The sequence below is a fragment of the Lepidochelys kempii genome, chromosome 1, assembly GCF_965140265.1.
Source record: "Lepidochelys kempii isolate rLepKem1 chromosome 1, rLepKem1.hap2, whole genome shotgun sequence".
Classification (NCBI taxonomy): domain Eukaryota; kingdom Metazoa; phylum Chordata; order Testudines; family Cheloniidae; genus Lepidochelys; species Lepidochelys kempii.
This window is the reverse complement of record NC_133256.1, coordinates 133,319,766-133,391,854: the sequence shown is the minus strand read 5'-3', so window position 1 is coordinate 133,391,854 and position 72,089 is coordinate 133,319,766.

The window sequence follows — 72,089 nt, the reverse complement described above, 5'->3', positions numbered from 1 at the left end:
GCTGGGCCCAGGATTCCTGGGGGGCTCAACCCCCAACCCTGCTGTGGTCACCTAGGACAGGGGCTAGGGTGTCCCCACTCTGGGGTACTCTCTCTGCACTGGGCACTTCTCCGACCCACTGACCATTACATACAAGTTAAAGCAAATGCAAGTTATTTAATCAACAATTAATTTTAAAAAGAATAAGGAAAAATGGGAAAGGTTCAAAGGAAACACATCAACCTGCTCTGTGGCAGGGAACATCACAAACAGTGTCTCTGCAATGTCCGGGCAGTTCACAGTCTGTTCCTTGTAAGTCCCAGGCCTCCTTCTCAGGCCCTGGCTGTGCTGTAGGGATGCTGTGGGTTGGACACTCGCTCTGGTGGTGGCCACATGCTCTCAGGCTCTAAGTGGTAGGACCCTTCTTCCCAGTGTCGCCCCCGCCCTGTCGGGGTTACGATCAAGCCTGGCCTGCAGAGCCTCTTGGCTGAGGCGTCTCCCTGTGCTGGGCCTGCTGCCCAGGGTCCCCCTGGCTCTCCCCAGCTGCTCACCGCACCCAGCTCCGGACTGCTCCAGCCGCAGCTGCACCACTCGGTCTCTGCACTGCAGCTGCTCTGCCTCCAGCTCCCTGGGCTGCTCCTCTGGCCCCTCTCCCTCTGGTTGCTGCAGCTCTGCTCCCAGGACAGGGTTTGCTCTCTCTGGGCTGCTTTTCTGGTCCCTCTGGATCTGGCACAGCTCTGGTCCCCAGCTCAGCTTGCACCCCTGCTTTCTCCTTAGCTCGGCCCCACTCTGTCTGACCCAGGCAATTCCAGCTCACACGGAGGACGGGACCTCTCTGGCCTCCTGATTAGCCTGCCCACCCTGTTATTCAGGCTGATCAGGAGCATTGGCCTCTCCCCATTGTTCCTGGGGGCTGTCAGTCTCAGGGTCCTGATTCCCCATCGACCCTTCCCCCTTTTTAGTACTGGGAGCTAGCAACTAAAACACCCCCACTGAATGTTAGTCAGGGGACAACAGTCCCCTGACACTTGTCACATGTGGACTGGAGCCTATCACCTCTTAAAAGGAGAGCCACCAGGGGTGCCAGAATAAGGGAGGGCAGTCTTCCCCACTTTGAAAAGTGGAGCAGTGGGTGGGGTCTTGAGAGGTGGTGCAGGAGCAGAGCCTCGGTGGGAAGGGGTGGTGGGAGGGTGAAGCCATGGTTCAGGAGCTTGTGGGCCCCCCTCACTTTTAGGGCACTTCTGCCGCTCCTGAGAGCCACCCTCTGATACTAAACTAAACAATAAAAAAGAGACGACATGACTAATCTAAAATCCTTCTGTTTCTAAATAATTGATCATAATTCTGTATCTGGCCTTCTGCCAAAATACTACCTTTTTTTTCTTATTTAAATTCTTATATTGCACCATGATGTCTGAATGCCAAACGCAGTGTTCCAAATCCCGAGAGAGAAATTTGGTTTGTTTCTAACTGGGGGAAAATGGGAAGTACAAGATAAATTCCCAGTCTTATACAGTCCCCTGTGGAAAGTGTTAATGCAATATTAAGACACTTAAGCCTTTGATGTCTCTGTAAAAAAATCAGCAAAACCTGAAGAGCTCTATGTAGCTCGAAAGCGTGTCTCTTTCACTGACAGAAATTGGTGAAATAAAAGATATTACCTCTCCTACCTTATCTCTAAGAAAATCAAGGAATTCAGAGGGATGTGAAAATAGGTTATGGGTCTTTTCTGGTTGCACAATTAGTCAAAGTAAAGACTTGAAACATAATATTCAGAGCACCCCTTCCCTACAGAAATGAGTAAAATGGTATGCCCAAGTGCACAGAAAGCCGCTGTTGCAACGCTGGCCAACAATGCATAGTCATGAGCTGTGCTGGTGCATTTGGTTAGAACACAAGGCTGTGAATCATACAGCCAGAAGGCCACACAGATGCCAGTTTGTATGATGTGTATAAGGGGCATTCAAGAAGTATAAATCAGAATGAGAAAGGAAATCAAAGAAGTGAGCTCTTCTGCTACAGAGCTATAAATCACAACACCTAAATACATAATTTTTTCACACCTCCTCCCCCAAAAAACTTTTCCCAAAGAGTTAAAGATATTATAGGTCTCCTATAAAAGACAAGGTGCTGCAACTATACAGTTGTCCTCCTACATTCACCATCTAAAACAAATTAGATGAACATCTCTCACCATTAGCCTAATGGTGAGAGTATAGCTGAGTTAAGTGTTCTCACTATTAACCACAACCACGCTATTCCATAAGGAGATTAAGTATAAGAGAGAATATGTACTAATGAGCAACAATGGCAGCAATCAAAGGTCTCCTTTGGCTAATTTTCTTGCAAGCAGCCATTAAGAATATTCTTACCAGAAGGAAAAGAAAGAAAGGTTTAAAAAAACCCAAAACACTGGCCAAGATTTTCAAAAGTGACTTGTGGTTTGAGGACTTGTGCTAAGCACCCATCTTCTAAGAGTCAGGCCCCTTCTAAGTGTCTCATATTGGACACCCAAAAACTGGGACAACTAAAATCACGAATCACTTTTGTTAGTTGTGGACCAGAAGAGAGAGATTAACTGTACTTGAGGAAGATGCACAGAAGCAATAGCTTCCACGAAAAATGTTAGTTAAACTAACTAACTAATGCTATGAAGAACTTTGTACATTTAATATTGCTGAAGTTGGTGTGCTTTGGGATATTGTGGTAAATAACAGGTCCATAGATAAGGTTGTGTAACAGAGTTCTGTTTTAACAGAAGCCTTAAACCTTTACTTTGTAAAAATCTCATTGAAGTGGCAAAAACCAAAACATGGAACTAAATTTTGGGTTGTATTTGAATTTTTCACGAGATTTGATTTAAAAAAATGGATACAGAGAGAATAATAAGAATCTAAAAATCACTATTGGCAATTTTTCACTGGATTGCCTTACTTTTCTCTGTGCCCCTTTTGCAAGAAATCTAAAACACTCTGGGCCCTCTCCTTTGGCCACAGTGACTCCTCGTGTGCTGATTCCTGAAATCTCAGTCATACATAGGGAGTGTTTGTCTATAAAGCATTTTGTAACTCTTATTCTGTAGCTGTTCACTCTCACATACTGGAGAATGTGCGCACCAAGGTGAGCCCAGTGAATTGTAATCTGAAAACAAATTTGCCAAAACAGAATGAATATGATTACTCACTTCAGGAGAGAGACTATCTTCTTAAATACCCATACTGCCTAGGGGAAAGCAGAGATGAGTAGTTCAAATCTCATCTGTAACTGCTATTTAAATTTTCATGCAAATCACTGCCCGTGTTCATTAAATTCACTAAGCCCTCCCTAGCAGACAGAGAAGAGCTGCTGAGCACTCCCACCACCCATTTTGAAAACAAGTTAGTAGAGAGCCTCAAGGAATTAAAACTCCTGATGGCAGTCTACTGGTCTGGTGCTTTATTTACTTATTTTTCTAAATAACCATTTTAATTCAGTTTTATAAGTAATTATGCAAATATCAGTCAAACCTTTTAAAAAACAAATTAATGGTCCAGGACACCCAAAATAGATTAAAAGAACCCAAAATAGACAATAAACAGCAAGAAAAAACAGTTTAGCTGCATTCTGTGATGCGTCTTTTGGGGAGAATGCTCGGTCTTGTGCTTAAATATAGGAATGGGAGCCAGGAATTCTGGGTTCTAATTCAGCACTGCCACTGACTTTGAGAGAATTTATGTCAATAACTTAATGTATAGATGTTGTGGCTCTTTACGTCTCAAAGCTCTTATTAAAATGTTAAGTTTATCTTAACCACACCCCATGCAGTAAGTAATTGAAAATATTATTACCCACACTCCGTGCTTCCATTTTCCCACCTGTAAAATAGAAACAATAATCCTCACCTCCCTCACACAGATATGTACAAAAGACTGAGATCCTTGGATGGAAGATAGTATAGTACAATTTATATTAATCAGCCATGTTCAACCTATTCAACAAGCATCTTCATGGCCTGTAGTTGAACTCCTACTTGTTCCCTCTCTCCCCTCACCCACCATGGAGCCCAAGATTAGACTTTGCAGCTTTCAAGGCTCTCAGTGAAGTCTGTTCACCCATCCACACTCACTTTCACTGACAAGCAACATAATCAAATGGCAGAAATGTAAGGATTTTTAAAAAATCATGCAACTCAGAATCTTTTAACTCCCATTCAAGCAGAGATTAAAAAAACCCTACTTTAGCACCCCACGCAGTACATGTCATCTGCTCTTACAGATGGGAAACTTATTTGAGGGTTTGTCTACATTGTGTATTAGTCTGCACTAGAGGGGTGTAATTTCTAGTGCACACTAGAATGTCATGCACTAATTGGCCCATATGGACCCTGCTGGCATGCACTAGGAGTTCCCTAGTGCACATAAATGTAATCCCATTTCAAACAGTACTACATTAAAACATGCTATGGAATTTTAATGAGCACCAGGAGGCTCCACACAAATTAGTTCTCATGCAACACCCTAGTGTGCACTAGAATTCACACCCCTCAAAGGGACTAATGCAGACAAAGCCTGTTTTGACTTGCCTGAGGATGAACTGCAAGACCATATTTCTTGAATTCCATCCCTGTCACAAATCACAAGACCATCCAGCCACCACAACCTAGTTATCATGCTAACAGAGCTACGTTTTTAAATAGGCACACAAATGGCTAAAATCATAAAATGGCAGTGAATTAACTTTAATAAAGATAACCCATTTTAATTCCAAGAGGTCCAAACAGCATCTATAAAGTGAATGGATTACTTTTATATCCAGAGGGTTTCTTCCCACCATTAAATTCTTGGTATGAATTAGGTTTATGGCAAAACTATCTTATGTGGTAGATATACATTCATACATCTTTCCTCTATTATAACACTTACGTAGAAAAATAAATTCCAGTTAATGTTTCCAATAATGAAATAAAATAAAGTGTGTGTGTGGGGGGGGTGTTATCCAAGAATACAGGTGTAAAATCCTAGGAGATGCTGGGCATCTGAGACCACTCTGGACTTCAGTGGGAATCTGAGATGCTTAGTACCTCCTAGGATTTGACCCTAGAAATGTATAAAGCAAATGATCTAATCATCTACTGAACTTTAGAACCATCACAAGTTAACACTATTGTTGCCTTCACCACAACATATTATAGAACAAAACAAAATAAATGGAAATAATCTTTCGCACGTGCAAATAATTTAGATTTACGGGGTAATATATACATATTTCATCTCCTAACAGAGTGCCAAAATACTATTCAGAGACCTTCTTTTTGAACCCTTTACATGTTATCATCACTTATATTAGCAAGGCTAGAAAACTGAATAATTACATTAAAGAGCTAAAATGGGGAATATAAACATTTACAAAATGGATCACGCCCTACCAAGTGTGAAGCAAGCTCTTTTTCTGAAAGAATTTTTGTATTAACGTTTAATTAGATGATTTGTCAAGACCTGTTTGCTCCCTACTATCACAGTATTCCTCTCTCCCTGGAGATATCCTACCCACTTGCAGTAGTGTAAAGGCAATTATGAAAATAATAGTAATAATACCTTGTATAGAGCATTTCATCCATAGATCTTAAAAAGTTTTACAAAGGAGGTCAGTATCATTATCCCCATTTTACAGATGATGAAATGGAGGCACAGAAAAGGAAAATCACTTACCCAAGGTCATCAGGAGCATCAGGAACAGAACCCAGCTGCTCTGATTCCCAGTCCAATGCATCATCCGCTCAGCAATACTGCCTAAATAATAGGAATTAAGAGAACCCAAGCACATTTCTGTATAATTTATATCACTTCTTTTTGATTACTAGCTTCTCTTGCTTTCGCTGCTGAAACTGCCTTCGTGTTTTCTAGTCTGCTAGCTAAACATCCTTCAGGATGAATTTTTAAAAAAAATTCTGCCATTACATCACAGTGGAAAAAACTTGAACTAAGCTTCCCATTGAGTCCAATCAGAAGTTTTACGTGAATAAGGACTGCTGGTTGGAAGGTAATAGGGATATTTTCAAAAGAGCCTACGTGACTTAGGAGCACAAATTCCACTGGCATTTAATGGGACTTAAGCCCATTTTGAAAACTATACCCTAAGGCTCAAATCCAGTAAAACACTTATACAGGCAGGTGTTTTGTTGAGTTGTTGGGAAACAAACTGCTCACAAGCTTAAATTTAAACAGATGCCTAATTGCTTTGCTGGATCTGGGCCTATTTTACAGTTCACTTGATCCTCTTTACTCCTTACTTTAACTAACATTTTCATGAACTCACAAAAGCTTATGCTCAAATAAATTTGTTAGTCTCTAAGGTGCCACAAGTCCTCCTTTTCTTTTTGCGGATACAGACTAACACGGCTGCTACTCTGAAACCATTTTCAAACTCGTCTGCCTGAAGTTAGGCACCTCCAGAAGTGGCTTGATGTTCCAAGGTCTTGCTCAGCCACGGGTTCCATCAACTTCAACCCACCAGTAACATCAATGGGAGCTGCAAGAACACTAAGCCGCTTTAATTTAGATGCCTAAATACAGATCCAGATACCTAACTTTAAGCACCCAGATTTGAAAATGTTTATTTATAATTGGATGACACTGGATAAGCAATGTTAACTGTTTGCTTGACTTTTCAAAGCCTGGACAGTATTTGGTTTAATTATAATGTAGATCCAAGGGTTCACTTTTTCTTTATTTAGGAGGAGATTGGCCAATGACTCTTTTGTGGCCATTATCAGCCACCTTGTCCTCTTTCTTCCACTGCCCGTCCATGGAAACCAGTTTCATGGCTGGTCTCAGTTCCCATGCCCATTCTCTCCCGGGCCTCCCGAGATTGCTAACAGGGTGAGTAACAAATGCCAGATATAGTAGTGAGTTTTACAATGTAAATATCCATACACTGAGTAAAGACTGATTAATTTCTCATAAACCCCTTGTGAAGGGGGCCACTTTCTGCAGGTAGGAATCAACCTAACCCACCTGACACCCTCCTCCATCAGTTGCTCATAGCATGGTCCCTCTCTCTGTGACTTGGGATGCTCCCTCTTTGTGACTCAGCTCTCCAGCCAGGTCCCCAGGACTATATAGTCCCGTCCCCCCTTCCGCCCCCCCAATTCCAGGGTGACAAAGTCCCACTAGACAAGCTGTCCAGACATTGTCTCAAACTGTCTTCCATTCCAAGTCTCCAGGTCCTATGCCACTTTTCCAGTGGCTTAGAATCATAGAATATCAGGGTTGGAAGGGACCTCAGGAGGTCATCTAGTCCAACCCCCTGCTCAAAGCAGGACCAATCCCCAATTTTTGCCTCCGATTCCTAAATGGCCCCCTCAAGGATTGAACTCACAACCCTGGGTTTAGCAGGCCAATGCTCAAACCACTGAGCTATCCCTCCCCCCATGGCTTGTAGGGGAACGCAGGCCTACCCCCTACTCCAAGTTCCAGCCTATAGACTCTATGGCTAGCAATCTAAATCTGCTCAGTTTCAGCTCGTTTTGCTGTTTCTCTGCCTCCTTTCTACCCCACCTCTATCTCCTGGCCTATCTCTGGGTTTGCCACCAGAGATTCCTCTACTCCCCATAGCTACTTCATCCTTCTTGGCCTCTTACTAAACTCCCCAGTCTGTCTCAGGACCCCAGGGCTTACTGTCTCCCCTGGATCTCCTCTCACTCCCACTAAGGAATGAATGCCAGCCTCCTCCTTGCAGCCCATTCCTTCTCTCACTTCCTGATTTATAATCCTGTTCCATCTGGGCTTCATCTGCCTTATCAAGCTCTGGTTCCCCTCCAGGTTCAGCATGTAATGTGTCCCCTCTGGCACACATTAACCCACTCAGGGCTTGTGTGGGGGTGGCTATACCATAACACCCCACCCAAATGCCATCAGATGGTAACAGCTTTTGTCAGTGCTGATTTGAGTTGAATTCAAAAGGTGACCTTGAGGTGAAATGCTTTTTATCCCATTACCAATTCTCCATCCATCTAATCCCTCTTGAACACTACCCTTATTTCCAGTAAATTGTAATTTGCTTTGTCCTATGGCGTAGTTCTTTAGTTACTGTATCACAGCCATAATCCTCCCTCCACAACCTTTTTGTTCATGGCAATCCATCTTCTTCCACTCCATAAACGCCGTACTCCTCCTGTATTATATTGAGTCTTATTTTTAAAACAGCCTGGGTAAAACATACAAATATTCAGAAAGTATGTGTGATTCAAATATTTTGATAAAACTATCAACAACCCTATTGTAACATACATTACCTTATATATTTAACTTTTTTATTCTGAACACACTTAGGTACAATCTGCAGTACAGATACTATAAATGTAATAATTCTGCTTTCCCATTGGTTTCAATACCAGTCAGGTACTATCTAGCAAAAGGTCCTATATAATATAGTAAAATAAATTGCAATAAATTGAGATGCCACACATAGAGTAAATAAAAATGATAATTAAACAGAAGATTGTGTAAGAAGAAATGACTTTCGGGTCAGATATTTCCAGTTACTGACTGGCCAGCTGGGTCAATGACCAGCTGGTTATTAACTGCTAAGACATGCCTTCCCTATCAGCCACTGTTGCAAAAGAAGTGATGTTCTGGGAACTTGCTCATGGAAAGTCCAGCTTGGAAAGCTTCCTGATTCAGAACATGCAAGTAATCCTGTCTCTAAAATGCTGTAACATTTACCACACTAAAATTGGTATTCATGTGGCCCACCCTGCCCCATCTCCCACTGCCCTCAGATACATTTGTCTAGGGGCAAAAGATATATAAAGAATATGATACCTTATGGCAAAATCCATGGGTGCCATTGCTGGCGATGAGGAAAAATCTCAGAGATTAATCAAGTGAACTTTACAATTAAGAGATACCTGAGAGAAGTGAACATTTTCAAAGTAAGGGGAAAATAAAAAGTTTAAATAAGATGCAGTGCCTTCAGTAAAAAAGAGGAGGGCCCCTGGCAAACAGGTACTTATAAAAACAATAAAGGATTAAGGAGATTTTTTTTCCTGCTGGGTACAGGCATTTGGATAGCACAGAGCCTAGAATTGGATTACCTTTGAATTTTCTAAATTGTTTTCATGAGAGGAATCTTTTTGACCCTTATGAATCAGAAAGAAAGCTTCTCAGGGACAAGGGAAATTAATTTATATGAAGCCTTCATTTCTGTATGAATGTTCAGGGATACACCTACTAAAGAATTTTTTTAAAAGGCTTCCACTGACTAGGTCAACTGGGTGCAGAGTCAAAATGCATGACCTTCAGCAATGAGAACCATAGCTCTTTTTGAATCAATTGATTCCTTAATTATTGTCCTTAAAATAAACAAATAAAACAAAACAAACAAACAAAAAAGACAGGCCTGTTCAGAATTTAGGTATTTGGATCAGTGTAAGAGGTAGCAACTAATACAAAACACACATGATATTCCTCTTCCTAGTGGCAGTGCCAGACTGCATAACATTTCCCTTATACAGAATAAGGTTACCAAATTCCTCGTAGCATCCAATTTATCCACTTCAACAGATTACATATATCTATTCAAATTAATGATTTGTTTGTAAAGGACACTTAGATACTATTAAACTAATAACGTGTCATTATTATGACAATACACTGTAGCATTTTTTTCTGATGCTAAAGGTTTGAAACATTGGCCTTTGAGGGAATTTTTTTCTGTCTCAGATAAGCAGGGTTCTTAGCAGGGTAATCAGTGTGTTTTCTTGCTCTAGATTACTCGTTGGGGATCACCTATTAGCATCTGGTAGATGTATCCCACTTCTTTCTGCAACAGCAGGAGGAAGTGAGTAGGTGGGGCAGACATCAGTTGTTCCTGTCCTTTTTCTCAATAGGTCATTAGCATCTATTAAGCTGTGATGCTCCAGATTCAGCATGTGTGTTAAGAAAAAAATAACACAGGGTTTTTCAGTGCAGCACTGAATCTCACCCATACAGTTAAGGCCAAAATGCCATTTGGGGGACAGAAATATTTTGAAATATACTAAAATACATTTTCCTCATCCTTCCAAATACAAATACAATCCAAACAAATCTCTCCAAGCTCATTTTGTATTTCTTCCTTTTAAATAACTGTTTCTATCAAACAGAACATATTTAAGTTTATCTTTCTCCCCATGCCTGCAGCTGTCTCTCAGTTCAAGCCACCACTGGCCAGATCCCCAGCAGGTGTAAATAAGTATAGCTCCATTTGGCCCTATGTGTCTTCCGGGCTATATACTTACAACATTAAGAGAAACTTCACTCCCACTCTCACTAAGGCCTTGTCTACATTGGCATTTTAAAAAAAAATCTCTTCCTGCTTCACAAGCACGAGTGCATATCTGACTGGTGATAACAGGAGGAGTAGGACCAACCCCTGATGTTTTAAAGCCCCTGCCATCTAGACCTACTTCAAGCAGGAACTAGATAACATAGTTGTAAATGCTTGTGTAGTCTCTAATAGCACTTTGACTGAAGCTACCACAGATGGAGTGCACTGGTAATAGTGTAGCATTGGGCACATCAGGCCCCAGAATGAAGTAAACCGGCCGTATAGCAGCAGCTGGACCAAGTGGAAACTTCTGTGTCCAGTTACTGCGGAACTGAGGCAGGCAGGCTGCCCACCTCCATGATGTTTCACTGAAGATTATACAAGAGCAGGACCCGCTCTAGGCACCAGCAAAGCAAGCATGTGCTTGGGGTGGCACATTTCCAGGGGCAGCGTTCCGGCCAAAAAGTGTGTATGGGGGTGGGGCAAAAAATGTTTTGCTTGGGGCAGCAAAAAACCTAGAGCTGGCCCTGTACAAGAGGAGCTGGTAACATAGCCTCCTCCTTAAGAGCCAAGAAAAAGAGCTAGCCAGCTGTCACCAAAAGTATGCTAAGTGAGGAATGGGGAAAACTCCACTAAGTATTGCTAGCTGACCTATGTGGGTGAGGGTAAGAAGGGCCCTTAACCCTGCAGGGAGAACTGAGGGATCCTTTGAAAGGAAGGGGGTATCCCAAGACAGAGTAGCGTTTTATTTTAAACTCTGCCTGGGTTTGTCCAAATGCAGCCAGAGTTGCTGAAGAACACCTGCAAACCTGTCCAAATTCATAATAAAAGCCCAAATCAAGCAATGCATTTGAACCACACTATGCACATATTTCACAGCTGTAACCCAAAGCCTTTGGATAAATAGGTTTATTTAAATGGAGGAGAAATACATAATATGCATCAATTAGTGGAAGTTATCAGCACATCAGTGAACTAGGTGTTTTGCTTAAACAGAGGTCAATTTAAATGGGGGAAGTGTTGTAATGTGTCTCTAAACTGCTACCAAGGCTTTAACCCGAAGATCAGTTCAAGGATAATTAGCCTCTGTTTCTGTCCATCTGGGAAGCTAGGTGGACCTCAAGGTCACTACAGCTGCAGAGGCTAACAGCTATCTTAGAGAAAACCATAAGCAGACTGTGATAACCATTAGCATATGTACAAATAAATGCCAGATTTCTTTTAATCATTACAGCTGGGCAAATACTGAAAAGTATTTTCGAGAAGTGATTACATTTTTAAATTAATTTGTTCCACAGTGCTTGCTTTTTAGGAATTTTCTATCAATTGAATTTATTGGCAGGAAAGTCCATGCAACAGTACATTTGAATTGAATATTGCACAATATTTATGGAGAATTAATTTCAAATTTGTGTTCATACCAGAAGCCTCCACTCAGAAAACAGAAACAATACCATATGACTTGTGAATCCAAACAAAGCTTGAATTTCAGTTATCAAATGCTTACAATTAATAGCTTGCATATAAGCTATAAACCAAGAATTATTGACAGAATTCAAATAATGGATACATTTAATATTATGGTCTTCATAAACAGAGGAAAAGGTAAAATTCATAATAAAACTCATGATTTTTTTGTACACTCCTCTTTATAATATTGCTTAAGTGTTACCTGAGAAGCAAAGACCTCTGGTACTGTGTATTTATGTGAAGATTTCATTATACAGTGGTTCACTTTACAACACGTGCAGTGTATGGTACACTATATCTTATGCAACATGAGTGTCTTTCACTGCAAGAAACCGACAACTGCAACATGAAATTTATTGAAATACTTGAGACTCAAGATACTGGTAGCAAAAATAACAGAAAATTTATGTAAACCAAAAAAAAAAAAAAAGAATTTAATACAAGGCAGTAATTTCTTCACTTAATCTTAGGAAGAAAATCAGAGGAAGGAGAGAAACCACAGTTAAATATCTTTCCCCCTGTATCTGAGTAAAGAAAGTGTTGAACACAAAGTAGACTAGGCAGTAACATTAGTTCCTTTCAGAAGGATGCTTACCTTACAGAGATCAGATACTGTAACAGCATAGGACTGTCTCCTTGTCTTTGCCAGTGCAGCAGACCAAAAGAATGCTTTTCCTCCTAGCCACTGAAAACATTCACGAAGTCAGAGAAACATAGGCCAACATTTTCAAAAATGACCTCTGATTTCGGGTGCCTAAAGATGCAGATAGGCACCTTGTGGGATTTTCAAAAGCACCTAAACAGGTTAGATTGGAGTTAGGCACCTAACCTGCATAGATGCTCTTGAAAATCTTACTAGGTGCCCACCTGCTTCTTTAGGTATCTAAATACCATTGAAAATAGGTCCAAAGTGTCTGAATTTGGGCACCTAATATGAGACACCCAAAATCAGTGGCCCTTTTTGAAAAACAAAACAAAACCCCCACTTGGGGTTTTTATGCCCCTGTTAGTATTGCGTGCAAATAGTTTCAAGACTGATGTTGCCAATTAGATTCGCTATGCTTTGTCTTATGGCCAGTGCTGAGGACTGGGGAAAGAGCAGGGAGGAAGACACTCTAGATGGAAAGAGTGTGATAGAAAGTGTTTGCCAATCTAAAAAGGGGCCTGATTCACTATCATAATACTGAACTTTTTCAATGGTGTAATTCAGCTTATTTCAATGAATTGGTGAATCAGTCTAATATTTAGTCAACCTTATCTTTGCATTTTAGAAATATATTCAAATTAACTTAAGGCTTCTGAAAGGTCCTAGATTTGACAGGTAAGGATACTACAAATCTTTTTGTCCACAGGAGATGTAGAGAATACTTACCCTCCATTACCCTGCCAGTATGTCTCAACCCAGACACCTGGAGGAACTACCTCTAATGATGGAAGGGCTTCACCATAGGCTATTCACTCCTTGGCCTCTGTTGAGATTAGTACCAACTGTAATAGTCTTTTTGTGTCCACTTTGAGACTTTCACATCCAGGTCACCAATTCAAAGGTCACCATGATGTTACCATCTAACAGGAGTTTGGTGGCGTATGTTTAAAATCACCAGTTCATTTTACAGCCTAATGTTTGTAGCAAATTCAATCTGAATCTCAAATTCTCACCTGCTGTTGTCTTACCCACGTTTTTTCCTTGTAGCACAATTTGCTAGAGTTGTTCAGACCTAACTTGCTTGCCTGTTTTCCAAGTTTCCTTTTGACAATTTGTGTAGATTTTAGAAAAATAATGATTTGAAATGTTCAGTTAACATAGACATACAAGAGATGAGAAAACAGCAGAGATCAAAGTTTAAGAACAGTGACCACACATTGAATTAAAGGCCTGAGAAGATTTTCAATACTGGTGACAGAATCAATCAATTAGTCCCAATAAACATGACAAAATTACTTACAAGTGGCTTATTTAAGGCTAGACAGATGTCAGCTATTTAAGTTGCCTATTGAGCAGACAAGATTCACAAGTTTGAGAAGGTCACAGATCCAACTACATCACCTAAATGAACTCTCCGGCAGAGCACTTTTAGTCCTTGTGCCAGCTGTTCAACCACGTCTATGTGTATGGCCTGTGACGGAGAGCTGAACTGCGCCTATTAGAGCCAATGTCATTCCACCCTCTGCACTGCCTTCCACATAATGGTGATGAGCACAATATAAAAGCCTAAATAGGTGAGATATTAACTAGCAGCAAAAACAGGCTCTATGACCAGCAGGGCACATTTTTGGAAACCTAGTATTAAACTGGGCAAAAACTGCATTAAACGTGTTACTGTATTTCCATCACAGCTTGCCAGGTAGGCACCTGATCACAGTAAACACAATGTAAGTTAAACAAAGACTGGCAAGTAAATTGCTGCCTTGCTCAAACCTAGCCTAGCTTTGACTCCCCTTTTGTAAGTTTGGAGTGCCTTTCACTGTTTCATGGCTGGCCTTGGCCCCAGCAAGTCATTGGAGCTTTGCTGGGAACAAGTTTTTGATTGTGGAATTAACCAGCACATCATTAACTCTTTACCATTTTACTCCTACCTAGAGAGTTTCATTACAACATGTCAAACTGAGGACGGAGCCCCTGACCAGTTGAATCACAGTGATAAGGTCTTTTGTATGTTTGTTTCCCACTTGTGTTGTGAACTATAAGAAAAATACACCCCCTTTTTGCTACAGTGCCAGGCCTGTCAGATGGGTCTTTCTTAGTTTAATGTGGGCAACTTGCTTCTTTGAATTTTTCAAAAGTTAAAAAATTAGCAGAACCAATAGTTGATTTTTAACTCCCTCCGAAGCTGGCTTGTTTCGGAGAGCCTTTCTTGCCACACAGGGAGACTAACTGGCTCCCAAAGCACATTCAGTGCTGTCCATCATCATTGAAGTTTGAAGTCCTTGCATGACGGTTGGGGGAATGGTGCTTTTATGATGCTGGAAGGGTTAGGAGTGGAACACTTGAAACAGCACTTTGTGACTGGGCAGGGGTGATGTTAATGGCTACCCAGAAGCCACAAGTGTTTTAGTGAAACAGACTTCGACCTCCCCTGTAAACTCACTTCACAGCCAGCCTGTTGAGCACACAGTGAAGAGTGTGCCAAAATGAAACCTGAACAACATGCTGATGCAGAGTTGGATGCTGATATTGACACTGGCTTCAGTGGGAACAGAGTTAGGCCAGTGCTGAGAGCTTTTGAAAATCTCATCCTACATCTCTAATGACTCAGTTCTGTACAGTAAGTGGCACAAGGACATCCTGTCCTCTAAAGAGGCCTCATTTCCCTACCCATTCTCTATCCTTGGCATGCCCCATTTCCTGACCACTGATCACAAGTGTCATGTCCCTCCAGCAACTTATATGGCTTCAAGATATTATTTCTGAATAATGCATTTCTTTCCAGTCTCATGTGCCGTGTCTCTCCTAAATTCCTTGTTGGCTTCAATTAAGCTTGTGCAAGGTTTGCAAGCTTATTTAGTGTCTGGAGAAGAACTTGCATGACAAGCATGCTTTCTGGCACAGTCCCACCTGCACTGCAGAGCCCCTATAACCAGTGCTTAGGGAGTCTGTGCATCTTTTGTTCTGCATTAAAAGAATGACACCTAAAAAGACATTTAACAAACATTTCTTGCCCTGTCATACCTACACCTTAGGACAAAGAGTGTAATAATAACCTACCCTTATTGTATATAGTGCTTATCATCTGGGGGGAGGGATGTCTCAAAACATTTTACAAAATAGTCATTAAAAAAGACTTACACTTAATATCGCTGTGGTGTGTAAATGTGTAAGATTCGGATCATCCCCTCCCACAATACATTTCTGCAGGAATCTCCTTATAGAGTTTCCATCACATTGTTCCCTCACAGGGACAAGGTTTCCCTTGCTTTGCGTAACAGACCACGGGGTCCCCAGACCTAGGAGATCCCTAGTGATCTATGGGAGGCCATGGCCATCGTCACCTCAACAGGCTGCCTTCCCTCACCAGAGCTACATGATCAATTACTCCCTTTGGCTGCAGCAGTCCCTCCCTCTCACCACGCCGGGAGAATGGAGGAGTCACCAGCTCTGTTATTTATTTCAGGATTTTTCTGGGACCAGGGGCAGATATGAATCTATGAATGGTTTCCCTTCTTATCCCTGACCTGCCACTCCTCCTCCTCGCCCTGGATTATCCTCTGAAGGATCCAAAAGAAGAGAGACGATGAAACAGGAGAGGGGGACTGGCCACTTCTATCTGAGAGTGGGGAGATCTGCCCTTAGAAGACGGGTCTGGGTTGAAAAAATGACAATTCAGTCCTATACTGTTTATTACTTTAATGTACCTAAAATATGCAAGACACTTCAAAGAAGACCTAGAAAGACAAGGCCGTGCCCAAAGAGTTTACAATCTAAATTTAAGAAATGGCTTGACAAGTGGAGGTGACAAACAACAGGGAGGGGATAGGTTGTGGAAGGACAAAGTTACTCAAAATTTGTGATCATACAGTTACTCAGTGAAGGCATATACATATTGCTCTGCTTGCTCTTTAATAACTATTTTATGGATGGGTAAACTGATGCACAAAATGGTTAAGTAATGAATAAAAACATTAATAAAAGACTCAAAAAATGTATTGGCTGCAGTTCAGTCCAACAGGGAAATAATCTTCGGAGCACAGAGCCATTTTGAAGACTCAGTAGTCTTACAACTGCTCCAGAGTGGAACAAGGTAACATAAACATTAAGTAGTAATGGGATTAGAGGGAAGGTCCTCTCATGGATCAGTAGTGGGTTAAAAAATTGGAAACAAAGGATAAGAATAAATGGTCAGTTTTCACATGGAGTCAGTTAAATAGTGGGGTCCTGAAAGGATCTGTACTGGGACCAGTGCTGTTCAACATATTCATAAATGATCTAGAAAAAGAAGTAAACAGTGAGGAGGCTTAGTTTGAAGATGATACAAAATTGCTCAAGATACTTAAGTCCAAAGCTGACTGCGAAGGGTTACAAAGAGATCTCACAAAGCTGGACGACTGGGCAACAAAATGGCAGATGAAATTCAATGTTGATAAATGCAAAGTAATGCACATTGGAAAACATAATTCCAACTATACATATAAAATGACTGGGTTTAAGTTAGTTGTTATCACTCAAGAAAGAGATCTTAGAGTCATTGTGGATAGTTCTCTGAAAACATTCATTCAATGTGCAGCGGCAGTCAAAAAAGCGAACAGAATGTTAGGAACCATTAGGAAAGGAATAAATAATAAAACAGAACATACAATGCCATATATAAATCCATGGTACGGTACAGAGAAGGACAACAAAAATGATTAGGGGTATGGAACAACTTCCACATGAGGAGAGATTAAAAAGACTGGCACTGTTCGTTTTAGAAAAGAGATGACAGAGAAGTAATATGATATAGAGGTCTATAAAATCATCAGTGGTATGGAGAAAGTGAATAGAGAATTTATTTATTTATTTACCCCTTCACACAAACAAATCTCCTAGTGCATAGGAAATCATTTTTTAAAGGAACAGATTTTTCAAATGAATTTTCCAGGTACAAAATTGAAATATATTGATAGAATAGCTCAAGAATACTTCTTTTTGGGTCAGATTTATTAAGAAAGAGAAACATAGTGCACACCAAGAGTAGCATCAGAACAAATTTCTAATATATGCACAGTGAAAAAAGAAACTCAGAAGTTTTCTGCAGTGCTACAACATTTTCAGCAAGTTAGCCAGTCTGTCCATACTACAATTTTGGTGAAGCTCTGCTTAGATTAGCTCAATTCAAAGGTCAAACCTTTCTCAATGTTTAACTAGCTCATTTCAAAACATGTTTTATCATTAAGTGCACAGAAGTGTGGATATTTTAAAACATATTGCCCTTGCAAAGTATGCATATATTTAAATATTTATGTTCTGATTAACTTAAAATATGAAGTACAAATGTATTAGATTACTCACTGAATCACAGTGAAGATTCCCAATGGATTATCGTAAGTGTCCATTGTATTTAAAGTAGATTGAAGCTGTCAGCAAAGAGAATTGCCCCGGGAACTCAGCAGTCCTGGGCTGGAAATCTTTGTCTTTTGTCTCTCGCTGTCTCACAGAATCCTGTAGGGTATCTCTCGCTCAGGATTTACCCTGTTCAGCGCGCCAAACCACATTAACAACTGAACGGTGACTGTTGCGTTTGTTACTTAAGAGTCAAAGCTACAACTGCTTTTTCTAGTAGGGCGACGCACACACATTACATCCCATGTCGATAAACCAGACATAGGGGGATCAATGTGAAAACCGCTGTCGCATGCCATAATGATTTAGTGACAATTTAAAAACTGTTTTGGAGCTTAACCTTGAAACATGCCCTGAGATTAACCTGAATAAATGTAGTTATAATATGCATTACTATGAGCACAGTATATAAGGCAACACTTTATGATAAAACAGCAATAGTCATTTTCATTGTGCTTTCAGACTAATATTAATGAGGCACTATTGGTGTCTGGTGGTCGTAATAATGGAACAATGTAATTTTGGGGGATTTTCCCTCCTTCTGATTGGATTAATGGTTACATATAATAAAACGTTACCCTCTGTATTCATCGAAGAAAAGTGTTTTCCGTGATTATACAAAACAGGCCACACTGTAAGACATGCAATCTTTGGAAAATGAACCAGTGCTCAGCAATTAGCAAGATTTTCAAAAGTTATTACTGCTTTGGGGTGCCTCCGTCCGTAAAGAGGCTTGATTTTCAGAGCGTGGGTGCTGACCCAAAATCACTAGTCAGTTTTTAAAATCTTGGCCTACATAGTGAGAAACATTTACAATTACCTAGGCAAAATAGATCAAATTTAAAACTTGCAGCTATTTCCTATCTGATTGAATCGATACAGTGATATTCACTTTAAAACATACTGCAATAAGAGTAATACCGCTGAAAGAACAGCCAGTCATTCCCTTGGTGATGCCATATAAAAAGTGAACTCCTGTGAAACAACTCTGATAACAGAATATATCAGGGAATCAAATGCTCCTGAAAAGAAATACCACCATGCTGTTTTACGAGGAAGTATAATCATGAACTTGAGTGGCTAAACTATAAGTCTGAGTCATTTATCCCAATAATGGAACCAGATTGCTGCAAACAGCTGTAGTGTAATTTCTGTTGTGTTACAAATGTTGAAAATAAGCTTTAGTAAAGCTTAATTCAACAAAAGAATTGTGGACCAGGCCAAAGAAACTTTAGTGACACAGACCCCAAGTGGGAGCAGGACAACGGAAGAAGGAGTATGTGGCTGGAAAAGTGAGGGAAAGTTAATGGAAAAATCTATGCAACCACTATGAGGAAGGCTCATTAAAAATGCCATGTTGACATCCTGCTGGATTGTTATTATATTAAGAATCTCATAAATTCCCTAAATGGAGAAAGTAAAGATCCAGAATGGTCTGGATTCTTTAAAAATGTAAATCTAATGCCAGACTAAGAGCACTAGAGACTTAACTTATAGGACATGTGTGCAAGCTTCAGCAGTGAAAGTTTCCTCAAAATGCCATGGCCTGGAGGGACCATCATGGCATGCAGAGGTAGTTTGGTCTCTGTACCAGTTTAGTTCTTTGCCTCTCTGTTGAGACTGCCACAAAAGTGTTGATGCAAATACGAGTGGTATTTTTTTCATAGAGACAGCCCTTCACTAGGAACAATTCATTGCATGTAGGCTAAATATCCTGTCACCATTTCAGTTGCTATCCACCTGCGTGTGGTTTGAATCAGTGATGTAAGAGTGCATGATTCCACATGAGAGAGGCATTATGGACTAAATATGAGACTGGACAACAGCAATACCTGAATTCTAATCCTAGCTCTTATACCGACGTGATGTGTGGCCTCGGGCAAATCATTAACAGATAGTTATTCAAGAGTGGCTACTAATTTTTGGAGCTCAACTTGAGAAACGTTGGGCTGGATTTTTAAAAGGGCAGAGCAGTGAAGATAAGGGGAGATGTGGATGCTCAGAACCTTTAAAAATCAGACACAATATATCTCAAGTTAAACACCTGAAATCAGTGACCACATCTGAAAACTTAGGGCTTTATTTAAAGACCATTGACAGCAAACAGTATCTTTCCACTGACTTCAGTAGACACTGGCTCAGTCGTTTAGGTTTTAACCTTTCTGTGTTTCAGTTTCCTCATCTGCAAAATAGGGATAACACTTGCCTACCTCAAAGATTAATTAGGTAACATTTGTACAATGGTTTGAAAGATGCTGAATATTATTATCCCATACAGTCTCCTGAGCCACCCAAAGCCCCCTTCAATTAAGCCCTGAATATTCTGATTATCTAAACTTTCAGGTCTTCTCCCTATCATATTTCTCCAGCTAGACCCTTGCCTTCTCCTGACTTTAGGTTTTCTCAGTTCCACACAACAGGCTAATACTAGGCTCTCTCACTTATGCTAGAATACATTGCAATTAACTCTACTGGAGCCAAAGCAGTTACAATGGTGTAAAACCAGTGTCAAAGAGAGGAAAACCAGGTTCTTTAGCTTTTTATGTACCTGACTTGTGGATGCATTCCATATGCTAAATCCTCACATCTGCTCACTCAATGATTGGCACACCTGCAGTAGGGTGACCAGACATCCCAATTTTATCAGGACTGTCCCAATATTAGGGGCTTTGTCTTCCATAGGATCCTATTTCCCCTCCCCCCCTCCTGTCCTAATTTTTCACCCTTGCTATCTGGTCACCCTAACCTGGAGAGAGAGAGGAAATAAGTGGTTTTCTGCCACTTTATCCTTCTACTGATCCTGGGGGCAGTTAGAGGCTGGCTCATCCTTAATTCAATTAGAATAGTGTCAGAGCTGCTCTAAATTGTACTGGCTTGTCATGACCCTCTAGGTTAGTTTACGCTGGCAGGAATCACCAGAGCACAGCACACACTGGCCATGCCCCCTCCTGCACCTGACATGGCCTCTCCCAATCCCTACCCTGAGAAAGCTGGCAAGGGATGGTGCAGGCCCATCTATACTAGCCCTACACCAGCCTAGGGGCTTCCTCAGGTACCCTTTTAGGGCAGCTTTAAGTTTCCTTTGCTCAGGCCGAGTGGTGTTTAATTCCCATAAACTGTGGGCTTGATCCTCTTTTCACTTGCACAAGTTTTACACCAGTTTGACTCCACTGGCTTCAATAAAGCTTCTAAGGATAAGGATTCCCTATAATTTTGTAAAGCAATGTGTACACTTACAGAACTCTGTATGAATAAAAATAAATAAAATAGTAGCAGAAGTGAGCTCTGATTAAAGTTGTATGTAAATTAGTTGCATCCCTCTGGCTGCTGGTAAGTTGCCAGTGTGGCCTTTGGAGCTGTAAAGCATGCACACCACTGCTTTATAGAAAATAATAAGGGAACAAAGCTTTAGCTTACAGTATTAATGACACAGTCCATCGAGCATTTCAGAAATAGTTTGATCATGTATGGTAGCTAGGGCAATTATTAAGTAGTTTGTTGGGAAAACACTGTTTAGAAAAATAACATCATGCTGCTATAGTCAAAGCTAGTTAGGAGAACAGTGAATGGCTGCATGTTGCTGTACAGCAGTTTACCTAAACCGAGTCACAGTTTACAAACTGTATTTGATCTCCGCATTTCTTAGGGATGTACTGTAGTTCAGAGAGTTAATGTGTTTATCATTTGTGTTATATGGATGACAGAGTATCCAGTGTATGGTACAGTACATAGATGTAGTTTATAAATAATGCCTCCAGACAATGTCCACTCTGTCTAGAGTTTTATATTGAACTTTATACCTTCAAATGTAGCTGTACCTCGGAGAACCTCACTTGTGCTATTATGTTAAACTACCCATAAAGCAAGATGAGCATTGGTTTACAGTCTTACACTGGCCTTCCCTGCTGTCAGTACTACAATTTATGGAAACACTAGTGAAAGTAATGCTTACTGTTGTGAGTCGTCCTGTTAACAAAATGGGGACCTTTTGTTATTAGTGTTTATATTCTTAGCAGCAATGTCAAAAAAGTTACATTGACAATCAATGGATCTGAGCAAAACAAATAAACAACCAACCCCCAAAAGACCCTCACACACAGACACACTAAATGTTAAATCATGGATCTACGGCTTGATGCAAAGAATGCTACAATACATGGCGTTATATTAGAAAATTTGTTTATCCCTCTATTTAGTTTAAACTGAATTAGCTCATGATTGCTCGACCCAAGATTGTCCTTTACAACCAGTTCTTCTATGAGGTCCTCACTACCTACCGATGCTAAGTGTAAAATGGCATTAAGTGTTGTTGGTTCAGTGATCATTTGGTGAAGAAATCTATCAGCTATCATATCCAGGAATATCTGGGTCCTATCATTATCCGTAGCACTTGTCTTCCAATCTATTGCTGGGAAATTAAAATATCCCATATTCACACAATTCCCAGTAGTATTTATTTCATTAAAAATATAAAAGAGGTCTCTATCCATATCCAGTGGGGTCTGTAGCATAGCCCAAGCTCTCTCCCAGTGGAGCCTCTGTTAGCTTTGATTAGTATTGGCTGTATTTATTTAGAATTAAGCTTATGTTTAACTTCCTGTTTATTAAAGTTTATGGTAATATATATATCCATCTACTGATTTTACCACTGCAAAGTTATGTAAAGCATTTGACATGCTTAGAAATATGCATATGTTACCATCTGTTTTCTTAAAATCAATAAATAGAATATTTAAAAAATAACTCTGATTTTCAGATATATTGCACATTTGTAACGGGTTATTACCACAGGCATTTTTAGATTCGTGGGCAATGGAAAATAGGTATAGCAATTTTCCTTCAAACGTTAAGAATCATATTCTTCTATCCTTCCTCATGCTAAGTACTAACATTCTGGGACTACTCCCAGAGTAAGGTAATACTCACAGTGAGTAAAGTTGGGAGAATCTGCTCCTTAATTAGTGGAATGAATAACAGACTGAATAGTATGTCTACACTGCAGCTGGGAGGTGTAATTCGCAGTTTGGGTAGATATACACTTGATAGCTTTGAGCAAGCTAGCAGGCAAAAAATAGCAGCGTGACCAAGGTGGCTTGAGCTGAGTATGCACCTAAGATCTTAGATGGGATTGTACTTAGGCAGTACAAACCACCACTCATGCCACTGCGACCAAACTGCTATTTTTAGAGTACTAGCTTGATCAAAGCTAGCATGTGTATGTCTACATAAACAATTCCCAGCTGCAGTGCTGATGTACCCAGAGAAAAAAATCTAAGCACGAGTAAACACTGCTTTTCTCTCTTATTAAATAAGATGTATGCAAATGCTCAAGCAAAATTAGCAGGATCGTAGTCCTTACTTCACCTACCAAATAGAAAGTGATGCTTATTGTGGGTGAAGGCTATGGGTTCATAGAACTGTGACACACGAAGACTTGTGCCAACTGCAGATTGATATCAGTTCTAACTTGTCACTGACACAGAGATGCCCTGGCAACCAAGAGAAACAAATTATGGTCAAGGTTAAACTGCTCACACAGTTTGCTAGTGAGTGGCAAGCCAAATTCCTTCAGAATAAAGAGTGGGGGGCAATCATTCACTCAATCTGTCATTTTCAGTGGACACTGATTTCTTTTGAGGATTGAGCTGTAGAAGCATCTACAATGCAATATAAAGAGTCACTGCATTGTGGAGGTGAAAGGCTGATGTGACACAGCAGCATCACACAGGAAGAGGATACACCTTGTTAAATGTTGCTCATGGTGCTTGAATGCTGAGGTGCTACATCAGCAGTGACAAGCATCACACCTCCAGTGCAAATGGTGGAAAAACAAGTAACAATTTCAAGCAGCATGCACACTTCCCAAAGGCAAGTCTCCCTGGGTGTGAACTGCTGAAAACGCTATGTTTTTATTTAGTTATTTTCCTGTGGGCTGGGAGTGGGTGAGCACATCTGATAAAAACTGAAACTTTTTAAAATTGGACCCTGGGTCAGAAGTATATGTGCAGAGCTGGACACAGACACCTGAGTGACAATGTAATGACTTAAAGGTGCAGGGAAAGCCTAAGGTGAGTCCAGACGAGCTCCCCTTCTAATCATTCATCTCTGTATGTGGCCCAATGGCCCCTCCAGCTGCCACAGCTCCCGCCCCCTGCCCCCAGCAAAGTGGTCCCTCTGCCACAGGCCCCTCCAGCTGCCTGAGTCCCTCTGTTGTCCTTTCCCCACCCACACTGAATGGCACAGCTCAGCTGGGTCCCCGCCCACAGGGACAGCCTGTCTGCCCTGGGAGCGAGGGTAACAGGTGGAGGCCAGGGAGGAGGCTGCGTGGGGAGGGGCTGCTAGGAGCTGGTTGGCAGGGTGGCAGCTGGAGTGCGAGGGGGTACCAGGGTGATAGTGGTGGGGTGAGTCTTCTGCTCACCCAGAGGAGCTACACTTGTTGGCCTAGGGAGAGATGGGTCCCACTCCCCAAGCAGCCAGGGAGGGCATCAAGTGCTGGCCCCAGAGGTAGACATGGCCTGATGGGAGGCCAGAACCGCAGGTGGAGAAGAGGTCCCGGTGCACAGAGCCGAACACCTCCTGCGGGAGAGCCCCCTGCAGCACCACATCCAGGCCTGATATGACCCTTGTCAATTTGTGATAACTGGAGAGTTTATTGGGCTTTAGAGACGGCTGCATTGACCCTCCCCGTGCCACGCTGTGCTCCTCAGTCCCCAAGGAAACAGTTTGGAATGTAAACATATAGTGTAAGTCAGAATGAATGGCAGTGATCATGGGTTAAAACAGTAACAAGGGCGTTAGGAGTATCCTGGAGTTGGGGCACCCTCGGCCCTGCCCAGAGTTGCCCATGGAGAGACTGATGTAAGCATCCAGGAGCCCCTGGGCTCAGTCCTCCCTATGTGGTGCATGTCCTGTTTCCCCGGGGCCTGGAAGGAAAGTCAAGACAAACTGGTACTGGGGTGAAGTGAATTAGAGCAGGGACTGTGATCCTTTCATCCCTCAGTTCAGTTGGGGTACTGTGTACATAGAGAAATTCCCCTCCTCCACTTACACTGAGGGATAACTTACTTGACAGAACCAGTCTGTATTAATTTTGCTGTCTTCCTCTAATAATTTTATGGTAAAAAGAAATACAGCACAATGACTCTTGGGTAAAAAGACTGGTCACAGGAATTCTTACTTTGCTTCCCTGTCTGAGCTACTGAGCTAGACCCAAAACCTTATAGTGACTCCATTGCATGCTTATCATGCCAGTAATTTTTCAAGGTAAATTTGCAGAAGTGACCAGTACTTTGGGGAACTTTAATTTTTGGGTCTGACTTTTTAAAATCACTACTAGTCTCTTTCGAAAATGTAAGCCTTTAATCTTTTCCCAGGGTGATTCTATGAGACCACTCCTAGGTTGTGAGTCTCTAAAGAGCCATGTAAGTATATTTAATCTCAACATCTTCATTATTCCTAGTATATGTGTAACCTAGTTTTCTCTGCTGAAGGTTGTGAATAACAGATGTAACCTCACTGTCTTAGCTGAGCTAAATTGAACATAGCTTTTGGTATGCTCTCAGCAGCGTTGTTTGTATATTGCAAGTCATCCAAGTACTAATATTGAATTTCTTCTACCAAAAAGTAGCCCCAAGGGCAAAAAACAAACCAGAAATAATTAAATTCATCTAGTAAACCACCGATCTCATTGCCTCATCTCACTGTGTTGTGCACATAAGTTAAGAATAGATTATTTCAGTCTGACATCGGATTGTTTTAGTTTGCATTCTAGTGCATCCAAGATGCTCTAGTTTGAGCTCATGAAAAGCTAATGCTTTAGGTGGGAGGGAGAAGGCACAGGACTTCTTGTTTTTTAAGACATATTGTGTATTCTATTGCAAGGTCTGTCGCAAAACCTTCCAGTTTTCATTTGAACCCATTTTATACAGCACTTGCAATTTTCTATGGACCAATATTTTTATCACTTCCAATCTGTAAGTGTTAAATGACAGGGGATATATGTCAGCCTGGTTATATGTCTGCTTTAAATCTCTTTGCATTCTACCAGAAGCTCATTAGTCCTCTTGTTTCTGTGCTGTCAGCAAGTTGAACCAGTTCGCAGTTAGTGCTTTCCTTGGAGTCATTCATATAAATTAGGAACATCACAGATTCAAGTGCTGACCAACAGTAAATGGGATTTCACTTAATATTTCAACGAAGTGTGACAAAGCTCTCTTGCAGGTGAATCATGTTTTTAAAGTTATTTATCATTTTTTTAATTCGTTGCATTGCATTTCTCCTAGCACCTACTGTAATGTGGGCAGAAACCTTCAGTCAAGTGGCATTATCATGGATCTTTTTAAAATTTAGGTTTGTATATACAATACAAGGTTGCATGTTTTCTCTTCTACATCTGTCTCAGCACCTAACACTTTAAATCAAAATATCAATATACTTGAATACTGTAATTTTTTTTAACCATTTTCTAAAACTAATCTTTTCAGCCCTCTCATTATATATTTTTCAAACATAAAAATCACATGAATTATCTGTATGTTTTAAAAAATCACAGATAATTATCAAGTAATACAGATAGAAAACCTTCTATGTAGGTTCCTCAAACAACTCAGCACCAGAATGATATAACACTGTCAAGAAGGATGTTGTTGTCTAGTGAATTAGACCAGATGGACTGCTAGTTTCTAGTCTCGGCTCTCCCAGTGATGCTCTGTGTGAATTTGGGACTCCTTGGATTCTCTCTGAGCATTAGCTTACTTATCTGTAAAATGGAAATAATATTCACCTACTGTATAGCACAAAGGTATTTTATAGCTTAGTAAATTATTTATAAAGCTCTTTGAAGACTTTTGTTAAACGGTGCATGTAAGTGAAAAGTACTTGTCATCTCTTCAAAATTCTCCATATCAATGCAGATAAATGCAAATATTGCAACTAGTTTTCAAATTGCAGGTGTGTTATTGTAATGGTCTGATCCAAAAACCATTAAAGGTAATGGAAAAGTTTAAAATGACTTAAATGGGCTTTGAATAAGGCCCTAAATGCTTGCAGTCTATAAAGGTTCAATGATAAACTAGGTTTTATCAAATGTTTGTTAAAAGTGATGCACACTGTATTAACTTTTCTTTTAGCAAGGACATTGCCAAAATTATAGGAACAAGAAGCACAGTTGTCGCCCCTGAGGTCCTCAATATAATTTAGATAACATCGATAGTGTCACATAAAAGAGCAGTTAAAGTATATCACCTACAATATTAGAGAGTGAATGACAAAACCACTTGCAAAAGATTCACATCCATGATTTTAATAAAAACAGAGGAACAATCATGAAAGCAGAAGTACCCAGGCATATACATAACAATAGCCTTCCTTTCTGGTACATCATTTGTAAAGTGATTTACTTTTTAACAGCTAATGAATAGATGATGCAAATGTAGTGTTCACTTTTTTCACTCGCACAACGCATTTTTTCTGCAAAGTGGGTTTGATCCAAAGTCCACTGAAAGTCAATGGCTGTCTTTCTATTGATTTCTACCATCTTTGGATCAGGACCAGAGTGATTCATAATGAATTACTGTGTTATGCATTAATCATGAATCTGATCTTGTTCCTACTGAAGTGAACAGGAAAGTAGTGGCCTCAAGAGTCTTTATATTTAGTTATAAACTAAGTCATCTTTGCAATTCTTTCTGTGCTTGATGGCCAGAAATTTGGCAGAAACTTGGACTCATTCAGTATTCAGGACAGATTAGTGCTTAGATCTTTGTTCATATTTTTTTGTTTAGGAGAGTGTCTATATGCAATGTGATATGGCAAGTATGCAAATGATAACACAAGAGCATAAAGAAACTACTTCCAGGGTATAAAATAGATTTATTTTGTTGGATCAGAGAGTAAATGATTTATCCTTGTTTATTCTTCTAGCTTCTCTTTTTAGCCTTGTTTTAATTGTGCTTTAACAAACCCCATAAATTGCTAGTGCATAACAAACTAATAACCTGGAATACAAAGAAATCAGAGTTAATTTAAAAAACAAAAAAAGTCACCATTGTATGGCTATTATATGACCTATCTTTAAGTTTAGAGCTGTTAGAGTTCAACAGGAACACTTCTCCAGATGTTATCATCTACCCTTCTGTAGCCAACAAATTAGAAAAGGGATTGTACCAAGATCCCAGGGTTACAGTCGCTTTGGGATACAATGGGCCAGATTCATCCATGAGGTAATTCCACTGACTGTCTTCAATAAACACTAAACAATGAACACTAATGACACTAGGCACATGGGCATGGCCAGCATTGAACAAGTGCATGCCTGAGTTTCCTTCTTCTTGGGATAATGAGCCACTGCGCAGACTGGGGTAGGAATTAAGAGAGGACCACGGGGGTGGATCCATGGTGCAGACCATACAAGAAGATTGCACAATATGACTGGGATTCCTATCCCTTCCCCACTCTGTAGGGCTAGGGGATGTGGTGTCAGTGACCAGGATATGGGCCGTTGTGCCTCGTGGTTAAAGCAGGGGTTAGGCCTCATTTGTTGAGCAGAAGTAGAAAGCCAGGGATTGAAGCCCAGGGTCATGGGCCAGGTGCCAGAGCCAAGGGTCAGAGCCAAAGCCTGAAGACAGGAATCAGAGCTGAGAGTCAGGACTAGGTTACCTGGAGCGAGAGAAGGCTGGGGCCAAGGCAGGAGCAGGGCTTGAACAAGGCAGGAGCAAGGCTGGGAACAAGCATACATGGATGCTATCACAGCTATGGGCAAACGCTTTGAGCAGCCACCAAACTACGGCTGATGCCGGGCCTAACAGCTGGTTGCTGACTCTTCCAGCCAATCAGGCAGTGTAGCCAATCAGGCTGCGTACAACAGACCAGCTATGCTCACTAGGTTGTTTGGAGACTGGCTTTGCTGCAGGGCCTGATTCTTGACATGCAGGCAGTGTTGAAGCCTCCTTAAATGGAATAGTTATTCACACACATGAATGACAGTAAGTAGTTATTTACCCACATGAGCAGTCCCATTGGAGGGCATTGGCCCAATCAATATGAGTAAGTGTGGCAGAAACATGGTGAGAATAAGTAAATGACTCAAAGGGAAAGTTTGTGGAATAAAATTCACATCTTATAAGTCCCAGTCCAGTGACTTAATCACACGACCATGCTCCCTCTCTTCAATAGGTTTCCACAGCTGACTGGAACTTAGTAGGGCTGGTCAAATTTCCAGTTAAAACTGTTTTTCAACAAAAAATTGGGTTTTTGACTAAACACATTTTTTTAAAAGTCAGCTTTCTGCAGAAAAATTCCATTTTCATCCAAAAACTGAACACTGAAACAGAATGCTGAAAATCAAACCATTTTGATTCTGAAATGCCAGATTCCCCAATAAGATTTAATCTCTACCGTGCTGCCTCCCATCACCTATAGTACATCATGGAAAATGTAGCATGATCAGGGAACCTGCTCTCAGAGGAGAATTGAAGCAAGAGACACTCTAACTAAAACATCCATAATGCACTGCAGCAGCATTTCAGAATCAATGTCTTTTGATTTTGGAATATTTTGGGTTTTGATTTTTCACCAAAAGCTCAAAAAAAAGTTCAGAATAAAAAAAAATCAATTTTGACCAGCTCTAGAATTTAGTAAACAGTTCTCCTGATGATACCCATGCTCACTCTCAGCTCTGTTTATTCTGCAGGACTAGGAGGAGTTAAAAATTGACAAACTTTTTTCCATTGAAAAATTCTATTTTATCAAAATCTACATATGTTCCATGACAATTTGGTTGGGAAAGTTTCTTAGATCCAGGATGCAATTTCTGGTCAAAACAAGAGAGAATCAGAGACTGCAGGGACTTGAGCTTCGGCCTCATGTCCCAGGCGAGGCTCTAACTGCTGGGCTACTGATTATTATGGGGTCGGAATTTCTCTCTTGCTCTCTCAAAATCTCATTTTCTGTCCGATGCAGAATGAAAACAAAATTTCTAAACTGAATTTTTTCATTAAATGGAAGTGTTGCTTTCTGGCCAGTGTGCACACGCATGCGTTCTTTCTCTCACTATATTAAAACTTCTGCTTGTCATGAAAAGGAGCAGGACTGAATGCACATAGGGAGCAGATTTGTTTAGAAAGAGGGTATATTTTTATATATTTGCTTTTCAAGTAGAAACACTCTGCAAATGTAGCCACTTACACATCAAGTATACATCCACTTCCCACTGTTTGCAGAAAAGACATACACACGTGTACATATACTGAAATTGATAATAGGACTCCTGTGCACCTTTCCCACTCCATCTGCTCCCTGCCATACACAAACTGTCAGTCACACTGCAGGATACAGCAGTCAGAACTGCTGGATAACAGGCCTGAAAAAAACTGTCTTTTCAAATCTTCCCCAAAAGTATCTCAGCTTTTACACACTGAATTCCCATCTGATAGTAGCATGTGTTTGGAAAAGGCCCAAACCTCTGTAAAAAATGAGATGATTTTGTATGCCTGAAAACTGTAGTTGGCTGTACTGTATGTGGCAAACTATAAGGACTGAAAATAACCCGCCCAAGGTATCCTTTGACAACATGCACCTAAGGCAGTGGCTCTCAAACTTTCCAGGCTACTGTACCCCATTCCAGAGTATGTACCCCCAAGTTTCACCTCACTTAAAAACTGCTTGCTTACAAAATCAGACATAAAAATACAAAAGTGTCACAGCACACTATTACTGAAAAACTGCGTACTTTCTCATTTTTACCATATAATTATAAAAGAAATCCATTGGAATATAAATATTGTACTTACATTTCAGTGTATAGTATATAGAGCAGTATAAACAAGTCATTGTATGAAATTTTAGTTTCTACTGACTTCACTAATGCTTTTTATGTAGCCTGTTTTAAAACTAGGCCAATATTTAGATCAGTTGAGGTACCCCTGGAAGACCTCTGCATACCCCTGTGATACACATACCCTTGGTTGAGAACCACTGACCTAAGGCATTTTCAACAGGTTCAGGAGGCATTTTGAAAAAATATTCTTTTCATATTTGTACTCCCTGTCTATACTGTAGCTGAGGTTAGCATGTGTGCTGTTACTGTACAGAAGGACCCAAATATCGACATTCACTCATAATTCTTTGGGATTTACTTTCTGCCATTCAGAATAACTGTACTCTAGAAGATGCATTCTCTGGGTCTTTCAATTTAGTTTACCCATTAGAAAAGAGCAACCTTTTCTCTCCTCTGCATGTTTGTCTCTTCCAGGTGACAAAGGGTTATGTTTTACAGCTGTAATGAACATGTGTTACTTTTCTATTATTTGTTTTTAGGCAATATAATGAGATGAGGGCTAAATAAGAATGAGCTCTGAAGCTGTGTCTTTACAAAGGACCTCGACAGGGCTGCATACTGGCTTGCCGTCTGGGAAATAAAAGTTTCTGCCCTATGTGGGAATCTATCAAAGGAATTAATACTGCCCCTTGAATGTGATGCACTTTGGAATCATATCGTAGTACCAAAAATACAGAGGGCTGAGACTCTAGGCTCATTTCTGCATACTTCACTAATCAGAGACAGACATCATTGCATGCTCTGGGACACTGAAGTCGTGCCATAACTAACTGTTGCAAGTGCTGAAATTTAAATATGTATTTATCCAGTGTCTGTGGATACCAACTAATAACAGGCCCCCTAATCTAACCCATCTCTGCATTAAGCAAAAAAACTCATCATGGGGTTCTGGTGGTGCAAAGACAGAAATCCCTCCTCATCTCCGGAGAAGATGATTTCTCCCAATATGGGGGAGCTCCCAGTGAGCAGAGTCATCATGCTCAGCTCCTACACCACTCCCGCACTGCAGCTCCAGCATAGGGGGCATTGGAGCACATCACTCCCCAGATTTCTCCGAATTGTAGATGGTTCCTTGGTGACCATTGCCAGCTGGTGTGACTTAGTGCTGCCTAAGAACACTGAATGGATCTCAGCCTCAACCAACAATTTGTCCCCTGATGCTTATTTTTGGTCCATCATATTACTCTCACTTCCAAACTTGTACATTCGCGTCCTGTAAAATTTCTTATGGATTTAGACAATATTTTATTAACCTACAAGACACTTAGGGGTAAATCCCATGAATCTCTCAACCACAGAAGGCCTTCAATGCAGTAACCTGGTGCTGCTGTTTCACTGTCTGGTGAAACACATTGTTTGGGTGTGTGTTGGGGCAGGGCAAACTGTGGGAGGCAGGTCCACGACCACTGTGCACTAGAGTTGTGTTCCGCAGGAGCTTTTTGAGATCAGGACAGGGGAAGTTGCACAGTAGCCACAGTGCAGCTACATCACTGCTCCTCAACCTGAGAGAGAGGACTTCTTCATTTCTACTTGCAGACAATCTGTTTTACTCAGCTGTGCATTGAAATGAGGATTTGACCTTTAATTGATAGAGACCCGTTTACCTGACCAATTGCTTACTAGCATGTGTTTTGCAGTTGCTCAGTGAGGTCAGAATCAGATGGCTACTTAGTTTGTCCTACTTATAACCTTGTGATATTGAGAGCCAGTGCTTTTTCTAATTATGCTGGTCAATTGTTAAACTTACTTTCTATCTCTACTTTAAAACTGCCCAGTCTGTTTCACCATTTAGAACTACATTAAAGAAATACATTTGTGACTGCTTTTAACAGTTCTTAAATATTGATAATTTTTAATGAGTTTTATTGTAAAACACCCTTGTGGATCTGGTCAAGGACACTGTATAAATGCATTGTGGTGGTGATGTTGACCCAGCACAAATGTCTTCAGTTCTTATATATATATATATATATATATATATATATATATATATATATATATATATCCTGCATAGTCTAGGAAAGTCAGACAGGGTTTTATTATAAAATATGTCTCCCACGTATACTGAACGTGGCAGTCGTTATGTTGTTTTGTTTTTTAATTAAAGTCACACAAACTGCAATGGAAAAAAAAAGCTTCTCCTTTTAATAAAAATTGCTATTTGGGTCCTCAGGAATGGACCTGAATAGTACAATGTACAATTATGATACTGCAGTGTTTGGTGGAGAGGTGTCATTGTATGATTTTTGTGACCTTCTTCACATAAGGCATAATATGATAGTGAATAAGAAATGCTAATTATTTTAGACTTGATTCAGTTAAAAAAATAACTAGTTTCTGTGTTGCAGTAGCCCACACAAAGCCATAGAAGCCAGATGTCTTTTTCCCTCCCCAAATTCAAAGAAATACGATATAAATTAGTGTGGAGAAACAACAGAAATCCAGTTTTAATTATATGCTACAATCAAGAGCGCATTGTATACCCGAATTGGCAAAGCGTGTGTATGCTGTGTATTTTAAGCAAGATGAAAGTGACAGAAGAAACAAGAGAAGAAAAAAACCAAAGCATCTGTACTATAGGATGTAGGCAACAGTTTGATATTTATTGTATTTCTTTGCAAGATTTTATATCTAGTACCCTTCTTGAACATGCAAGAAAAAGCACTAAGGAGTCTCAAACATATTAAAATGAGTTATAAATTAATTTCTTGGAGTCAAAGCCACAGAACCCAAAAGGATGTTAACATATATGTCATTCCTTTTGGCACTTCAGGAGGCTCTGTTAAATCCTTCATCGTTAATCTTTACAAAAATGAATGAGGACAAGAGGGGAAAATATCCCTCCACATTCTGCTATTCATAACTTCATGCAGCTTACCAGAAGTAAGCAAAATATTATAAATTTGCTTTCTTCATTAACTTGCTGTGTCAACCGCCAGATTTATACAACTGCCTTTGTAATATATCAAAACTGCAGTGTGTCAGATTCCAGAATTAATGCCCACGCTTTCATAAATATTGAATTTTCTAGGTACACCATCTGATTTCTCCCCCACTCCAAACAGAGCAGATCAAAATAATCAGCTGTTTATGTTTCAGGACACTTACTGTGTAAATTTAATGTTATGTTCTTGATTAGGAAATAGGATTCAATAACAAGTTTTTAAAATACGGCTGCTAATAGCTTTTGGCTAATAGGTCTCCCAATACTCACTCTCTTCTTTTCTCCAAATTTTGCTAAGCACAGATTGAAAGATAAAACTAATATTGATGATAAAGTTTATGTATAAAGATTTTGCTGTATCATATTAAAAACATAATTTGGAATCACTTGACACTTCTTGTAGTTAGTCTATAACTGCAAAACAGTAAATCTGAAGTTTTTTGGCTCTAAAGCTACTATTAGTAAAAAGTTCAGTTTAAAATAGATGGTAGGGCTAATGACATTCTGCAAAGAATAGAGCATAAAAGTTTTTCATCACGAATAATGTATGCTGACCACCAGCATTATTATTGTCAGCTATTAGCAGTACAGCTTTACTTGGGCTGAATAACAAAAGAGTGTTAATGATTGAATAAGCTTACTCTGAAATGTGTATATATAATATATAATAATTACAGTTAACTGTATTAAAGTGATGTAGAGTATCTGCCAATCAAGGGTTTGTTAACTGTCTGTTTCATTTCTTATCTGCATTTGAAACTATTTGCCTTATCACACCCTGTGACTCAAAATGATCAAACTGAATTCAGGTTGCAAAGTTTTATTTAATATCGCTAACCCCTGTATAACATTTCACTACCATAAGACTCATTCAGATAAATGGATGTTTAAAATATATTTTTTTTAAATATAAATTGTTTCAGCACTGGCTAAGCTCCCCCTTGTGTCAGACGCCAGGCCGATGTAATGGACCCAACCCTTGGATCCCACATGCCTTTAAGCATGCAATAGCAGTCTTAGCTCAGAACTTCCTCTCTTCTGAAGGTTTGTATCTGTTCCTGTCTGGATACTAGCATACATTTTTAGAGCGCATAAGTCAAAATAAATAGGATTTGCAACCCCTTTGAAGATAACGACAACATCTAGCTTCAAAGGTCAGCTACATGTTCACAACCCATCCGTTGATCACAGGTCACATGGAACCACAAGTCAAAGGGCCAAACTCATTGCTAGTGTACCTGCACTGAAGTCTAACTGTCTAGATGCAGCAAGTTGCTTGAAAACATTACTCTTGAAATAACTGGTAAAGTTGACTACAGGAAAACAGAACGTAAACAAAAAATATCAGTTGCATCAATGGACAAAACTGAAGTGGGACAAACTCAATAAGTTCACATAGGATAATGGATGATAAAAGTGAAGGAAAAAGGGGTTGAGAACTGTCAATAGCTGGAACAGAGGATTAGGCATAGAGCCATTCTCATGGATTTGTGCCAGATATAGCCTGAGGCTGTACTTAAGCCACTCTGGGCTTGGGATGTTTAGATGTTAGTTTGAATGGCTATAACAGTTTAATTAATGTCTGAGTGGGAGTACAGAGTAAGATGAATGGAGAATTACAATGCAAAAACTGCTTTCCCACAAAGGCTTTGTCTATTAGTTTTGTATAAGTTTAAAAAAACCTATTAAAATATGTATGTTCGGGGTTTTCCCTTGTAAAAAGCCTTTAAAGAAACTTGTCAAAAGGTTTAGATTTTGTGTTATAGTCTTGATAATTATTTCATAGCTGTATCCATTTCCTTCCATTAACTCAGAGGTTTCTTTATAAATATTTTGTAAAAAACAAACCAAAAGCCTTTGCATTTGGATTTTTGTTACATAGACAACTGAGAACAACAGTTTTGTTTACGTTCTGTTTTCCTGTAAGTGGCTATGTGGAACTAAATGGCAAAATAACTGAAAAATTGAATGTTTTGTCTGGTAACTGTAAACTACATTAGACCACATTTAATGACATACATCGATCACCAACTGTGCTGAGGTAGAATTTCCCCCCCGGTACAGCACTGCACAGCTAACTGTGTATGGAGTTGACATCTTCCTTCTGAAGTATTCAGCACTAGCTCACTCTGGATACAGGACACTGTACCAGATGAGCCATTAATATGTTAAATATGTTCTTTATATTATATATATTACATTACATGTACATCTGGAACAGTAGCCTGTGTCTAACCATATATATTTACACACACATGAAAAAGTATATAATAAATGCAAGTCATCATATGAATGTACCATCCATATACGTCAACAATGGCATATACTATGTCCCTTTGAAAGCATCTGCCCACTGGTTCATCTCCATTGGGCCTTACTCTAGCATTCCATAAACTCTGCACCACAAACCCTTTACCTTCAATCACACAGTTTTAAAAAAATTCAATCTGCCTGAGAATGCATTCTTTTTTCCTACCCAAATGCAGAATTCTTCACTCTTTGCCATCCAGAGTAACACTGGTCTATAGATTGGGCCAGGCAATGTTCAATCTTGCAGCAGTAATGGATTTATATAGCTGGTACAGTATCTTTCTATTCATGAGGACTAGAAATGGGAGCCATATACCATTTTGAAAGCAGATTTTACAGGTCTTTAGAGGATGAACAATATCTTATTTTACATCTTCATATGTCCTTCAGGAGTATCTATATATGGCTGTCTGACTGAGTTCCTATTGAAGTGATTACTTTAATACTTCTGGGTTTTTATTTATTGCATTAAGGATAAAAGGCTGATGATTTTTATTTATTGCATTAAGGATAAAAAGCCTGTAAACAAGGCTGATGTCATGGTAGGAGTTTAGTACAGATCACCTAACCAGAAAGAAGACGGGGATGAGGTTTTTTTTAAACAACTAACAAAATCATCCAACACACGGGACATGGTGGTGATGGAGGACTTCAACTAGCCAGACATCTGTTGGGAAAATAATACAGCCAGGGCACAGATTATCCAACAAGTTCTTGGAATGTATTTATTTCAGACAGTGGAGAAAGCTACTAAGGGAGAGGCTGTTCTAGATTTGATTTTGACAAATAGAGAGGAAATGTCTGAAAATTTGAAAGGGAAAGCCCTGGCTGGGATGATTTAGTTTGGGATTGGTCCTGCTTTGAGCAGGAGGTTGGTCTAGATGACCTCCTGAGGTCCCTTCCAACCCTGATATTCTATGATTCTATGAAAGGCAGCGTGGGTGAAAGTGATCATGAAATGATCGAGTTCATGATTCTAAGGAATGGTAGGTAGGAAAACAGCACAATAAGGATAATGTATTTCAAGAAGGCAGACTTTAGCAAACTCAGGGAGTTGGTAGGTAAGATCCCAAGTCTAAGAGGATAAATAGTTCAAGAGATTTGGCAGTTTTTCAAGGAGACATTATTAAGGGCATAAGAGCAAACAATCCCACTGAATAGGAAAGATAGGAAATATCTAAGCTATGTCAATTTGAATTACACAATTAAAGTAACTCAAATTGTGTAGCTTAGATCAAATTTCCCCTGTCGTATAGACAAGCCTTAGACAAGTTAGGTGTCTTTAAGTCACCAGGGCCTGATGAAATACATCCTCAAAGAGCTGACTGAGGAGGTATCTGAGCCATTAGCAATTATCTTCAAAAAATCATGGAAGACAGGAGAGATTTCAGAGGACTGGAAAAGGGCAAATATAGCGCCAATCTATAAAAAAAGGGAATAAGGACATCCCAGGAATTACAGACCAGTCAGCTTAACTTCAGCACCCGGAAGGAGCAAATAATTAAGCAATCAATTTGAAAACACCTAGAAGATAATAAGGTGATAAGTAACAATCAGCATGGATTTGTCAAAAACAAATAATGTCAAACCAACCTAATAGTTTTCTTTGACAGGATAACAAGATATTTGAATGGGGGGAAGTGGTACATTTGGTATATCTTGACTTTAGTAAGGCTTTTGATACAATCTCACATTATCTTCTCATAAACAAACTAGGGAAATACAATTTAGATGGAGCTACTATAAGGTGAGTGCATAACTGATTGGAAAACCATTCCCAGAGAGTAGTTATCAGTGGTTAACAGGCATGGTGGAAGGTCATATCCAGTGGGGTCTCATAGGGATCTGTTCTGGGTCTGGTTCTGTTCAATATCTTCATCAGTGATTTAGATAATGGCATAGAGAGCACACATGTAAAGTTTGCTGGGAGGGGTTGCAAGTGTTTTAGAGGATAGGATTAAAATTCAAAATGATTTGGACAAACTGGAGAAATGGTCTGAAGTAAACAAGATAAAATTCAATAAGGACAAATGCAAAGTACTACACTTAGGAAAGAACAATCAATTGCACACATACTAAATGGAAATGACTGCCTAAGAAGGAGTACTGCGGAAAGGGATTTGGGAGTCATAGTGGATCAAAATCTAAATATGAGTCAACAATGTAACATAGTTGCAAAAAAAAAAAGAGCAATCATTCTGGGATGTATTAGCGGGTGTGTTGTAAGCAAGACACGAGAAGTAATTCTTCCCTTCTACTCTGCCCTGATAAGGCCTCAACTGGAGTATTGTGTCTGATTCTGGGCACATTTCAGGAAAGCTGTAGACAAATTGGAGAAAGTACTCAGGAGAGCAACAAAAACGACTAAAAGTCTAGAAAACATGACCTCTGAAGAAAGACTGAAAAATTGGGTTTGTTTAATATGGAGAAAAGAAGAGAAGACTTGTGGGGGGGGGGAGAGGGGAGATATGATAACAGTTTTCAAGTACATAAAAGGTTGTTACAAGGAGGAGGATGAACAATTGTTCTCGTTAACCTTCGAGGATACAACAAGAAGCAGTGGGCTTAAATTGCAGCAAGGTCAGTTTAAGTTAGATATTAGGAAAAACTTCCTAACTGTCAGGGTGGTTAAGCACTGAAATAAATTGCCTAGGGAGGTTGTGGAATCTCCATCACTGGAGATTTTTAAGAGCAGGATAGACAAACACCTGTCAGGGATGGTCTAGATAATACTTAGTCCTGCCTTGAATGCAGGGGATTGGACTAGAAGAACTCTTGATCATAGAATCATAAAATATCAGGGTTGGAAGGGACCTCAGGAAGTCATCTAGTCCAACTCCCTGCTCAAAGTAGGACCATTCCTCAACTAAATCATCCCAGCCCGGGCTTTGTCAAGCCTGACCTTAAAAATATTTAAGGAAGGAGATTCCACCACCTCCCTAGGTAACGCATTCCAGTGTTTCACCACCCTACTAGTGAAAAAGTTTTTCCTAATATCCAACCTAAACCTCCCCCACTGCAACTTGAGACCATTACTCTTTGTTCTGTCATCAGCTACCACTGAGAACAGTCTAGATCCATCCTCTTTGGAACCCCCTTTCAGGTAGCTGAAAGCAGCTATCAAATCCCCCCTCATTCTTCTCTTCCGCAGACTAAACAATCCCATTCCCTCAGCCTCTCCTCATAAGTCATGTGTTCCAGACCCCTAATAATTTTTGTTGCCCTCCACTGGATGTTTTCCAATTTTTCCACATCCTTCTTGTAGTGTGGGGCCCAAAACTGGACACAGTACTCCAGATGAGGCCTCACCAATGTTGAATGGAGAGGAACGATCACGTCCCTCAATCTGCTGGCAATGCCCCTATGTATACATCCCAAAATGCCATTGGCCTTCTTGGCAACAAGGGAACACTGTTGACTCATATCCAGCTTCTCGTCCACTGTAACCCCTAGGTCCTTTTCTGCAGAACTGCTGCCGAGCCATTCGGTCCCTAGTCTGTAGCGGTGCATGGGGTTCTTCCGTCCTAAGTGCAGGACTCTGCAGTTGTCCTTGTTAAACCTCATCAGATTTCTTTTGGCTCAATCCTCTAATTTGTCTAGGTCCCTCTGTATGTCCAACCAGTCCTATGATTCTATGATTATTAATTATAGTTGGTCACCTAAAACTTTGGATAGGTGTCTTTATTTTTAAAATCTTAAAATCTAAAAATAGATAAATCTACCCCTGCCTCTAACTAGATTACTCTTTCCAGTAGCTCTTATTATTGGAATTCAGGAACCAATATTCAGACTGGTCCTCCATTTTTTTAGGCACAATTTTGTAAAAGCAACTCAGTCATGGTTTTTCCTGACAATTCACTGCAGATGCAGAACTGTGAGTACAGTTTATTGGGTTCTTGCAAACGAAGGCCATGTTTGAATTAAACTTTCACCTTTTCTCTGAAACTTACTATTATTCTGTGAAGAGATGTGTTCTTTATGGCCAAAACGTTTGAACAAGAGTGACTAGAGTTAAACTCTTAAATTCATTTTAGACACCTAATAAATGGGACCCTATCTTTAGGCACCCAGGCTTGAAAACTTTGGTCTATCTCTTTAGGTTAGTACGGCAAGTCTGGGTACAGTTGTTTTGAGACTCATAATGAAGGAACAAAATCAGAGGAGTTTTAGCAGAGTAAGGACTATAGTACCAATGAGTATATAAGGCTAGAGTGTTCTTGTTGATAACAATGTGGACTTCAGCATGGTGATCCCTGTTTGGTAACTGCCTAGAAGCCATATTCTGCAAACACATATGCACCAAGTTCTCTCGAACTACTCACATAAGTAAAGTTACTTGGGTGCATAACTAAATCAACAGATAGAGAGTTTAGAAAAATAATGTGATTATTTGTGCATATCCCTCATTAGTTATTGGAGGGGCACTTACTTCTCTGACTGTATAAAAGTGAAACAAAAATGCTGTGATTTTATCTGCTAGGTAAGAATGTTAAGCTTCAATCCTTCTGGTTCTCTGAGCTGTTAAGTAGTTTCTGACATGATTCTTTTGGAAAAGAGCACAAGATTGATAAAATTTCACTGTTGCTCATACAATATTTATGAGAATCAAAACGGCATTTTTGGTTATTCCCAGTTTATTTTTAAAAGGGAGTTTTTTCCTTAATTAGGAATCTGGATGTAAGCTATGAAGTCTCATACAGACTTTCCAATATCATCAGAAAAACCCTGCTTTATAAACTAAGAGTAGAAGGAATCTTAAGTTACAATCTGTATTGAATCTGAATATAAAATATATGGCACTGTATTAACCTTGTCTGGGTAATCTCCATTAACAAGCTTCAAAGAAGCGTTCCACCCAATGGCAGTGCAGTTTCTACAAAAGCCATGCTGCTAACATAGGAGCAGGGCTGCATGATGCACTGGAAATGCTGAGGCTATCTATCTGAGGACAGCTCTTTCTCTGTTGGAGGAAGGGAAGGGGAATCCTCCTGTGGGCCTCAAGGCTCTGTGGTGTTGGGTGATATCAGCCTTGCCTCCAATACCATAGCTTGCCAACTCCCTTATCCATGAAGGGACAATTTACAGAAAAGTCCACAAGGGGAACCTGTGGGCGGGCTGATCGGACCCTCTATTTGCAGAATCTTTGATTTAACTAGACCTGTGTGTGTGCTGACTATTGAAACACTCACTACGTATATCTGTCCAAAGCAGAGCTACAAGGGGCACTGTAATTTCTAACAGCAGCACTAAATAAGTGAGTTTAGGGAAGAGTATACCACATTTTCCAGCAGGCAGGAAAGATTCAAGTTTTCTTATTGGCAATGGCTGCCTATCTCCCCACGGTGAGCCAATGCTTTATAAGCAATATTATATTTACAGTCACCTCAGTGGAAATAATTTCTTTAGCCAAAGAGGGTTTTGCTACCTGACAGTCACTACGGTCTGATCCTACTTTCATTAATTAAAGTCAAGTTTTGTCATTGATATCATTGGGATTAGGATCAGGCCTTAAAGAGGTTTATATGAGTCTAGTCCACTATAGCACTGCTAAATTCAAACAAGATAAAATCATCAATGAAAAGTGTCCAGAACAATCAAAGTCCTAGTTCAACCTCAATTTTGTCTGCAGCATTTTATGTCCATTTCCTTTATAACAATGTCTGCAATAATAATAACTCCTTTCATTCTGAAGGAGCCCTAAGTGCTTTACAATCAGAAATCACTTCACTCAGTCACAAAAAGCAGCCTCTTTTGGAGAGCGACAGCAGCTAGCAACACACAACAGTTACCCAAATAGTAATGTGGCCAGAATGCCACCCCTACGTCTTCCAAAAACACTGCCACCGGCAAGTGATCAGCATCTTGATTTTTAAATTTCTCATCCGAAAAGAGGCTGCAATGTGCCCCAACACCAAACTTGGACATTGGAGCAACCCTCATTCAGAAGAATGCAGCCTACCAAAGCCTTGGTTCAGAAGGGATTCCTGTTCAGAAAATCACTTAAGCATGTGCTTAAAGTTGAGCCCAAAAGGTGGGCAGTCACATGCTATACCAGATGAAACTTCTGAATGGCTGTCAAGGTTAGCCTCAGATACTGTACAATGGTATAGTCCAGTCTTGAGGTAACAGAGCTGTGGATTTTCACATTAGGACTCTACATGTAAAAGGAATTTTCCCAACCTTCTGGCAAGTGAGAGATGAAAGAAGGCATTGCTATCCACTACTGTAGTCTTGGTGATCCAGGAGCAGTGGATAGTCCAATAAACTTCAATGTTGCAAACTCCTTTGATGATAGAAGGGTAGACACCTTCAACTGATGGAGCAGACATTGCCTTTGACAGTCTTCACTCTGCTTTCCTCTTCCAAGCAAAATCATTTCTGTTTTCCAGAACTGAGCCAGCTGGCTTTCATCTAGATCCCTACCTCTGCCAGGCACTGGGAAACAGCTCTGTCTGGGTTTGTTAAAAATGAGATGTAGAGCATATTGCTGACTGAAGCTTGTACCTCCTCACACTCCACCTAAATTTCTGTTTAAAATTTCTGTGGTTCCCCCAATGAAAAAACAATCAAATTTTCAATGAAATCAGTTCTACTGCTGACAGATCCAGTAATATCAGCATGGATATTAATATCAGATTGGCATCTATTCGTTGTCCTGGGAAGATTGTAGAACACCATGATTAATGTTGTTTCCATGTGGCATATCTCAATCTGAACCATTATTATAAGGATCCTTAAAGACTGGCTGCTGGTTGGAAAGGTCATTACTGTTTACAGATGAGGATACCTTTATCATTAAAAGCAAAATCACGCATGTTATAAGGAAGTATATATCTGAAGTTATTGCATGCTGTGTGTACACTACCAAACATTCACTATTCATTTAAACTAAAGTATTTGCTAAGCTTCCAATAGCAGGGAAAGGTTCCATCCTGTTATGTTTGGAAGAATAAATCCCCTCAAATATGTACATCCTAAGGATGACATGTAGTGAGTGAGCAATATGTAGCTGACAAAGGCTTTTCCAGTTTTGTAAAAATAGCTTCCTGTTATGAAGGCATCTACACATTTCCTAGCATTCCTATTGGTTACATTGCAATAAGAACAATGACTCATTATTTTGTTACTTAATAATTGCATATTAAATAATATAATTGTCATAAGTTTGGGGGAAATTTGGGGGTTGATAATTTCCCTACAAGAGGCCATTATGCAGTCAAAGATCAGAGGCCAAAATGCTTTGACTAACTCTTCAGCCCATAATATGCCCCGGCACATCCTCTATTTAGCACAAAGGAGCCATATCAGATCTAGCCCTTGATCTCCAAGCTCCACCTTTCATCAAAATAAGGTCAAGGTCACACCCCCTCTTTTTTTTTTTTTTTTTTTTTACTTTTGAAGAATTAGTTTGGGTTTAGTTTGAGTTTCTAGTGAAAATTTAGCTGAACCTTTGTTTTGTTTGAATCTGTGAGGCAAACCCACAGTCAGACCAGGGCTGCTTGTTCACCTGCCCTGCCAACGGAGTCCTGAGGGAGGGTGCTCCCTGCCCACCTATCACCCCTGGCCTTCTGAACCTTGCCATTGGGCCCCTGCCCGCGAGCCTCCCCAGCCATTCCTGACACATAACTGAGCTGGCTGCATGACATCTCCAAACTGTGCCCAGGAAACATCTGTATATGCTTGTGCTCCACATTGTTCATTTCCTCGCCCTTGTGTCATGCCCTGACTCCAAGTGGCAGGACATCCTACCACCCTAGGAGGGCAAGGAACCACAGTGGGCCAGTCCATATTCCACTCTAGTCCCACGGCCCACTGGGGATATTAGTTAGAAGCTCCTTCATGGATCTGTGAGCACAGGTGTGTACCTGGTGTGGTTCACCACCTTCCCCAACACCTACCCCTTTTGTGGCAAGAGGGAGACCCTGGCACACATTGATATTGGGTGAGCCAGATTGCAGCCCCTCTTCTGGCTCCTCCAGAACCTCCTCCTGAGATTCTGGCTGTACTTTTCCCCACATCTCATGATTTATGCACACCCCGTCCATGGCCCCACTAAGTTGCGAGACCTCCTTGTCAGCTTCCTCCTGGTGCTGGCCAAGCCTCCGGCCAAGGTGGCCATCCACCATACTAGGAGGAGGAAGTTGGATGGAGGGGGTGCTCTGTGACTGTGGGGCCTATTTCTGATCCCTCCTGAAGTCATATCTCCAGGCAGAGTTCCTCTGGGCTGTGTCCACTGCCTCTCTGAATGCTTTCGAGGAGCAGCAGGCACTGTCTGGGGTTCTCTGCTTAGTGTGTGCTACTGGATCCCTGATTTTATCCCTATGCCTTCACTGTCATCCCTGTTTTTTCATTGGTAGTCCCTGTGATTAGTTGATGGTTGGGTCCAGTGGCTCCTCCCCTGAAGCCAGAGCCAAAGAGCTGACCTTCTGTGAATGATGGTTTCAGGCAAATATTTATCGGCATGTACTGACATCTATTTACAGGAATGTAAGGTCACAATCCCAGGGAATGCCTTCTCCCTTATTAATCACATTCATAAATGTCTGAAGATCAACTGTTTTTCTAAAACATCAGAAGGACTAGGAGGCTTATGTGGGTGAAGGATGATGGTTGTCCCAGCCGTTACCCTACATCTCTGGCAAAGTGCCATGAAGTGAGATATTTTCACCATTGGGAAATGGGGACTTTTTTTCCACAAAAAAGACACTTGTCTTTTCTCTTATTTTATATATATCAACACTGTATCTAGTCTGAAATGAAAAGTTTTTTTACTAGTATTGGTATTTTAAAAGAAGTCTCAAAATGCAGTGCTGTATATTACAAGAAAAGCAAAGCACACAGGAGATCAGATACTTAAAAACTTCTCTCATTTACAGTCAGCACTTTTCAAACAGCACTGTAGTCTGGATGCTCCCTAAATGCCACATAAGTGCAGAAAATAGCTTTTGTCAACGGTAGTTCCTTTTAAGCGATACAAAAGGCACCGTATTATATTTACCAAAAAAATGAAATAGCAGCCATTTTGTTAGGTCTGTTTAAATTATACGGCAGCAGGTTTTAATGACAGTAATAGTATTGCTCATTACCTTAATTGCTAACTTTGCTTTCTTTTCTTATCATAAGAAGTGAGTAGGGATTTGCTTAGTGGTCACCTTTGCTCACAAAGACACATACTAATATAGTTGTTTTTAGGTTTTGTTTTTGTTTTTTTAAGTAAAGCCATGCTGCACTGAATAAAGAAAACACTGATTAATATGTGTAAGGAAGATCATTTAACAATATGAGTCTCACCCCAGAAATAACTGCATTCATTGTGGGTGAATCACTAACAACAATGCTACTGATGGCAATCAGACCCAGCTATTTTTAGGTTCCATTACACAGGGTTAACATTTTTAATTAAGTGGTCAGTTATTAGTGATTGTTTAATGAGGAAGATATGAAAAAACTAGATATTAACTGGGATGTGTTATCTAAACATTTTCATTGTAATTTATAATTTACTACATCTACCATTTTTAAAGCATTTTTTTCAAATTAGGTAGCTAATAAAGCCTTTAATCCTGCCATTTATACTGAGTTCACAGGTGGACTGCTGCACGCATGATAACTTCTAGGCTTGAGGCCTAAGCAACCACATATGGAAATACTTTTCAGGCTATATGGATCCAATCTCCATAAGCTGGCCAGCAAACAGGCAACCGTCTTTCCTTGAGTTCATCTCATACACATCTAAAGAAGTATTGGACACTAAAGGACAGTCCATCAAAGATTTGTGAATAGAGGTGAGCAAAACTTTGCAGATAGTTTGTCTGCTGAATACGCAGTTTCAGTTGACTAGAAACTTTGACCTTCCACATCCTAGATGCGGGCTCTAACCACCAGTTTGTAGAGTCATTCTCACACTCTTTTCCTGGCCCAGTGACTATTCATTGCCATTCATTGTGGCAACTCATAGTTATTCACATCGTACATTACCCCTATCACTAATCTGCCATGGAGTATGTCAGCACTAGAGTTGGAAGGTATACATTCCATTCTAAGCAGCTAGCCTCTTTCGCTGGTCTTGCTGCCACAGCTACACTTCTATTTTTAGTGCGCTCATTTGATGAGACCTAGTATGAGTATGTCTTGTTGAGCTAGAATTTACACCTTCCAGCTCCATTGTAGACATACCCTTAGTGGCTGGGCTAGTTCAGCTCATAGATGAAGAACAGCTGATTTAATCAGACCCTGAGTAAAATACAGATTATGCTGGTTGGCAGAGGAAAGCACTTTGAGGAGCTTGCAGACAGATTGCAACCTTGTTTGGCTGAAGATGCATGCAGGTAACAACTGGTCATGTCAATCCACAATCTCTGAATGCCCCTCAGCTCCTTGGTGCTGCTAAGATGTCACATTGCACATATTATTTCTAGGCACTACTATCAGCTACAGCTGAGAAAGAAATGCCCTCCCATACTGGTGGATGATGTCCTGGCTTCACTAATATGTACCTTCATCACCTCTTGGCCATACAACAACAATGCTATCTACTGGGCATGAAGCCATCAACCCTAAGCAAACACCAACTAGTACAGTATGCTGCAGCATGTCTCCTCAGGAACAAGGGCTACAGCAAGCACATAACAGTCCTCTGCTCTTTATATTGGCTTCCCATAAAATAGCAACTCAAGTTCAAGGTCTTAATCCTTAACTTCAAGATCCTCAATGGACTCAGGGCACCTAAAAGCTCACCTAAAGCTCCAGGATGAAAACAGTCCTCAGGCACAATGGAACTGTCCACTGTAAGGGTACTGTTCAATGGTACAAGAAACTGAATTTTCTTGAGACCCAGTCCTAGACTGCAGAATGAAGAACCACAATCCTCACCACCTTTAATTCTATTAAGAGGCTCACTTGTTTGACCTTGCTTTCCCTAATATAAACACATGGCATATATATGTGTATATTTTTAAATCCTACAAAATTTCCAGCTGTGAGAATGGGGGGGGGAGGGGAAGAACCACATGTAACAGATTTCATAGTCTTGTTGCTTTATGTACTTATGGACAGTGTTTAGATACTATGGTGAAAAGGATGGTATAAAAACCTCTGTGGAATTCAGTCTGCTAGTGGATATTCTACCATTTACTGGAAAGGAAAGTAGGATTGTTAGGAGGAATTACTTAGTTACTTTACCTGTTTAAAAATTTTAATTAAAATTCTGAGATTTTCTTAAGATATGAAATGTGAAAGAGACCTTCTTATTAGAGACTCTTCTCTTGAAAACAAAATTCGACTTTTGTTAATGGGTGCACCAAAGCTGACCAATATCTATCACAGCTTTGAAAACAAAGAGTTACAGTAACATTTAAATTGGTTATCAGCTTCTGTAGGATTCGTTTTAAATCAGTTAGCTCACACCTCCTTTCTGCTTTCTCCATGTTACATTAAAAATCTCTCTCTCTAAAAAAGTTAGATGCCATTGATTAGTCTAATTCCTGATATTACTTAAAGATTCAAAATCACACTGTAAATAGAGTTCCTCTTGAGTGTCTTTTTGATGTCTGGTGCAAGTTCCTTATCTTACTGTATTTTCATTCAGTAACTTGGGTTCCAGACATATGGAGATAGAGAAATGTGTTGTTCGTGCTGCGAGTGCTGCTGGTTTCAGGAGCTCCTGCTTACTCGGCCGCAGCAGAGAGCGCAGCTCGCTGATTCAGCAGACCTCTATGTTTTTCATAAAGGAAGACTACAGGCTCGGTTTGGTGAAGAAGGCACTTGGCCAGGTGTATTGTTGACAAAGCATGTACTTCTGCCCCATAGGAGCTGCAGGTACACTAACCCGTGTATGCCTGCGACAAGGTACCAGCTCAATCAACATAACATGATGCTGTCCCCTAGACCAGTACAAAGATGCCCCTCCTTCCACTCTCCCTGTATACAATTAAATTATGTATTACATTCCGTAGGCTTTTTGTTATTTTGTACCTGCTAGTTAACACAAAACCTCCTCATCCATTACCCTGTAATCCCCTCCTTATCTTTACAATGGGTTGGTGTGTTCAGGTACCACCGAAGCGGTTCTGCCAAGGCCTATGCTGCTTCATACTCTTAGTTACGATTAGGGCTCCACCAGGGCCTACAGCTGGTACTGCATAAAATAATGGTATCTGAACTATGGCAGTATAATCCCTTTGATGGGCTCTGGTGATCTAATAAAGCATCAGAAGAAAGTTAGGTTTGCTTACATGAGTACCGAAATTCTGAGAAGGAATTAGAAGCCTGATTTCAAAATAGGAACAGAAGAATGTACAATATGTACTGTCACACTGGATCAGACTAGATGATCATTGATGATGATCAATCTAGTCCAGTGTCCTGTCTCTGATGGTGGCCAGGAAGATGTAAGATCCCCATGGTGGACAATTATGTACCTGTCTTTTTTATAATAATGGATCAGACGCCCTCAATCCACTCCCTTCACCGCCATGTTTCCTCTGGAGAGAATCTTCTGGATGGCTTCTGCTCCCTAAGCTGCCTTCACTTCCATACCCAAAATATCCTCTCTTTCCTCTGTATCCCCTCTGAGGTCCCAAATGGCTTTCACTTTCTCTGGTTCTTTATACTTTGTACTATTAGTCTAAAAACTCTTTGCTGTTTTTCACCTCTGCTCCATGGAGTTGAATCTACAGTCCTCAACAGTAGAATGTTGGTTCAGGGCTCTAAAAAAATACCCAAGAGTTTTCACACAGGTTGCAAATCAGTACAGCCAGCAGAAACCACTGAAGACGACTTCTTTTTCACTCTGTGCACTGGGAAGTGATTTGAAGGGTGGAGGTTGTCGACATCTGTAATTATAAGGGAGGTATAATAATACTCACACAGAGAACATCGTTGGAGCCAGAGAAAATGGAACACAGGTGTCCTTTTAGACCCTAAGGACATCTTTTGACACCCATCATGTATAAGCTTCTGTAGAATGTCTACACACCGTGAATACATAGTACATACCATGAATACATTTTCATGAAAAATCACAAACATTTCTGGAGGAGAGCATTTCCCCAATTCCCCCATGTTCTGAAAAGTTATGTGCACATGGTCTGAGGCTGTTCATACTGCAGAACATAACAATGTTTCTACCTTAAACAGTCTAACAATAATTCCAAATCTGAAGAGGACTACCTGTACATTGAAGAGACACAAGACCTCTGTGAGGTTAGGATTGTCATACTCATTTTCAAGATGGGTAAACGTGGTACAGAAAGGTTTAAGTCAAATTTTTCTAAAATTAGAGTGACCATATGTTCAGTTTTGGCCAGGTCAGTCCCTTTTTTAGGTCCTGTCCTGGCCATCCCAACTTCTTTGACAAAACTGGGCATTTGTCTCATTTGCTGTTGCCAACTGATGGAGGAGGACTGTGCCCGGGGGGTGGGGGGAGAGGCAATGCCAGCTCTGCACTGGGGGGGAGGGCTAGGGAGAATGGCCCGGGCCCACCAGTCCACACTGCTTGCATGGAGGAAGAGGGGGGCCTCAGGTGGCACTGCACAAAAGGGTTAGAGGGGTGCCTCAGACAGTGCTGCGTGTAGGCTTGCAGTGGGGGAGCTCGGAGGACTAGCCCCGCTCGCAAGCAGGCAGTGGGAGGCTTGGAGGACCAGCCCCATGCAAGGGAGGAAGGGGGCAGTGGGAGAGGGAGATGTGAGTGGGCAGCAGGGGGCTCAGAGGACCAGCCCTGTGCATGGGAAGGCAGTGGGGGCCGGTCGGAGGACAAGCCCCCGACATAAGGGGAAGGCAGGTTGAGGTTGGGTGGCAGGGAGACTTGGGCTGGCCCTGGGCGCCAGTGGGGAGAGGGACCTCAGGTTGGCCCTTCATGGGTGGGATGCAGGAAGGACTTGGGCGGCCCTGTGAACGGGGAGCAGGGGCTCGGCCCGGCCCCAGGTGCGGGAGGACCTCAGCCCAGCCTTGCACCAGTGAGAGGCAGGGAGTGCTTGAGAGTGGCAGGATCAGGCCAGCCTGTGGCTGTCTCATTTTCCCTTTGAGAAAATATGGTCATCCTACCTAAAATAATCTCTGATTTTGGATGGCTAGCTTGAGGCAAATAAAGCCTAGTGTTAAGAGGCCAACCACAAAGTCCATATCAATGGGACATGCAGGTGCTCAGCACCTCTGAAAAATGAGGCACCCAAAGTCATAGACCACATCTGAAAATACTGGCATAGCCAAAGTCATGATCAGAACCCTAACCCCACCAACCCCACCAGTCCTCTTGTCAGTCATAAAGACATACATTTTTTTCTTTGGATGGAGTTTCTAAAGTCCATGCAAGTGTCTTAGATGAACTGCCCACTTTTTAAAATAATATTTTTATATATCCAAGGAATTACATCTAAGCCAATTGCATTCATTTCCATCCAAAAAAAAAATGTATGTCCTTATGACTAACAAGAGAACACTGGCAGACTGGTCTCCCTTGCTGTTTTCCGCTCTGGGCCTCTTTCTGATTAATCATGGAAGTTATGGCTCAAAATAGACAAGATGTGTGAGAGAGATGACACATCTGCCAGGCATTTCACAGAGCAACATCAATTGTGTTTTACAGGAGGAGGAAGAGAACTTGTACAGAGTTACAGTAATAACCTTTCAATGGATACTGGAATGTTTCATGTACTTCAAATCAAAAGAGTGGGAGGAAACTGTACTTAAATGACTACTGCAAAATGATAGGGTGGAGGGAAATCTCTAAAGATCCCAGATGCAGAGATGGAAAAGCTACTGATCAGATTCTTGGAGGGTAGGAAAAATGGGACATGTTAACATTTCTAGCTTATCTAAGAGGTATAAAGTGTCTAGCGATACAAAAAAATTTCAATTAATTTTCTAAATTTAAAATTACTAAAATGGAAATCACTTAGCATTTTCAGATTCTTTTTAATTTGTCACTAGCTCTCAAACTTAAGATGGAAAAACCAGAGGCTGGCTAAGAGGTCAAACAATGAGTGGGGAGGGAAAAAAGCTAAAGCGCTAACTGCTAAATAAGATGCATATCTAGCAGATAACACAGTAAAATTATTTTGTAATGTCCTTTTTCTCCTTATAACTCAAGGAAATCCTGGCAGCATAAACTAATGTTTTTTTAAACTGTAAACCATTAGATGTACTGTAACTAATATGACGGGGCAAGGCCAGATGGCTATAGAAAAGTAGTGGGAGATAGATATATTAGCTCCAGGCTAAACAAATCCCTGGTACCAGGATAAGTGAAATGGCAGTTGCTCCAGGTCAATTAAGACACCTGGGGCCAATTAAGAACTTTCCAGAAGGCAGGGAAAATGCTAGGTTGATTGGGACACCTGAAGCCAATCAGGGGCTGGCTGAAACTAGTTAAAAGCCTCCCAGTTAGTCAGGTAGGTGTGGATGTTAGGAACTGTGGGAGGAAGTTGTGCTGTTGGAGAGACTGAGCAGTACACAGTGTATCAGGCACAAGAAAGGAGGCCCCGAGGTAAGGGTGAAGTAGAGCTTTAGGAAGTGGGGGCAGTAGCCCAGGGCATTGTATGTGTCATGTTTCTAAAAGGTCAGCTACCATAGCTGATACTATTAGGGTCCCTGGAGTAGAGGGTGGGCCTGGGTTCCCCCTCTTTGCCCCCTCCCCCTGATTAATCACTGTCTCTGGGAGACAACAGAGACTGTGCAAGGGAGGATAGCCTCACCTTGCTGGCTGATGATGAAAATGGCTCAGTAGACTGACTCTTGTCTCTAGAGAGAGAAGGGTTATGGGGAGGGTCATGGTGAGCCTCTGAGGCTAGTGAAATCCACCAGGAAATGTGGTATCTACAGAGACAAGGACAGAGCTTTGTCACACTAAGAAAACTGTAGTGATTTATTTTATAGAAGATGAAACTTCTTTTATAATAGAACAGTAATTTTGAAAGGGGCTAATTAGGGGAGATATTGTCCAATCATCTAAAATTCAGCTACACTAAGTAAATGTACCAGATTTGTATATAGAAATAAATTTAACGAAAGTACTTAAAAGGGTGAGTTATCTGGAGCAACTGACTTTAAAGTGAATTAGTCAGCAATAGTTGTGGTTTTTTTTTTTTTTAGTTTGTATCCAGAAAATGATTGAATCTCTAGAAGAGTGTTTCTAGCATTCATTTGCTTATGTTTGTAGTTTTCCAAAATAACAGCTTCTCTTTCTCTACTGAAATGAAAGTGCAGATTCACTGGTTGAAAACTATTCTGAAACAAATCCTACCCTACATATCTTGTTAGGCTGCATTCCCTTTGGGTTTACAGAGCATTAACTTATTTGTGCTCAGAAAGGATTATAAAGATATATATTTAAAAATCTTTGATGGCCTCAGAATTAGAAGTTACACAAAGATCTATGAATATATGGAAGAGCCCCAAAAAAAAAATCATGGATGTGGAGATGCTTAGGTAATTATGGTAATCATGATGTGCTGAATTTTAATTAAAAAGATAACTCCTTGCTCTAGCTCACGGCACCATAATATTAGAGTGCCACTTCTATTCTCTTCACAGCAGTGAGTCATAGCCTGTTCCATGACAGCGCATACTCAGTGACACACATTCGCGAAGGAGGCAGTACGTTGCTGCAACAAAGCTAGAGGCAGCACAGCAGGTCTTTCAAGCATTAACATGTGAATTTGCACAAGCAAGGTCAGTTGGAGAAGGGGTCTATTGAGAGAGTGGTTGTGAGGGAAGTAGAGGGAGGTAGGGCAATATCTAGAGAGCCTTCATGGGCAGTATCTCAGTGTCTGCCTTTTAAAGCTTGTTTTCCTGTTACATTAGGGAGGCAATACCTCTGAAGCCTAGAACACAAATGCCAGCAGTGCTATGTGAACGAGGAAAAAATCATCACTCCATCTAGATATCTTGAGCTGTTTGTTTCATTGCAATGATCAAGGTACTCTGTATTCTTCTAATGAAACCCTATTATTTCTGTTCCTTGAACTTTCTACAGCGCAATTTCTGTTCAATGCCATATTACTGAAAACTTCCCAGGATGAGTCTTTCAACTGCAGAGTGTGTGTCAATCAGGTGTTTTTCTATGTGTGTGAAATAGCTCATTTGGTTAACAAGTGTTGGTGGAAAGTACATTTTATGGGCAAAATCTCTCATATTAAATGGATAATTTGTACCATTTAGGCCCACTACAGTCAAGACTGCATATCAGGAAATGAAAACTCTATTATAAGAACATCTCTAATCTTCAGCTAGTAGCTGAAAAAAAAATCTTAAAAGAAGCCTCAGTCTGAAATCACTGAGGATTATCTACAGCTTCCTCATAAACTGGAGCTCCAGCATGATTGACCCCTTTGCCTACCTCAATTGCACCATTCATAGTTGTGATGTTCCCCTCTGGTGTTATCTGGACCGGTGATCTGCTAGGTCACTCCAATTCTTGGCTCTGGGAGCCAGCCTTACTCTCATCTGCTGTGAGAATCCCCATTCCTGGGCTGTTCATGCATAGCCTCTGGCATGTAAATTGTTCTTTGGATTGTGCAATTGAATGACACTAGCCAATATCTCCGGTCCCAGACACAACCTTAGGAACCTCCATCTTGCAGTGTCCAGTTATGCTTCAAGCTTATATGAGTTAATTGATTTAACGAAGAAATTGATATGTATCAGGTTTGTTATCCCAAGGGGAGTCTGACATGCTTCAGACCAAACGCACTGCTTCAAGTAGAATAAACAAACAGATTTATTAACTATAAAGATAGATTTTAAGTGATAAGTCAGATTCGGTCAAAGAAAATAAAAGTAAAATGCATTCTAAGCTGATCTTAACACTTCCAGTGTCCTTACAAACGTAGATGCTTCTCACCACAGGCTGGCTAGTTGCTCTTCAGCCAGGCTCTCCCCTTTCATCAGTGCTTCAGTTGCTTGGTGTGGTGTCTGTAGATGTAGGTGGAAGAGAGAGGAAGAGCATGGCAAATGTCTCTCCCTTTTATCATGTCCTTTATTCCCTCTTGGCTTTGTCCTCACCCCCTTCATAGTCAGGTGAGCACTACCTCATCGCAGTCCCAAACTGACCAAAGGAAGGGGGGTGACTCCCTCAAGAGTCCAACAGATTCTTTTGTTGCTGCCTAGGCCAGAGTCCTTTGTTCTTATGAGGCTGGGCTGGGTTTGTCCCATACCTGCCCTAATGAGGTGTGAACTGCTCTTGGAGAGTTTTTGCCTGGGCTTATTGTAAGCCATGAGGATACATTTTCAGCCTCATAACTATATAAATGAAATTTATAACCCATAACATCACTATAACAACCATGCTCAGTGGATCATGAACCTTCCGAAGACAACCAACATAACAAACTTTGCATTGGATACCACACAATCATTTTATAAAGATGAACATGGGGGTGTAGGGTGTTCCTCCAAGGTACAGAGCATCACAATAGTGTCAGTTCATCAGCTGCCAAAGGCAATATCTTTGTTCTTCGCAACTGACACTGGTGGGCTGAGCAGCAAGACCCTGTTCCAACCATCTATTGTGTTCTTATCGGTCACCATCTTATTTATTCCCTTGATTACATTTCAGCTCTTACTTCATGTTAAAAAGTCACCTCAAAAGAGTTGCACAATTACTCTTTCCAAAATGAAGATTCTTCTTTTTTTCCATTAAGGAACCCACTAAAAGGATCCTGTTCAGTTCATGCCAAAATATTAGGGATTAGCAGGGCAGTGCTAACCCATTGGGGGTCCAAAGCAGGAATATTCCCCCAGCACATATTAATAATGGGGGGGGGGGCTGGAGCTGCATGGGGCCTTAACTATTTGCTTAGCCTGCTTATGTCTAGTGCTGGCTCTGGGGACTAGATTATGAGACTTTTTACTCAGGCTGAGAGTGAGCAGTCTTATTGATGTCAGTGGTGGTAGTTTAGGAGTAAGGTACTGTTCTGTATGAGTAAGTATATCAATATGGCCCTAAGATAGTCACACCAGCCTTATCTTAGCAGCCTACAATTTTATACAATAGTAACTTGTTCCCTTTCAGTATTAAGTAGGGTACAACTGAGACCAATTACTGTATGAAAATCTCCCTGAAATAAGTACAGTTGTAGCATTCTTTGGGTCGTCTATATTCTATCATTGATCGCATCTCCCAGCAAAGTAATCTACACTGCCAAGACTCCTCCACCCTTTTCTCAGGCAAGTTGTCCCTCATTGGATACACCCCACCGGAACTACTCAGATAAATAAAGGACTGCTTGTAGGAGTAAGGATTGCAGAATCTGACGCCTCTTTCCTAATTAAAGCTACAGTGGGTGTTTCCAAAGCTTTGGCCATTACTTCACAAGATGCTAGTTCGAAGCTCATTTTGTTCATTTTATTTTCCTGTCTGATTTAAAAGCTGGGTTTCTGAATCTGACCAGGTCTTGTGGAGGACAGGATGGCTAGGAGATTGGGCTGATATTTCAGACTTTCACTTGTCTGTTGGGTACAGACCTCTGCCAGCACACTCCTTAAAGACTCCTGCCCCAGAAAAGTTGAAGAGCAGGGAGCTGCAGGCAGTGTCAGTTGTCTGACCTGTTCCTAAATTGCAAAGGTGATAAAGGACAACATGTGCACTCACTCTCACAGTGCCAGAGCCTGAAAACCCTGAAGTAACTAGCCCCAAACTGTCACTGATATCAATAAGAGCAGGATTGGGCCCCAGCCTATCCAGAGCAAAAATACAAGATTAATTTTGAAACCTGCTTTCACATCTATAGCTGGTACCTACGTTTTCAAGGCGATTTTACTATTTGAAAAGTTTGAAGGGACTGAGTAGCTGTTTGTATGCTTGAGAGACAGAAATTACACACATGAAAAATTCAAATCAGGGTAAATTTTTGATAACTTGCAATTCAAAACCAATTTGACAAATTCTTTTCAAGCTTTATACAAACTAATAGAATGACTTTCTGGCCAAATTGATTTTCCAAGCCAAAGTGATAAGGGGACTAATATAGGGCTATATTATGGAAGTTGGCTTCAACCTGAATTATGGGGTGGACCTTTCCCCTCCATAATATTACCAGTAATAAGAAATGCATAAAGAACAAGGCTGTAGCATGATCTGAAATTACTGAGACACTCTACACTGGACTTTAGTTACCTTTGCACCAGGCCCTTGCTGAGCTAACCAGACTGTTTAGGCTGTGCAGTAGCATCTGTTTTGCATTTCAGCTTCTGTAGCAAACCAATCCTTCTGTCAAGTTTACTTTATACTTCAGAGAAAACAAATAGTTGCCTTTCAGTTACAGAGATGTCATTTTAGTGGGTTTTCCTTCCCAGTCACTGGATTTTTTTTATATTTAAAGATTTCAAAAATACAATTGCTCTTAGGCATTTGTGATCTCACCATCATCCTTCGCTTTTCCCTAATTAAGTGGAAGCTCACAGAAGTTCCAGCTTTAATTAATTATCCTCCTTTATAGGAAGTGTGAATAGGACAACCTGTGAACTAACTCTCAGCTGTGATTTTCTCACTTTAATGAATTATTCATGATTTTCATCTGTTTCAGTATTCATCGCTGTCAGTTACTGCACATGCTTTTTTAGATTGATAGGCAGAAGTTTTTAGTACTTCTTCCTACAATGAGTAACAATTCATGCAACCAGTTAACTTGATCATACCTTCACAGAAAAAGCATAGTGGATCAAATGATACTCTTTGAAATGACTCCTTTGACTTTACACACTATCATTGGAAAACTTTTAGATGTTGAATTCTCCTTGAAAACTGCATCTTTGCCTGGAAAAGAGTGTATTCCAGCTTCTGGCATCCATTAATATTACAGTATTGAAATCTTACTTACAGCCAACAATAATATAAGTTGATTTGGACACAGAGGGCTTTGTTTTCTATAGCTTGTATGTGGGGAAATAAGCATGAGTGCTTCTTCCAGGGTAGAAGTGAGATTTGAGTAAGGTGTGCATGAGATTTTCAAATGAGTTGGGTTGGATGAGTGCAGAGTGTAAGTACCAAAGGAAGGGAGCACACAGAAAAGGATGGGGCATAGGAGTGGCATGAAGGATCAGCATCCACAGCCTATTTTCAGATTTGGTGTGGGCAACTCAGGCTGGTGTGGGCAACTTTAGGGGACCCACAATTTTACCAAGGAGCTGGCAGGTGCAAGCCAAGAGGTACTAATACTGGTTGACTCCCAAGAGAGCAGACGATAAGAAACAGCAGTTGAGGCATGTTTGTACATAAGCTGCATGTTCACTTAGCATGCCACTGGCACTTCATCAAAATGATGTCCGGATGGCCATTCTCTTTTCAAACAAGAGGGACTGAGCTGCCCACATCTCCTGAAATCAGCTGCAATGAGATGGTCTTTCTCTACCCACCTGTTTGGTTGTCAGCTTGTATTTTGTGTTCACACTATTCCATCCACAGTTCTCCACTCAGTATTGATCCTTCCCACATCTTCTCAAGGGAGTAGCCACCCAAGAGCCTTGGCTTGTAAATCAAGACTGTGTTTGGAGTCACTACTTCACTGGAGAACCTGGGTTTTCCTTTGGGAATGATCCCCTTCTGGCCAGTAGGGTCAGCACAGCCACTAGCAGCAGAAGACACCATATTGATAGTTTGGGCAGTCTCGCCCTACTTTTTCAGCCTGCCACATGTGGCAGTACTCACATAAGGTCAATTTATGTATGTTAATGTTCATTAGACATTCCTATGGAACAGCAACAGGAGGGGAGTGACTACCCTTATTGGGTTTAAAAGATACAAAATGACCATTTACTTTAGCATAGCACTATCCTAAGTAAAATCCATTTATTCCTGTCTGAATATGGGTGACATCACAGCAGAATTTTCAGATGCCCTCTCACTAGTCTCAAGCACTCAGCAGATGACCTCCCTATGATCTGCTGCACACCACCACCCACCCATTTCCTCACTAATTGTTCCTGCTACAATGACCCACCACCATTCTTTCCATGATAACTTTCTCAAGGTTACTTCCCTCTCTATGCCTGATGTGAGCAAAGTACATAACTTCATACCTGTTGATTTCCAGCAGCAGGGTCTACATCTCTCCAATAGTACACTCCAAGAAACCATAACATGCCATCTACTGTAACTCCAGACAATTGGATGGCAACTATCTGACCATTCAGTCCCACAACACTATCCAACTCACTATGAACAACAGATGCGAGAGAATGAAGAGTAGGCAACATAGCAGAATAGCCCACATTTTTAACATCCCAGTGCTGTGACATACATAAATATTATACATACACAGAAAGATGGAAGCAAAGAGGAAATTACTTGCCCAAGGTCACTCAGTGAGTCAGTAGAACCAAAACCAGAATGTTTCCTAACTTTTGGTCTCCTGCACTAGATTATGTTGCCTACCAGTGCATCATATGGTTACCCCTTCTTCTGACAGCAATGTCTCAGTCTGAAGCCAGCATTACCCTTCTGCTGAATGGTAGCACGTTTAAGGCCTTGCAGGTCAGCTTCCCAGTGGAGCAGAAATCCGTGACATGGTATATTGGTGGTATATTCTAAGTAACTTATTTTGGTTACATGTAAAATGCAGTCCTGGGACTGAGCAGCTGAAACAATATGCAGGCAATCCTTTCTTTCAGACGTTTCAACTCACCAATGCATGGTTCCCAAAGAGCAACGCTTCCTCAAACTGACTCCAGTCAGAGACCAAGGCAGAGAACAAGCTCTTCTGCTGCTCCCACAGCCCCCTCAGCCCACAATCTGCTTCTACCAGGACCGTGCATAAGCAAAAACTAACAATACAGCATGTCTTCCTAAGATTGACCATTTACTTGCAAACTGAGGAGAATAATCTGGTGACACCTTCTATATTAGTATTTTACATGATTTTCTGCCATTGAATGACCACCACCCATGAAAGGCATATGTTCTTACTGTTAACAATAAAGGTCATTTTGGGAAGGTTACTGCTGCTTTTGTATTGGTTTGCTGCTAGGGGAAAGAAAGTAGAAAAAAATTTTACTATGAAAAATTCAAAGACTATTAAAAGCTTCTGTTTGCAAATATACACATCTACAGCACTTTTCTGACCAAAATGCTCACCAAAAAGGCTAGTGGGGTATCTTTAAAATAAATTCTGCATTCAGAGCAAGAAACCATAATGCAATGTTAATACTAAGATTTTAACTGCACAAAAGTAAATGTAATTCAAAGTTATGGTTCCCATAGCAACTGTAACTTGGCCCCCTTGCACATCTCTAGTAGTCTGTATTAATATGGTATTCATTTTCATGCCCTAAATTGTATGTGCAATGCGGCCATTGATTTAATTGTTTGAAAATCTCAAAGTGCTTTGTAATGAAAATTAAAGATAAATTGTAACATTCTGCCATGGGTCTTTGTTGTAATTTAAAAGGTCTGACTTCTTCCCTGGTACAACTCCACTTAGTACAAAGAAGCTGCACCAGGGAAGAATTTGTCCCAGGATTTGGAAGAAGCAATTATTCAGAAAATAGAGTTCTATGAACCTTTTGCATTGAAGCCCCCAGACAGGCAAAGCTCTCCTAGTTTGGGGTTCAAACATGGAAATGAAACCAGCAAATCTTTGTGAAAAATGTATGAGCTGCATGACCTTTAATAGGATCTGGTCTACACCCCAAAGCCTGGAGACCCATTTTAAGGGTTAAATAGATATTTACTGGGGGAGCTCTGCCCCTTGTTCAACCCCTGGGCATAAGTTTCTAACCTGGAGTTGCAATGTCTCCAGACCATAGTTCTCAGGCCTGCACTCCTTCCTTGTAGTACTAACACCCAGCTGAATCAGTATGGTCTGATTCAGTACTATCTTTGTAGAAGGGAAAGCAAAAATCCAGTCCCTCGATATAGGGAAGGTAAATCAGTCTGAGCTCCCCTTTTTCAGAAGGGGAAACAAGCAAGCTAAAATGCTTGGAGGAGCCATCAAATGGCTCAGATCTGGGTCTCCTGTCCTCAACAGGCAGATTTGGGCGGGGGGGAGGGTAGTGCTTAGTGCCACCCACTCATGACAACAAAATGAGATGGCAACTATGGGCTCATCTCCACTAGGGATTTTTATCATGACCAAATACAATTGATAAGAATCAAGTTAGCTGATGGGAGCCTGTCAATATTTTGCCCTGTTCTACATGGTGCCAGCTGTTGTGGCCACTACATGTCAGCTAACTCAGCTCTTCATGATTATGTTTGAACATGAGGACATTTGGTAACATAGACCAGCCCACGGTAGTGTGCAGAACAGAAAATGATCATCCTTCTACTTCCTTGTATGTTTTGTTCAGTAGTGAAATAGTTAATTGACCTTATAGTTTTTAGAAAAGTAAGTCCCATGTGCATCTAACTCTGTGTTGCTGAATACCTGCACTTGGTAAAACTTCAAATACAGTTGCATCATTCAAAAACAAACCAATACAAAAGCAGAGTTCTTACTTTACTACGCTCTGTGTGGGTTTTTTGCAGGATTTGGGTTATAGCAGAGCCAATCTGTAAGCAGTAGGTGGTCTAACTTCTCATATTGTCCTCTGAAATAGCAACGTCACACACTTTGTTTCATCATGGCCTTTAGAGGTCTTTAAATCCACCTGGACCCAGCGCACTGTAATTCCTTAACCTGGCCCCAAATATATTAAAATTAGCTCTCCCGGCTCTGATTAAAATATGCTGACAATCCTTGCCTCCACTGGAATTTGTGTTCCTAAAAAACATATCCCATGCTAGCAGTTCTACAATTGCTACAACAGGTGGAGCTGAGCCTGTGGTGGCAAGAGCAGGAAATCATAATGTAGGCACAGCTATAGGTTTCAGTAGAAAAAGGCCTCAGGAACCCCACAGCTCCCTTTATCGCTTTATTGAAGCGTTCAAGACTAGTGCTCTTTGCTCTCCCAGTTGGAGAGGAGAATGGCTTTATATCTCCCTCACTAATGGTCTGGGGGAGGTTGGTCTATTGAAATCACTGACGTTTCCTTTTTGGCACCATTATCAGAGCCTAACCAGAGTTTACAAAGTAAAAGGCATTTGGTGGAATCAATTCATACTCTAGTAGGCAGCAGGCAAAGCAGTCAACTCTTATAATATGCACTGTGGTGAATGACCTTTTTTGTCTATCATAGCTCAAGGCGTCTGCATCTGTATTTCCCCGCAGTGTGCCAGCCAGGGCACCCACCTTCAGGCTTCCAGCTCCCCCCGCCATCATCTCTCTGGAGAGGAGAACCCCAGTCAGAAGGGAGAGAGACACCTAGCTCCAGGCTGAACAGCTTCCTGCCTTCGCTATGTTATTTCCAGCTGAGACAGGCTGCCCAAGCAGGCCCACTTACTTTCTCTTCAGAGATGGTTAACACTAACAGTGTGACTGTCAGGTATAGTTACCACACAGCTTTTTTTGCAAGCCTATTTTATTCTTAAGGCAAAAGCACTACAGAGAAAACACATTCAAAACAATAAAAGGATATACACACCTGCTAATAAGCAGACCAGACATCACCTCAACCCTAACTTGGGCTCTGGCAGGAGCAGTCCATCAACACCCCTCCGAGGAGTTTCCTTGTGGTGTCAAGTTCATCAGAGTTTCACCTCAGAACAAGCACCTACTTTTATGGGGCTTCAGTAGGCCCAATCCTTCCAACCTTTCCCTAAGGATTGGGCCCTCCAGGGATCAGGGGTCCTGTCTGTTTGCTGAGTCAGGAAGAAGGCCCTGAGCCAGTTTAAAACCAGGCTATTTATTCAGAACTGTCTTTCTAACTGTTTGTCCCTGGAGAATCCAGTTTGAACTAGTATATGTAGACCGCACCAGGGAATGACTTGAAAGGGCTGATAACCAAACAAATTACATTAACACCCACTTCCTCCTAGAGAAGTTGCATGTATGTTCTTGTGAAATTTCATGTAACTGCATTTTAACACTGTGGACCCCAAAGGTATTAACCTAATGCAATGAGATTTAACTTAATTCAGTAAAGTTTATCTTAATTCCATAAGGTTTCTCCAGGACATTGTCAGTCTGTCATTCTGGTTTTTGGTGTTAATAGTACTGATTGCTCCTGGGTTATGCTCTGTTTCTTGGCTGTAATCTTCACTTTGTTAATAATCAACGAGTGGCCAGTTTCATGATCAGCACTGTGAAACATGCAAGTGTTCTGCACTAAGGGTAGGTCTTTCCTCCTGACGACAACATTTAATTGGTGCCAGTGGCTTGATCAGGGATGCCTCCATGACACTTTGACAATCTTTTCCTGTAAAATATGAATTGGTAATGCGCATTTGGTTTTGGACGCAAAATTCAAGAAGTCCTTGGCCATTCATCTTGCCAGTTCCAAAATGTCCTAGGCAATCCGACCATGAGTTGTTGTCTGCATTGAAGTCACCGAGGAGGAAAAGTTGCTCAGTTGGGTGATTTGGTGCAAAGAGCTGTAAAGTATATCCTTCTCCTCGGGGCTAGATTGAGTGTTGGTGCATAAGCACTAATGTTCACAGAGCCAATGGCTATCTGAAGTTTAAGTGAGATGATACTCTCTGACTTCCCAATCGGTGTTTCTAGGAACTTTACCCACTTGTCTCTCACAGCAAAACTGAAACTCTGCAGAATTTTTTCGCTGTTTTTACCTTGCCAAAAGAAGGAGTAATTGGCCTCTTGGACAGAACCAGCATCTGCAAGTCTTGTTTTCTGAAGTGCTGCAATATCAACACTGAGTTTGTAGAGCTTACAGTCTATCAAAGCTGACTTCCATATGCTGCTTGTATATTGTAGGTCATCATCTGTCAATCCTGGACACATGGTGCTGACATTCTAGCTTCCAAGCCAGGAAGTTCTTGGTTTCTTATTTTTGCCAGGTGAGAGGTTTCTGTCTGCCTTTCAACTTTTGGTCTAGCTCCATGCACCCCATGAGACACACAACTGTGGCAGGTCAGCACCTAATTGTCTGGGAGCTTCCCAGCTTTCTGGCGGGGGGTGGCTGACCAATGGAATGCAGTGATTCCTCCCACCTCCTGAAGATGACCCATGGTGCCCTGAATTTATAACCTGTAACTGCCACCTTCTGTGTTGTGTCCATATTACCAGCAAGGATGGAGTGTCCTCTCCATGTGATGTGGCTGCAATAGCCTAGGTGGTTAATATGGAGGCACTGCTTTGCCCAAGAGTTGACATCCCCCTCTTGACTTCACTGGTTTGGACCAAAGGAAGGATGCCCTTCGATACATTTGGAACCAGATGGATCTTCCATCTGCCTGCCTTTGGGGCTCCAATCCTAGATTGGTTATCAGCTACAGCTGAAGGGACCAATCTGTCCTGTGTGGATGTCATTGGCAAAAACACTGAGTGAATTTGCTCATGAGATTTTTGATGACATTTCCTCCATCAAGGGTTCTACTGCCCTCCTCAGGCACTCATCTGCCTGAAGCCATTGGCACTTCCTGAGGTTTCTGGATTAATTAACCACTGCCCAGAACTCAGCATTGACCTCTACAGGTTGTACCGCTTATAGTCATAACAGTAGCAGGCTTTCAATTCTGACCTGACACAAAGGGACTTAGGTGCTTAAATATCAGACTTAGGCAGTCCAGGTCTAGGCTCCACTGTGATCCACAAAACCCTCACTCAGCTGCAATCTAGCAATGTAGGTGGCTGAATTCACTCAGCACCTACATTTTTGCTGTACAAGCTCCCTAGGCACCTATGTTTCTATCTCTGGGCGTGTGCACTGCTGCTTCACTCTAGGTGTCCAGATGACTGTCTCCCAGAGCAATCTATGAACTGGGGGGGAGAGGCAGCAAGAGTGCCTGTCTTGCCTGTTGCACCCAATCCAGTAGGTGTATCCAGAGGCCACTTGCTGGACAACTTCACATTCAAAATCTGGCCAGCAGTCATGCCACTGCCCACCTTAAACTTTTAGCCCATCGTTAGAGCTCTCATCCCTCTCAAAAGCATACTCAAACCAATGAGGTACGGGATATTCTGACGTGGGGGCTCCCCTGGTCTCTCCTGTTGCAGCCCTTCCATTGTGTCTAAATAATTAAAGAGCCATTCGAGCAAGGCAGTGCTTAATTTGTGCCGGGGCTGAGCACTGGGCACCTGACAGTTCATAGCCCCAGCACTTCTGGGCTTGCTGAATCAGATGTGAATGTAAAATATTGCTTGAGCCCCAGCACCTCTTTCATTGCAAGTTAATCATTGAAGCAGGGGGACTAGAGCCTGACTCTCCCAACTCCTAAATAGGTGCCCAAACTACCAGGCTATAGAGTAAGTCTCACTCTTTCTCGCTGGCCTAATCATTCTTTATTCAAAGTGGAACAGCTTCAACAGGAAAAAAATTAAGGGACTCCGTATGTCAGACTATCCCATAGATCAGTGGTTCGAGCAAGCTGCTAAAAGGTGAGACTCTTGTTCAAATCCTGTACCCCACTCAAGTAGAGGGGGGGATTGAATCTCAGTCTCCTGCATCCCAAGTGAGTGCTCTAGTAGACTAAAAATTTTAAGGTGAGCAGCTCCTCCTCCAGGTGTTTTGGGAGGACTGAAGCAGGCACCTAACTTATTCTCACAAGAAATGGCTTAGTTGTCTAAGCCACCTGACTACAGAAGAAGGATTCCCAGTCATGGATCACTAGCAGACATAGGTGCCTCACTGCAGCCTACACTTAGGCACCTCTCTCTATGAGAGGGGAGGGGCTTAGGACACACATCCTCCTCATCTCCCATTGGCTAGCTTAAGCAGCTCTCCATTTAGCATGCTGGCTTTTGAGGATCCCATTCTTAGGTGCCTCTCTCTCTGTGCATTGTCTAGGAACCAAGGCACCTCCCTTGGGCTTTGTGGATTGCGGTGTTGTTCTTGTGATTATCTAGGTGCCTGAAGGTTGGGCATTGCAATGCCCAGTGTCACTACACTTAAGTCCCTTTGTGGATCTGGGCCTTAGCTTCTCTGGTCCAGATCCTCAAAGGTGTTTAGGCTCCTCACTTACATTGATTTCAATGTAAGTGAGGAGCCTAAATACTTTTGTGGATCTGGGTCGCTGTGCTTCAGTTTCCTGTATGTAAAATGAGGATAATAGCACTTTCAGAGGCAGATTAAGATTTATTGGGGTCCTAGACACAAACATTCCCCCCCCCCGCCACTTTTTAACATGGGCAAAGTAGCCTTGGGCAGGTGCGGAGCAGCAGCAAGGGGGGCTGTGCTTCTCAGCAGGGAGGTGATAAGGTGATCACCTCTCCTGTCGCAAAGCGCAGGCCCTGCTAGTGACACCAGCCTCTCACCAGTGCAGGGCTGAGGTGAGCCTTAGCTTCCTTTGCCATGGGGCCCTGCCCCCTGCTCTATTTCTCTCCCCTCCCCACCCACCCTGCATGGCCCTGCCCTCTGGCCAGGCCAGAAGCTGGAGCCAGGCCATAGTAAGAGCCACCCAGGGAGCCCTGGCTGCTGTGGGGAGCCCTGGACCTTCCACCTACCCTAGATAGGGTGCATCAGGGGGCAGGGACAGAGTCCAGGGGCTGCTTTTGGACCTCCCAGCCTCCCACCCAGGGCAGCAAGGAGAAAAGGCTTCTTCTGGGTGGCAGGCTGTTCGCTTCCCTATAGGGGAGACATTAAGTTTTCTTCTGTTGGGGAAGTGCTGGTAACTGGAAGCCAGCATAATAAGTCAGTGCTCCACTGTGGACAAGTAGATGTACCTCCCTGGGGGAGGGGGTGGTGGGTTTCTTAAAAGAACTACTTGAGCCTACCCTGACATCCACCTTGTAAATCAGACTGATTTACTCGAGCACCTTTCTCCCATCCCCACCCTGGAGGGAGAAATGCTGAGGCAACAAAAGAGATCCCTTGCTGCCACTGTCACCCCACACCCACCCACAGATTCTGGGTACAATATTCAAGGTGAAGGTATACCATTAATTGACGATATTCCAGTCTGGACTAATTTAAGTCATCTTCTGTCATCTGCAAATTTTGCCAGCCATAATAAATGTATGAACCACCATTCTTCCTATGGATCCTTGAATCATCCCACCTTTTGCCATAATGAAAATTGAGCATTTATTTTTACTCCTTGTTTTCTAACCCTTGTCTAGTTTCCAATCCTTTGCAGTGATTTTAACTCTCCCCGTGACTACTTAATTTCCTTAATAGCCTCATGTATGGGACTTGTCAAAGGTGTTTTTAAAAGTCCAAATAAATTATGTCAGCCAATTCTCTGACACATTCAAAAAAATATTAGTAGATTGGAGGCATGATTTTCCTTTACAGAGGCCATGCTGATTTGTGCCTGTCATGTCTTCATCTTCTTGTAGATATTTTTATAATGGCCTTTAATTATCATTTCAACCTATTTACCTGGGACTGAAGTAAGACTTGCTAGTCTATAATTTTCACAATCACGCTCCAGCACTTCTCTTACAGATCCTATATTTGCTACTGTACAGTCAACTGACTTAATATTGTATGTTTTTGTTAGTAACTCATCAACTTCATGTCAAAGTTCCTAAAAAACCTTGCTGTACAAGTAAGTAGAGGTTGGAGCCAGGTTAGGGATGGACGTGTTCTAGTACTAGGATGGAAGAAGTAAGGATTTAAAACACTCTTGAGTGAATATTATCCAGTCTTCATTTTAAATTTATTATTGCTTAATATAGCAATTGGTTCCAGCATGTCATCTTTGGACACTTCAATCTCACAGTGATTCATCTTTATTAGCAGGAAAAATGAGCCATCTCCCAACATAGTCTCTGGTGAAAATTAATGCAAAGAAATAATTTAGCTTCTCTGCAATGTCTTTAGCCTCCCTTTTTGTTCCCTTGACTCTCTAATGGTTGAGCAACCCCACTGATTCTATCACAGGTACCACTTTTGATACACTTAGCCTAAAATAGAAAATTTTTAATAATTTTTTCTATCTGCTCTTCAAATTTTTCAGCCCTCCAGCTTACATTTTACTTGCTATAGTTTATGTTCATTGCCATTGGTTTCATTTAGGCTGGAGTCCAATAAATTTTAAGGGTTCTTGTCATTAGCTAAATTTTTGCTTGAAAAATAGAACGGTTCAGTGGCTGGTATTTGAGCCTAGGATATGGGAAATCTGTGTTCAGTTCCTTCCTCTCCCACAGACTTCCTGTGTGACCTTGGGCAAGTCCCTTTGGACATAATTTTCAGAAGTGGCTAGTGATTTTGGGTGCCTGCCTAACACCTTAAAGCAGTCTGATTTTTCAGAGGGGGAGTGCTCAGCACCCATCTGAAAATCAGGCCTTTTTTAGTTGCCTCAAGTCAGACTTGAAAAATTGAGCCATCTAAAATCATTTGTCACTGTTGACCTTGGGCAAGTCACTCAGTCTCTGTTTCCCATGTGTAAAATAGGATAATAGCACTTCCCTTCCTCAAAAGGCTGCTTTGTGGGCAGATACATTAAAAAAATGGAGGTGTACAGGTCCTATGGTAATGAGGGCCAGGTAAGTACCTTAGATAGATAACCTTGGATACTTCCAATGTTGCCAGGCATCAAAATGAACCTAATTACAAGCCTTTCAAATATTAGCTTTTTACATTTTTTCCCCCTGTAGCTCAGGTGATGAGGGATGTAAAGTATCTTAAGACACAGCAGAGCACATGGTACAGACAAACAAAAGGCTAAGGAATAAGATGAGCATTCCTTTAAAAGATACCAGTTGATCCAAACATCAAGGGTGAAATTCTGGCCCTATTGAAGTCAATGGGAAATTTTTCACTGACTTAGAATCATAGAATATCAGGGTTGGAAGGGACCCCAGAAGGTCATCTAGTCCAACCCCCTGCTCAAAGCAGGACCAATTCCCAGTTAAATCATCCCAGCCAGGGCTTTGTCAAGCCTGACCTTAAAAACCTCTAAGGAAGGAGATTCTACCACCTCCCTAGGTAACGCATTCCAGTGTTTCACCACCCTCTTAGTGAAAAAGTTTTTCCTAATATCCAATCTAAACCTCCCCCACTGCAACTTGAGACCATTACTCCTCGTTCTGTCATCTGCTACAATTGAGAACAGTCTAGAGCCATCCTCTTTGGAACCCCCTTTCAGGTAGTTGAAAGCAGCTATCAAATCCCCCCTCATTCTTCTCTTCTGCAGGCTAAACAATCCCAGCTCCCTCAGCCTCTCCTCATAACTCATGTGTTCCAGTCCCCTAATCATTTTTGTTGCCCTTCGCTGGACTCTCCAATTTATCCACATCCTTCTTGAAGTGTGGGGCCCAAAACTGGACACAGTACTCCAGATGAGGCCTCACCAATGTCGAATAGAGGGGAATGATCACGTCCCTCGATCTGCTCGCTATGCCCCTACTTATACAAGCCTTATACAAGGCTTTATACTTCAATAAAGCCAGGATTTCAAGGTTTTCAGGACTGTAGAGTACCTTCAATAAGCAGCAATATAAAAAAGTGTCTGAAATCCTGGCCTCACTGAAGTCAATAGCAAAACTCCAAGAGAGTTCAATAGCGCTAGGATTTCACCCCAAGTTTATTTCTTGGGCTGGATTTCTGCCAGTCTTACTTGTGTTGAGCAGTAACTTACTCCATGACTTGCCCTATTGAAAAGTAATGGAATTACTTGTGGAGTAAGGTGGTATTTAGCAAGAGTACGGGTAGCAGACTTAGTAGTCTTTAAGGGTGTATGCTTGATGCACTTCAGTTTCTATTGCTGGAAATGTTAACTTACAACTGCCCAGGAATGCGTACCGTGCCACTGTCACTCCTCAAAAGCACAATGCTGAATGTGTAAGGGAGCAATATTGAAATTACTCCAGAGACTTCAGACACTGTATAAAGGCAGACAGCACCATTGAATAGTATGTAGACTTTTGGACTTCACCCAGCTATACCTCTTTAGCTACCCCCCCAACCCCTAGACACATACACAATCCCAGGACTATTATAAATCAAGATGGGTTTTTTCCTTTGCATCCGTGATGCACATTTTTTCTTTTCAGTCTTTTTTGTTGGGCATGAATATATTTTGACTTTGAAAGCGGTCTATGCTGAGCTGGAAGTGTACATGCCTAATTGTGACCCTAAGAACTCCTCAGTGCCAACTGGCAAAGCGTTCACTGTCATGGAACAGCAGCTCCTATCAGGCCTGACAAACTCACTACACCTAACACTTTGATGTCACGGTATTTATCTATGAAGAATGTCATTTAAGGTATCAAACTTATATCATACGGGTTGTCATAATCATTGCGTGATATATGTACAGGTAACAATTAAGAAGTTGTATGTTTATACTGAAAATATATGTAAACCAGGAAGAATTGAGGAACAAAGTTTTCCTTGACAAAGAAATGTTGATTTACCTGTCTGCCCTGGTCTCTGATGCAAATAGAGCATGGGAAAAGCAAACACAAAGCAATCTTCATTTGCATATTGTCAACAGGAAAAGCAAATTAACAGAAGGGTGAGGAAAAACAGCATGGACAGCCTGGCATCTGCAATCAGCAAGGGACAACTTTGTCTGGTGGTATGCTTCTAAAGAATACATTGCAAAGGTTTTCTGGACTACAAAAAGGAAGCAAGAGAACCCCTTTGGGGGCCTTCACTGAGGGAACAAAGGGGAATGTGTCTATGAAAGCTGGCTCTTGGCTCAGAGGATTGCTGATGCTGAGAAGTTACTGTAGGTGAGATACTTATCTGAGACAAAGATTTTAGCCTGTTAAGATTATGTTTAGTGTCTTAGCAGTGTGTTACACATCTATTTCATTTGTAACCATGTCTGTTTCTACCACCTTTATTCAATATCACTTGAATCTCTCTTTGTTAATAAACATCTCTTTGTTTTATCATAACTGTGAATTCTTAGTTGAATCAAGTAAGTTGGTGTGTATACTACCTCTTTGGAGGCAGCAGACTTGGCAATTAGAACATAAGACTGGTCATATCTGATCAAACCAATGGTCTTTCTAACCCAGTATTCTGTCTTCCAACAGTGGGTGGTGCCAGATGATTCAGAGGGAATGACCAAAACAGGGAAATTGAGTGATCCATCCCCTGTCCTCCATTCCTAGCTTCCATCAGTCACAGGTTTAGGGACATGCAGAGCAGACAACTGTAAGTGTCTCCAACAAATGCTTGATGTCACCAGCCAGACTGACAACTGGATGGGACTCAGCTTCAATGCTAGGAAGTGCACATCCCTGCATATTGATGGCAGTAGAAGGGACTTGGTCCAGGTGACCCTGTTTCAGATCCAGGGTGAATCCATGATCTTACTTGAGGATGGGCAAGACTACCAACATCTCAGCGTGCCCACAGGTTTTCGTGTCCAGCAGATACCTGAGGATACCATTGCTGAGATCCTACAGGTTGTGGCCAAGATCAACTCCTCCCTGCTGGCATCAGGGCAGAAGATCAACACCTTGAACAACTTTGATCCCCTGTATTTGATTTGCCTGAGGGGATCTGCTGTGGCAAAGGTACCCTCAACAAGGTGGACAACATCATAAGGCAGTTAGTGAAGAAGTGGATGGGCCAGTAATGAGCTGGTGTACATCTCACACAGGTAGGGTGGCACCAATGTCCCTTGATGGGGGCTGATGCTACGGTGATCACTCACGCTTTCTGCCTTCTGACATGCCTGGACACCATAGTGAGGAACATCGCAGTGAGTGCTATGCATGATATCAGGAAGCGAATCGCCAGGATCCCCTCCAACCAAGATGTCACCACCTACTTCAGAGGCTCCTTGGAAGGTGAATTTGGAAGAGACGGGGGAGTCTTTGCTTCACTTTGGACTCATGCCTGCAATGCTACATGACACCTGGAGAAGCTTATCGGCTGCCATTGGACATGGTGCGAGGAATGTCAGGAATTAGGAGTCTTGCCACAGGTCAAAAATACAGAGCTTAGTCATCACTCAGAGCTAGAACTCTGCTGGAGAGGATGCTGACGGATGCCATCCATTGGCAGTACATGGAAAACCTGAGACACAAGCCCGACCAGGGCAAGGTCTTCAAAGTGATGTGCAATTGAGACACCATCAATCACTTCCTCCCCAGGGGCAGTTTCACCTGATTTGCTGACTGGAGATTCATTCAGAGACCTTGGCTCAGTTGCGTCCCACTGAACCGAGCTGTCTGCCATGGGAATCGGGACAAGCGATGCAGAAAGTGTAACTATGCCAATGAGACAGTACCCCACATCTTGTGCAGCTGCAAGCCCCACTCCAGAGCCTGGCAACTGTGCCACAATGTCAATCAAGATCACCTAGTCAAAGCCATCCCATCACCTACAGGGAAGCTTGCCTTGAACTCTGGAACAGACAGCCAACTGTGACCAGACATCATCACTAAAGAGGAACAGAATAAGATCATCATGGTGGATGTCACAGTTCCTTTTGAGAACAGGACCCCTGCCTTCCGCAATGCTCGAGCTCAAAAGGTGGAGAAATATGCCCCTTTAGCTGATGCCTTGAGAGCTAGGTGTTATGAGGTTCAAACACACACGCTGATTGTCAGAGTCCTGGGCGCATGAGACCCCAGTAACAAGCGAGTGCTGCAGAAAAGCTTAATTGGTCAGCGCTGCGCTCAGCTGATGCACCACCTCATGGTGTCAGACACCATCAGGTGATCAAGGGACATCTATTTAGAACATTTCACCAGATATCGGCAATACCAGGAGTTATGAGCTGGAGTGCCATTGAGAAGCGAAGTCGGGAAAGTAACTGAAATACTTCTCTGATAGATTGTATTTACTGAAAGACAACCTATCCTAAATTCTCAATTACTGAGGGATAATCTACAATAACTGCTATTTACTTTCCAAATGCTATATTAACTTTGAGTGATGCTATGTGGATATTTGGATGCTAATATTTTAACCATATTGTTAAATTTATTAACCTTAATTTGGACTATTGCAGATTATGTACTATATGAATGTTATGACTTTTAAACTTTATACTTTTGGATAATTTATGCATTATACCCAGATGTATAGACACTCTTTCCTTAACCTGTGTATTAGATAATTTTAACATTAGCTTTAATAAAATTTAAAATATATTCTGCAATTACTGAGAACATTCAATGACAGGGGATGGATACCACAAGGGAACACTCTTCAAGGAGGTTTGAGGACTGGGGTGCACCAAATGTTACCTGCAAGGCAAAGTAAAGGCTGGCAGTCCTAGGGTAGCTATCAGATTGGGGTAACTGGGAGCTGTCACCTACTTAGCCTTGGAAAGACTTTCTTTTTCTAAGGCATAAAAGTAACAAGTTCATCCTTGGTTCTGGGCA